General features: G+C 48.4%; 3 protein-coding genes and 1 pseudogene across 8 annotated transcripts; 2 read left to right on the top strand and 2 right to left on the bottom strand.

Moving 5' to 3' along the window:
• Positions 1 to 6,163: 6,163 nt before the first annotated feature.
• On the top strand, positions 6,164 to 11,105 carry LOC120644807. The gene has a single exon (XM_039921523.1). The coding sequence runs from the start codon at positions 9,501 to 9,503 to the stop codon at positions 10,887 to 10,889; it is 1,389 nt and encodes a 462-aa protein (XP_039777457.1). The 5' UTR covers positions 6,164 to 9,500; the 3' UTR covers positions 10,890 to 11,105.
• A 13,872-nt stretch (positions 11,106 to 24,977) lies between these two features.
• LOC120644806 lies at positions 24,978 to 26,868 on the top strand. Of its 2 annotated transcripts, none has more exons than XM_039921522.1 (3): positions 24,978 to 25,219; positions 25,306 to 25,368; positions 25,452 to 26,868. In XM_039921522.1, the coding sequence occupies exons 2-3, from the start codon at positions 25,341 to 25,343 to the stop codon at positions 26,603 to 26,605; spliced, it is 1,182 nt and encodes a 393-aa protein (XP_039777456.1). In that variant the 5' UTR covers positions 24,978 to 25,219; positions 25,306 to 25,340; the 3' UTR covers positions 26,606 to 26,868. The 2 variants fall into 2 exon arrangements, with proteins under 2 accessions (XP_039777456.1, XP_039777455.1); XM_039921521.1 differs by having other exon boundaries at positions 25,288 to 25,368.
• A 1,346-nt stretch (positions 26,869 to 28,214) lies between these two features.
• LOC120644805 lies at positions 28,215 to 35,492 on the bottom strand. Of its 5 annotated transcripts, XM_039921518.1 has the most exons (6): positions 35,336 to 35,490; positions 31,461 to 31,508; positions 30,198 to 30,340; positions 29,402 to 30,076; positions 29,235 to 29,322; positions 28,215 to 28,475 (listed from the first exon to the last, which is right to left on the bottom strand). In XM_039921518.1, the coding sequence occupies exons 3-6, from the start codon at positions 30,224 to 30,226 to the stop codon at positions 28,452 to 28,454; spliced, it is 816 nt and encodes a 271-aa protein (XP_039777452.1). In that variant the 5' UTR covers positions 30,227 to 30,340; positions 31,461 to 31,508; positions 35,336 to 35,490; the 3' UTR covers positions 28,215 to 28,451. The 5 variants fall into 5 exon arrangements, with proteins under 5 accessions (XP_039777452.1, XP_039777448.1, XP_039777451.1 ...); XM_039921514.1 differs by having other exon boundaries at positions 28,215 to 29,322; positions 35,336 to 35,492; XM_039921517.1 differs by having other exon boundaries at positions 28,215 to 29,322; positions 30,198 to 30,317.
• An 11,487-nt stretch (positions 35,493 to 46,979) lies between these two features.
• Positions 46,980 to 49,033, bottom strand: LOC120645792 (annotated as a pseudogene).
• Positions 49,034 to 66,613: the final 17,580 nt, after the last annotated feature.

Genomic DNA, 66,613 nt, shown 5'->3' with positions numbered 1-66,613 from the left:
CACAGCTTAATCACCATACCTCCGTCCTGGCCATTCGCCTGCTGGAGTCTTGACATGATAGGACCACTCCCAACAGCACCAGGAGGTTTCACACACGTATTGGTGGCAGTCGACAAGTTTACTAAATGGATAGAAGTCAAGCCAATCAAAAAATTATCATCAAATCGGGCAGTCGAGTTCATAAGTGAAATACTCCACAGATTTGGTTTTCTAAATACGATCATAACCGATCTTGGATCAAACTTCACTTCGCAAGAATTCTGGGATTACTGCGAGAACTCCATCATTGAGATCAAGTACGTGTCAGTTCCACACCCAAGAGCCAACGACCAAGTGGAACGCATCAACGGACTGATAATTGAAGGCTTAAAGAAAAGAATCTTCGATTCTACAAGCAAGAAGAGCGGAAAATGGCTCGTAGAACTACCAATGGTAATCTGGGGGCTACGCACTCAACCTAGCAAGGCCACAGGACAAACACCCTTCTTCCTGGTATACGGCTCCGAAGCAATATTACCGGCAGACGTCATGTGGAAGTCACCTCGACTAGAGATGTATGACTCAGCAGAAGCCGATGGAAGCCGACAGCTAGAACTGGACTAACTCGATGAGATGAGATGAAACACACTGCTACGATCAACCCGATATCTCCAAAACATGCGAAGATATCACGATCGCAACATCCAGACAAGATCTTTCAACATCGGAGACATGGTCCTCCGCAGAATCCAAGATGAGACAGGCCTCCACAAACTCAACTCAAGGTGGGAAGGACCTTTCATCGTCACCAAAGTCACAGGACCGGGATCCTATCGACTGATCTACGCGGACGGACTGGAAGTCCCAAATTCCTGTAACATCGAGCATCTTCGGAAGTTCTACCCATAAGCTGTCAGACGACACCTCCCGGATTTCAAATTTCAATAAAGAAACATGGTCTTTCAAAATTCAATTCAAGCACCCAAGACAGCTTCAGGAGTCGTAACTCCATCGGCTACCTCGAATACCAACCTTTCTTTGTTCACTCAAAGTCAAAGGCACGACGAATCGAATAGTCGGGGCTAAGGGCCATGAGCCTTGCGGCCCTAGAGACAAGTTATCTACCCTCTTCAGGAGTCATAACTCCATCGGCTACCTCGAATACCAACCTTTCTTTGTTCACTCAAAGTCAAAGGCACGGCGAATCGAGTAGTCTGGGATAAGGGCCATGAGCCTTGCGGCCCTAGAGACAAGTTCTCTACCCTCTTCAAGAGTCGTAACTACATCGGCTACCTCGAATACCAACCTTTCTTTGTTCACTCAAAGTCAAAGGCACAGTGAATCAAGTAGTCGGGGCTAAGGGCCATGAGCCTTATGGCCCTAGAGACAAGCTCTCTACCTTCTTCAAGAGTCGCATCTCCATCAACCTATCGACTACTCCGGTACTCGACTTTTGGACGGGACAAGTTCCCTATTTCCCAAGAGGATTCCATCGTCCATTAAATGACAATTGGTCGAATACTCCGGTACTCGACATTCGGATGGGACAAGCTCCCTATTTCCCAAAAGGATTCTCACGTCCATAAGACGACAATTATCGACTACTCCGGTACTCGATCTTCGGATGGGACAAGCTCCCTATATCTTAGAAGGAAATTTTCGTTCATCTCGTCGACTACTACAGTACTTGACCTCTGGAGGATAAACCCCCCATCTACAAGATCTACACGTCCATGAGACGTCAATTAATCGACTACTACAGTACTCGACCTGAAAAGAGACAACACCTCAAGAAGAAATACTCATCGACAAGATGGAAGTTGAGGAAGAGACACGATCTCTACATCCACACGAGACGGTCAACCAAGAAAAGTCCTTACAAAAGGAACTTACCAATTCATTGACCAAAAAGACATATTTACATGGCAAAGAGAAGATACAGTACATCCTACTGATCTATCAACTTAACAATTTGGTCGGCCATAGGTTCCGCCTCCTCTACAAACTTGACAAATCGGTCATGGTCACAAGTCGAACACATGCCATCGCCAAGGACACCTATCTTTGCCCAAGGCCAGTATGATTTGACAAGACCAAGAGCCTGCGCTACACAATTCCTAGAAGCTTCAGCCAAGTACTCTGCAAACTTCTGAGGAACCTTCCGCAGCCGATCAGCCAAACTGCCATCAGACTCCTCGGCAGAACCCACGGACTCGACCACAGTCTGAGCCGCCACCCGAAGTTCCTGCAAATCCTTCTGATAGTTCTCAGTACCATCTGCAAATACAATAAGAGGAGCATCAGCACCTATACAACCCAAAAGAGAACTCCTCAACAAAGGAAATATAGGAAGCTACCTCGATTCTTCTGAATCACTTCCTTCAACATTTTGATCTTCTGCTCAAGGGCGGCGTTATCTTTCTTCAAGGCAGCATTTTCCGCCTCTAGCAGAATGATTCTCTAACGATCCGCTTCATCCGCCTTCAACTTCTGTGACTTCAAATATGACCGATTGGACATTTGCTGCAACAACTCAGTTAGTCTACAGATAAATCCCACAAAAGAAAAAAGTACTCGACAATAGTACTTACTACAGAAAACTTGGTGAAGTCCCGCACAACGGCCTGGAACTTCTTCATCTTCTCAGCCGTCAACTGCGGATCATCCTCAAGCTGCTCGCCATGATAACATTCAAAGGGAGGAGGCGACGCCCTAATCTCCTCCAGCAGGCTATCACTTGACTCCTCCACCCCCTCAACATCTGGCGAGACACCTGTTTTCTTATACACGTGAAGCAGTCGAGCAACTGGATGAACCTTTGAACCATTGTAAGGAGGAACAATGGGCTCACCAACTGGAATCTCCTCCAGAGATTGCAGCCGCGTCCCACCAACCCTCCCTGACGACTCCGCCATATTAGAATGAGCAACGGCTGTATGAACCCCATCCTCAACCACTGGCCTCTGCTTAGGCGCAACACCAGGTCTACAAACAAAAGCGAAGATATCAGACAACAAACACAGAACGTGACAAAAATCACCCGATTGGTTACCTGACATCGTCGCCAGCCCTCCTTTTCCGCACAGTTGTCCTCGGCTTCTTGGGACAACTAGTGCCGGCTTTGGGCCCCGGACTCCCCTCACGAGCCAAAGGTTTGACTCCTCTCATCTTACCCTTCATCAGGTCTGCAAGGGTAGCACGATCATCGGAGTCAGAACTCAACAGAGTCTCCGAAACAGTTGGATCCAAATTCGGCCGATAATCATGAGGCTGCAAATGAGCACTAGGCGTCATATGGCTCGGCCGATGAACCTCTGGCAACGGAGGATCACTCCGATAGATCAAAAAATCATCCTACAAAAGACCCAGAGTCAGCCAAAACGCAAAAGGACAGTTCAAAAGCACCCGATGTTACAAAACTTTACCTATTTTGGCGGATTATTCACATGGAATAGATCTGGAAGCACGGGAATGGAACTCGCACCTTCAAAAAGGTTATAAAGAAGCACCATAGCTCCATCTCGACTGGTCTTCTCCAATGAAAATCGAGAGGTATCATACAATCCCGTATACTCGAATCCAAGATGACTGCGGCATTGCAAGGGCTGAACTTGCCTCCTAAGCCAGGACGAGACAACTGTAGCCCCAGTCACCCCCTTCCTTCGCCGCTTAGCAATCCGCTCGAGAAGCTCTCCCACCTGATCAGCATTACCAGCAGGCACACACCACTCGTGACGCTGCTTCAGGGGTCCAGGAGTCCTCTCCGGAAGAGCAGGAGCTTGGTTATCGATATAAATCCACTCTGCTTTCCAATCCCCAATTTGACGGCATAGAGAATACGGGATATACTTCTCTGCCATGGTAGGGAGAAACTGGAGATCAGCACCCCCACCCTCGCAGCATTCCTAAGATTGGGATATGGATTCAGGAAAAAGAGACTTTTGAAAAGATCAAAATGGGGATGAATCCCAAGAAATGCCTCACATAGCTGGACAAAAATAGCTATATGCAGGATTGAGTCAGGGGTCAAGTGATGAAGCTGAACACCCCAGAAGAAAAGAAGACCCCGCAAAAAGTCGCAAGCGGGAATGGCAAGGCCACACTCAACAAAGGCTTTGAAAAGAACAATTTCAGAAGTTTTTTCAAATGGTCTCCCATGACCCTCGGCCGACTGCCACTGAATCAAAGTTCTGGATTGCAAAAGATGGCGGCTAACAAGAGATGAGATCGCAGCTTCCGACAACTTACTTTTCCTCCACCCATCAGCCATCGTCACCTCCTTCTCGGACATTTGGCGCTTGGACTTCTTCAGTGCCATCCGGAAGGTCACGAGCCTCTTCTCACGCATATGCTCGGGGGCTGAGAAATCAAAGGAAGATAGATGACGAAACCCAACACAGAAGGCTAAGGAAATGGCCGGAGGCAAGAGAAGATGAAAACACAAATCGGATCTTCGCCGTTAAATAAACAGGACAATGGCATTTCTGGGAATACCAAGAAAACCAAAGGTCACAAAGAATGCCTCGGTTTGAGAACCTTAACCCTAAATCAAGGGATTTCAAGTCAAGGCTCGGGGGCTGCAAAATAGGCATCATAAATGGCGAACTTTTTTCAAAAACAAACCTGAAGACAAAAATGACCCTCAGCCTGATCCTTTGGTTCAACCTAAGGCTCGGGGGCTACTCCATATGGAGCGTGAGTACATCGCGCACCATTTTAGAAGAAGAGATTTGGGGCCAAAAGCACCTCATAGCCTCGATGCAGCCAGGAAAGTACTTGAAAGACTACTCGAAACGCTCGAAAGACTCTAGGCCTGAGCAACAGAATCCAGAAGTAACCAAAAGCACTCGATGACCGTCTTCAGAAGCACTCGACGACTGCAGAACTGGGCTACGAAGAGCTCGGGGGCTTGTCAGACCCGGGGCAGCAGGACTGCGCATGGGCGGGGAATATTCTAGAGTAGGAAGTACCGCATGGGTATGCCCTGCCTCTATTGTAACTACTCGTATAGCAGTAGAACTAGTCGGAGTACAAGGAAACTACCCGACCCACTCGGAGTAAGACTCTGAACCTACCCGGCCAGGACTTTCCATGTAACCCTGCTCTCCCGGATCATAAAAGGGCGAGCAGAGACCCCTCCAAAACATCGAACAATACCTGAGGGAATACAAACCACCACACAGGACGTAGGGTATTTCGCTCCGGCGGCCTGAACCTGTCTAAATCCTTGTGTTCCTTGCACCATCGCGTTCTAATCTCTGCGAGTCCCTACTCATAACCACTCTCCTCGGGATACCCCTCGGAGAACCCGACGGTAAAACACCGACAGAGGGATTGAGCAAAGATGCCAGTCCTGGGCATCCTGAATGAACAAAAAAAAAATAGCTCAAGGAGCACGTAGACCCTCACGACCCAAAAGCCAAAAAAACTGAAATGGGAAAAACTCAATTGATGTACCGACTCATCGGGAGTGTACCGACGCGGCGCAACGCTGTTCCAATCGACTGTGCTGTGGGCAACTCCGAGAGATTGTCCACCAAAGGGGTGACCTCAGGGACCACGTTGGCTCCATGACCCTCTTGGTCAAATGGGTCCAGATCCACCACCACGGCTGCCTTAACTAGTGGAGAAGCGAGGATGGGGTTATTCTTCTTGGTGAGGGTTGCCGGCTGGTCCCCAAGAATATGGTAATAGATTGCCTGGGCAGAAACGTTGATGGCGACCGGCTCGACGGTCACCTCCCGCGACCTCTCACTGGCCTCCGCCTGCTCCTACAGCATGGTATCGACCTTCTCGCGCAACGCTGAAACAAGACAAACATAATCTCAATTCAGCCAATCGCAAAGCAACCAGCACTCAAACAAGACTCGCAAGAAAGCCACGTTGCCTTTGACAGCTACGAGGGCGTCGGCTCGTTCCTGGCCGTAGGATGTCGCCACCGCCTGCAGCTCGGCCACCTAAGTGCCAGAGCCGTGATCCACTCTCGATCAAGGATGGCGCACACTGCAGCTCACTTTTTAGCGGCTTCTGCATCCCACTTCCCTCGGCGGGCAGTCTCGAGCTCGCCGATCAGCCACTGCACCGTTGCCTCCAGCTCCTATGCACACCGGTGTTCCGCTGCGTCGTCACTCGTGTGCAGTTGGAATGCAGTGCGGATGTACCATGACTTATCCAGGGACAATCCCCACAGCTCCTGCAATGGGAAATTCCACACGCCATGAGCTCGAGCTCACGGAGCACAATCAAATCCGCAAATAGAACAGTCCAGAAGTCATTTACCTGGTTGAGTGGAAGCACCTACTCCACGGCTGTGTTGGTAGCGACCCCAGAGAGGGAGGCGACCAGGTCTAGCACCTTCACCCACATCGTGCAATCGTCTCCAACACAGCTACCCCCACAACTTCTTATTGCGACGCCCCTTTTCTTCTTCTTCATTTCTCCATTCGTTCCCCCTCTTCTCCATCCCCTATTCTCTTCTTTCCATGGAGTTCCTAGGGTAGGGGGACTTGTGCCCCCCTGCCCCCACGCTGGATCCAACCTTGATTTGGATGCTATACGCCGCACCTGAAGATTAGCCTCTGGGCGTGTAGTTTGGCACCGAACAGGTGGAGTAGCGAGGTTGGCCGGCTGTTCCCCAAGAATATGGTCGCAGATCGCCGGGGCAGAAGCGTTGATGGCAGCCAGCTTGATGGTCAGCTCCCACGATCTCGTTGGCCTCCGCCCTCTCTTGCAGCATGGTATCGACCTTCTCGCGCAACGTTGAAACAAGACAAGCATAATCTCAAGTCAGCCAATCACAAAGCAACCGACACTCAAACAAGACTCGCAAGAAAGCCATGTTGGCGCGCTCATGCTCGTCATCAACTGCGAACAGTGGCTTCCCTGGCTCTATGAGATGTGGCCAGACAAAGTCATGATCTCTCTTGCTGCCACGGGAGATGCCCACTGGCGAAGTTAGAGTAAATTAGTAGGAGGTGCATTTGCCTTGTGGGTGCATAAGTTTAGGATGTGAGGGTGCATATATGATAAAAAATTGATCCATACTGATTTTGCATTTTGTTCTGGGTGCATGGACACCTCCTATGTGTTTTGCGTTATATACCTTGGTAGTTGTTGCCCGACGTGTCAGAGTCAACGAGACCAACCTGCTGGGCTTGGAAGCCCTCAAAGTCAAAGCTCACAGGCTCAGCCGTCGGCCGTGAGCAAGTAAACGAGACCAACTTGCTGGGCTTGGAAGCCCTCAAAGTCAAAGCTCACAGGCGCATCCGTCGGCCGTGAGCAAGAGGTTCTCGGCCACGACGCTGTGCTGCGGCCATGAATTCCGGGGAAGGAACTCCAGCTGACCAGACTTGTCACGCACCTCTACCTCTGGTGGCGTCGGAGCCGCGGCACCGGCTGTGGGCAGACCTGCCGGCGGACATCCTCGGCATCGTGGTCGGCCGCCTCGCCCTTGCAAAGCAGGTCTCTGTCTCTCCCAATCGCCAACGGCTCCGGTGTGACGATGGATTACTGCGCGATCAACCCTGCGCAGCGTGCCATGTCGTTTGGCACGGTGGCCCTGTCATCTTCGCCGGAGCCGGGCACCAGTGGCGTTGTGGCTGCCATCTCCATGGCCATGGATACTACTGAGGCGAGCTTGAGCGCAGACCCTGTCAGATTCACTGAGATCAAGAGCTTGGATGGCGACTGCGTCTTCATCAGCCCATGCAGCTGCAAGTCATTCCGTCCGTGTCAGTATGATGGAGTCGGATCAGGCGATCTCATCTATTTCATTGATGGTTACCTCTCCCCGGATAAGAATGCCCGGCCTTTCGATAGATTTGTGTACAACTTGAAAGATGGTTCAATGGCACCGTTTGCTGCAGAGATACCAGAGGACAAACTTCAGGCGCCAGATGGCATGTTGATGCATCCAACATGGTTATTTCCTCCTGAATGAACTGCTGCAGGTCAGCTTTATTTGCTACTCTGATCTTAAATTTCCTAGTAACGAGACTTGATCGGGGCCAGGCACCATGGTGTTGTATTTCTGAGAGCTGAAACAATGGTGATACTGTTTTATGTCTGATTCCAGTGATTGCTTTTTTGTAGTAAACTTGTGTGTGCTTAAATTGTTTTCAATTTCCTATGAGAAGTCAGACCTTGGTAATCAACTAGAAAGCACGCGTATACACACCTGTCAATTGGTAGATCTTGGGGATTGATAAAGCAATACTGTACTTCAGGTCAACTGAATATGACATTTTGGGCAGGCTAATTGGCGTGTTTCCTGACTTGTCTTTGTCCTAAAAGTCATATAATTATACTTTCATGTCTGACTTTTGATTCTCATCATAAGCAAAAAGCTCAAATAAACAACCAAGTCTTGAAACTGCTGGCTTTTGATAAGCAAAAGTTGTATTTTATTAGAAGCCAGAAATTAGTCTAGAAGAGTCTGTTGTTAACTACAGAAAAGAATTATCTATATTATACATTACGTTATTTGTAAAGCCAGTTAAGCATATATATACTTTTCATTACCTTCTTAAAAAACATCTTTTGAAAAGCATAGCTCAAACAAACACGGAGTTAGTAGTTGCATGATTGGCGATTGGTCAGAAGCATTTTTCTTTAAAGAGAAGAACATGGTAAGGATTGAACAAAAAAAAAAAAATCCCAACAATCAGATTTTTGGGGTCAAAACTCAAAACACCCCTCGTCATCTCTTAATGTTGCCGAAATCGGTTCAAAAAATAATAAAATTGCACCAAGACAGCTATTTGTCTATTCAGAATATATTGTGGGCATATATTTTGAGAACTCTTGTAGACACAAGAGATCGAATTTGATACGGAAACTACGGGATTTGGGGATTGGGCGTGCACAGACCTTCCATATATCTGGCTACGTCATCCGCTGGTTTTAGGTTGGCCAAAATATAGAACATATTTTGGGAACTTTTGGTTTTGGAGCGAGTTTTTTTTTTCTCTTCACACTCAAAATTCAATTTCAGAGAGGGTATATTGGGAATCGTTGGAGATGCCCAAAATGTGCGAACCCACATCAAAATGGCAATGACCATTTCTCATAAAGAAAGATTTGACAAGATGGGCACTAGTTCATTCTCTAAATTGCTACATCATGCCCATGTATTTTTGGTCTTCTACCTATACCCGATTCGATGATAAAGCAAAATGTTTTTTTAGAAAGGAGATAACTCTGTTTTTCTTGAAAGCAAGATAATGTAAGATGTCATGGCTGGAGGAGGAATGAGGAAGAAAGAGAGCCATTGGATGACATGTTAACAAAATCCCAATTGTTTGTTTTGTTTGTGAGAGGTGAGGGTTTCTAGAATGAAACATTCTCAACATGTTGAACAAGTCTTGGAAGCCCTCAATGTCAAGTCAACCTGACCAACCACTGGCTCTTGGAAACCATCAAAGTCAATCCTGGCAGGCCCAGCCTGCATCCATCCATACAAGAGACCGATTAACACGTTGCCATGGAGCAAGCTAGAGGCACCAGGACCCTGTCCGGCGGCCATGGATTGCCGGAGAGCGCCTCTACCTCTGGCGGCGGTGGCGCAGGCAAGGTGCTCGACCAAGTGCGTCCCGGGCCTCCCGGCTTCGGAGACGCCAAGGCTCGACGACGCGTCGGAGCTGGAGGCCCAGCGCCGGCCGTGGGCGGACCTCCCGGCGGACATCCTCGGCGTCGTGGTCGGCCGCCTCGCCCTCGCGGAGGACCGCGCCAGGCTGCGCTCGGTCTGCCACGCGTGGCGCGCCGCGGCGCGCCACCACCGGCGGGCGCCGCCGCCGCTGCCCCTGCTCGTGCTGTCCGACTTCTCGTTCTCCGGCTTCCGCGCGGAGGGGACCTTGACTGGCGCGCGCCGCCGCGTCCCGCTGCCTCCGCAGACGGAGGCGGCGGAGGCTGGCAGCGACGACGTACGCTGCGTCGGCTCGTTCGACGGATGGCTCGTGGGCGCGGAGCGCGACACGAGTCGCGGCGTTGGTGACCTCCGGTGCTTCTTGATGAACGCTTTCTCCCGGGATGTCGTCGTCCGCCTCCCGCCTCCTCCCGCCGCCGCCGCCCACCCCGACGACGCACGCAGCAGGTCCCTCCCCATCGCCAACGGCGGCGGCTCCGATGTGGTGATGAATTGCGCGATCAATGCTGCAGAGTGTGCGATGTCGTTTCGCAAGGTGGTCTTGTCGTCTTCACCGCAGCCGGGAATCAGCGGCTGCGTCGTGGCTGCCATCTCCATGATCGAGGATGCCACCAAGCTTGCTCTCTGGCGACCTGGGATGAAGTCATGGTGCGTGTGCCACGGCAGTTGTGTCCCTAAGTTCACTGATGTCATCTTCTGCCAGGGGAAGCTCTACATGCTCAGTTGCGGCGAGCTCACCACAGACCTCTTTTCACTTGGGCTCTCTGAAGACGACGACGACAGCGGCCTCATCGTTTCTCGGATCGACTGCCGTGAGATCGAATGGCCTGAGGTCACGGATGGCTATCACCAGAATTGGAGCATGGTGGAGTGGCGTGGAAAACTCTTGATAGTTGCGACGTACACGAGCGACGTCGATGCTGAAATTTGGCAGGGAATTGTTGAGGTCAGGGTGTTTGAGGCGAGCTTGAGCACAGACCCTGTCAGATTCACCGAGATCAAGAGCTTGGACGGCGACTGCGTCTTCATCAGCCCATGCAACAGCAAGGCATTTCGCTCATGTCAGTGTGATGGAGTTGAAGATGATCGTATCTACTTCATTGATGGTTACCTCCCCCCGGATAAAAATGCACGCCCTTTCGACAAATTTGTGTACAACATGAAAGAGGGTACAATGGCACCGTTTGCTGCAGACATACCAGAGGACAAACTTCAGGCGCCTGATGGTATGCTGATGCATCCAACATGGTTATTTCCTCCTGAATGAACTGCTGCAGGTCACCTCTGTCACTCTGATCCTAATGAGTCTTATTGTGTACACTAATGCTTGATTGGGGCCAGCCGCCATGGTGTTGTATTTTGGAGAGCTGAAAGCCTGAAACAAGTGTGATACTGTTTTATGTCTGATTCCGATGACTGGTTTTGTATTTCTGAGAGCTGAAAGCCTGAAACAAATGCGATACTGTTTTATGTTTGATTGCAATGACTGTTTTTAGTAGCAAACTTTTATGTGCTTAATTTTTTTTCAAGTTCCTCTGAGAAGTTCCTATCTAAGGTTGTGTTTGTGGAATTCTGTCCTCTAAGGTTGATTTTATATAGTCAAATAGAAGTTTTTGAATAAATTGATTAACTACAACTTGTAAATCTTGCAATTTGTACTTGGCAAATGTAGACTTCAATTTCTAATGTCTGTCTTGGCTCTGATATGGAAATATGGAATACATGGAATTTGTATCCATTCCTGATGTGAAATGTAGTCTTCAGGATAGAACTTCATTGTTTTATTTCCAAATATATAGAAACATTGATTAACTACAACTCATATAATATGGATTAGCTTCCCCTTCTGCCAGGGTAAGCTATACGTGCTCAGCAGCAACAAATTCACCACAGACCTCTTTGCCTTTGTGATATCTGAAGATAACTATGGCCTGATGGTTTCTCGTGTTGAGGGTTCTGTAGTCAAGTTGCCTGGAATCACAGATAATTATATATGACAAGATGTGGAGGTTAGAGTATTTGAGGCAGACTTAGGTAGTGTTTGGTAGGGAGGATGTCTGAGGGATCGAAACCGGTGACCAGATGGGGGGGGGGGTGAATGGGAGCCGATCAAAATTTCTCTCGAAATCGATCCGTCGGCCTATATCCCAAAATCACTACAAGCCCTCAAGAGTTCTAGGTGAAGTTTGGAATAGCTATGGAAGAGCTAAACCAACACGAACAAGCCCTAGAACGAGCGAGCGAAAACTCGGAAGCAAACGAGAAAATCAGCAGACCTGGAAGACACAGACCGGTCAGACCGCCTACTCAGACCGGTCAGGCTAGAATTGAAATCCCAGACCGGTCAGACCGATTTCTTCGACCGGTCAGACCGGTCGCTCCCAGAAAGCTCGCAATCAAAGCTTCAAATGGTGAATCTCGATCAAATGAAGTCTAAATTCGATGAAACTCGAGGGATACCTTCACATCTACCCCGTAAACATATCCCCAAGAGATCTCTCCCAAAAGATTAGAGGAACTAGAGAATTCGAGGAAAGATCAAAGAGGATTGGGGTTTTCTCAAGAACGTGAAAAATCTTAATCCGAGGGACTCGTGAATCTTGAGAGTTTAGCCCTAGGCTAGATGGTCAAGAAACAAATCACGGAGTCCCCAACCCGTCCAAGAGAAAGCTTCGATCTCAAAAACCACCAAAAGAAAGGAAATCAAGCCATGAACAAGAGATGAATGGGAACACACAAGAACTGCTCAAAGGGGACCTCGATTTCATTCAAATTCATCGTGATTTACAGAGGACCTCACCTATACAAGAGCTAGACCTCCACCCATTCATCCACCCTCTCAAATTTGTGGACCTAGCTATAATCTAGACCACTTTTGCCATGGAGACCTCGGCCTAACCCTAGAACAGAGGGAGGAGCAAGGAGAAAATAGAAATGACTCGTGGCTTCGAGGCTCACCTATCCAAGGGGGCAGGTGAGACATATTTATCGACTCTTGGGGGAGACCGGTCAGACCGGTCACATCCCAGAAATGACCTCCACTCTGAAATTCAAACTAAAACGCCCGTAGGGGCAAAACCGGAAAAGGGTACAAGATTTCATCCGACGGCGGAGTTTCTTTCTTCAACTCGAAGTCTTCTCCGCGATGCCGCCACGTTGATGAAGATCCGGTTCGCGGTTTTTGAGGGGTCCGCGAAACCCGGGTAGGTGGCCGGTTTTGAGAAAACTGCCAAAACTTCTCGCGCGGGAAGATTCCCGCCTCCACGCCGTGGCCCTAGACGCCGTTCCCGCCTCGGCCTTCTGACGGCCCTAGACGCTGCCCGACGCCCGTCACCTCCTCACCCACAGCGAGGCCCTAGACGCCGTCGACGCCCGTCGCCTCCGCCAGTCCCGAGACCGACGCCCGTGCCTCCACGACTTGGCGTCTTCAACCGCCGTCCGCCTCCTTGATTTTGTGGCGCAAACCAAGAAACCGCCTTCCGTCGCCGCTTGCGCCCTCGATCCAGGAGTGGACGCCACAGCTGCCGCCCGGCCTGAGCTCCTCCATGGCAGCTCACCGTCGACACTCGACGCCCGTGTACCTGCAATCCAAAGACCAAACGCACGATCACACCGCACGGTTGACAATTCACTCATCACAGGCAGGATAGAGTACTCAACATTCCTCAATCTCCCCCTTGATGAGTGCATTATCAACACACCACCTGAAACCAGAGAAGTGATAAAATAGAAGCAAGAAAGTGAAGAACTCAAGCAAGTGACAAAATGCTCAGAAAGTCAAGAATAGTCACTTACTCAAGCACAGATCGATCCCCTAAGACAAGGGCCACAGCTCGACGCAATCGATCAAAAGCCAAAACATGACTCCTCAAAGACAGAGGTAACGCTCGACGCAGTCATGTTGGAAGTGGAGGGAAAACGAGGAGAACTCAAGAGCCAGAAACAAAGCAGACACTCCCCAAGCAAAGCTTTTTCCTCTCACAAGTGCAACTCTCCCAACATGATGCACTCTCAAAACCCTGTGCACAACAAGTTTTTCAACAATCAAACAAGTCTCCCCCTTGTTTGATCACTTCTCCCAAAAACTCTCCCCCTTGTTGGCACATGCACACATCAAACCTAAAATATGCCTAAACCTCCCCCTGAAACCGTGACTCCCCCTGAACAGATTCTATGCAATGAATGTAATGCAGGATGTGTAAGTGAAAGCATTCAGGGATACAAGGATATGAGCAACATCTAGTCACAAGCACGTGTGCATCCATAAACAAGACCTGCATCTAGCTCAACAGGGTATATCAGATCAGTCTAGAGCTAGGCAAGTTCAGTTTAGAAGAAATAAAAGCATCACCCATGATCTAGCACTAACAAGTAGGGAAAGGAAAGCAGTGCTAATCATACTCATACAGGTGAGCCAAACCAGCCAAAGCATGTTGCAAACATTCATTTTTCAATCAAATTATATCAAGCAATTCTTAGTGCCAGGGGTTGAAAGTTTGTCATGCTTTACTTAGCAACGAGGCCAAGCCTATGCCAAAGACAATCAGAAGCTTAAGACACCCGTTTCAGTCATGCACAGTCTTACCCGGGTTCTCACAAGTGCAAATTGAGCCGTCCCGAAAACTCGATCAGTGCGACAAGCAATCCCACCTGGATCTTTTCAATCCATTTCAAGAACAATTCAAGCAATTTTATCAAATTTAGATCATTTCAAGTATGAATTGCTGAACGAAAGGCAACACTAGCATGAATAAGATAGCAAAGCATATCAACACGCCCTAACATGCTAGTAGCCAAGACATGGTGATCATGTTTTCAGATTTTCAAATCAAAATAGCTTAACTCAGATGATGTCATATACACAGTGGAGCAAGCTATACATGATCAAATTTATCTACTCACACTAGCAGGCACTAGAAGATCATAGCAATGTATACAAGAATTCTAGTGCAAGTGAGGCAATGCAAAATGCAAACATGTACAATGCATATGCACAATGCAACTACCAAACCTAGAAAACGAAGAGAAGCAAATACAACCTACAAAGCTAACCAAAGAAAAGTCAGCGATCAAAAGGGGTAACAAAACCCAAGCTCCCCTCGCAAGCGAGCAAAGGTGTCCTGCTCAAGCGGTTTGGTTAGGATATCTGCGGTTTGCCTCTCTGAAGGGACATGGATCAAGTCTATGTAGCCTCTCTCATGATTGTCTCGCAGGAAATGGAACCGGATATCTATGTGTTTGGTTCTAGAGTGTAGGACAGGGTTCTTTGCAATGCTAATAGCGGACATGTTGTCTATAAAGATGAGAACCCTACCAAAACTCAATCCATAATCCTGCAAGGTTTGTTTCATCCAAAGTATCTGGGAGCAGCAGCTAGCAGCGGCAACATACTCAGCTTCTGTGGAAGAAAGCGCTACACTAGCCTGCTTGCGAGAGGACCAAGACACCAAAGATGTACCGAGAAATTGATAAGTGCCGGATGTCGACTTGTGATCCAACCGACACCCACCGAAATGGGCATCAGAAAAGCCCACCAAAACCAGAGAAGAATCCGCAGAGTACCAAAGACCAAATTCAGGGGTGAATTTCAGATACCTGAAGATGCGTTTCACCACCTGCCTGTGGGTGGTGCGCGGCGAAGCCTGGTACTGCGCACAGAGGCCGACGCCGAACTGAATGTCCGGCCGCGTCGCTGTCAGGTACAGGATGGAGCCGATCATGCTCCTGTACTCCTTCTGGTCCACCGCCTCGCCGTCCAAGTCCTCATCAAGCGCCGTTGAAGTGCTAATCGGAGTCGGCTGAGGAGACAAGTCGCTCATATCGAACTTCCGTGGCAAGTCCCTGGTGTACTTGGCTTGATGAACGAACGTGCCCTGGGAAGTTTGCTTGATCTGCAGCCCGAGGAAGAACTGCAGCTCACCCATCATGCTCATCTCGAATTCCCTGGACATCTGCTCAGAAAACTTGGAGACAAGAGCGTGAGCAGAGCCACCAAAGATAATATTATCCACGTATATCTGAACTAATAAAAAATTAGTACCAGATCGCATGAGGAACAAAGTTTTATCCACACATCCCATTTTAAAGCCCTGATCCAGCAAAAAGGTTTTCAATCTATCATACCAAGCTCTAGGTGCCTATTTCAAACCATAAAGAGCTTTTTGAAGTTCATAAACACGCTTTGGAAACTTGGGATTTTCGAAACCGGGGGGTTGCTTCACATAAACCTCTTCTTCGATAAAACCATTCAAGAAGGCAGATTTAACGTCCATTTGGAAAACTTTAAAACCCTTGGAAGCAGCAAATGCAAGAAAGATTTGAATAACTTCCAAACGAGCAACAGGGCCAAAAGTCTCCTCAAAATCAATACCCTCTTTTTGGAAAAACCCCTGGGCAACAAGACGAGCCTTGTTCCGAACAACCAACCCATCCTCACCCTGCTTGTTTTTGAAAAACCACTTCATTCCGATGGGATTACAAGCAGGTAGAGGCTCGACTAAAACCCAAACTTGGTTTCTTTCAAAATTTTCAAGTTCCTCATACATGGCATTGACCCAATTAGAATCAGAAAGAGCGTGTCCAATATCTTTCGGCTCAAAAGAGGCAACAAACGCTGAATGAGCAAAGCCAGCGATACTCGTTACCTTGGACCTGGTGACTCGCTCATTGAGATCACCTAGCATCTGTTGAGGTGGGTGACAACGCTGAATGTGTCGTGGAGCTTCCCGCGTCGAAGTCGCCTCCTCCTCAACCAAATCTGGTGTCTCCTCAGGTGCAACTGGTGAAGCCTGAGTCACCTGCTCGATCGGCCCCCGGGAAGAAGACATAGTCGGGTCGGGGCAGTCGTCATCGTTCGAGCTCGTGGCAGAGACGGCTGGGTCCACAGCACGCGTGGTAGCCTCAGCGACGCCCTCCGCAGCTTCTTCCTCCTCATCTTCAAAGATGGAGGTACCGAGCTCATCATCTCCTGCAACTTCAAAGACAGAAGAATTGCACGGTGCAGTCTCGTCGAAAGTGACCTTACAAGTCTCTCTGACGATGTTAGTATCAATAATCAGCACACGGTAAGCTCTGGAGTGAGAAGCATAACCGAGAAAAATGCCGTCAGACGAGCGAGACTCAAACTTATCAAGATTTCCCTCTTTCAGCACAAAGCATCGGCAACCAAAAACTCTGAGATGATCAACACGGGGCTGGCGTCCAAATCGCAACTCATAAGAAGTCTTGTGCATGAAAACACGCAAGAAAATGCGGTTAGACACAAAACAAGCGGTGTTAACTGCCTCAGCCCAGTATTTGCGAGGAGTCCTATGCTCATCAAGCATCGTCCTCACCATCTCAACCAGCGTCCGATTCTTCCGCTCTACAACTCCATTCTGCAGTGGAGTGTAGGGAGAAGAATACTGGTGTTCAAGCCCTTGATCACTGCAAAAGACGTCAAAACGAGCGTTTTTGAATTCTGTGCCATTATCACTACGAATCACTCGCATGACCTGGGGTAGCTCATTTTTCAACCTCAAGATCAAGTCTCGAACAAACTCGAAAGCCTCATCCTTGGTTCTCATGAAAAAGACCCAAGAATAGCGAGAAAAGTCGTCCACAATCACAAGAACGTACCACTTCCCACCAACAGACATCACCCTAGAAGGACCAACTGTGTCAATGTGTAGCAACTCTCCAGGGTGAGCGGTCATCACCTGATTAATAGGCGGATGTGAAGTAGCAATTATCTTCCCGTGGTGACACGGATGGCAAACAAGGTCCTTTTCAAACTTCAATTTGGGCAATCCTCGGATCAGGCCAAGTGAGCTTAGTCTCGACAACAGATCAAAGCTCAAATGTCCAAGTCTCCTATACCACTTCCACAGATCAGAAGAAGGACCAGCCAACAAGCAACGAGAAGGGCCAAGAGGAGTTCCAGAGAAGTCAACCAAGAAAACCCGATCGCGAGGTGTAATCCGGCAAACCAAATCTCCTTTGGAATCGAGAACACGCGAACAACCTCCTTGAAGCGAACCTCAAACACCTCATCAAGAAGTTGCGAAACAGAAAGCAAATTGAACCCAAGGTTCGAAACCAAAGCAACCTCTCTCAGGGTAAAGCGATCAGAAACTCGAACAGCGCCAAGTCCACGTACCTTTCCTCTTCCATTATCCCCGAACACAATGTACTCCTTTGAGCGCATCGGGGTGAGGCTGGAGAACCATTTGTCATTCCCGGTCATGTGGCGCGAACAACCGGAGTCCATGATCCACCTGTTCTCCAAGCCTCCAACCTGCACATCAGTAGTGAGACAGAGGGTGAGAAAATGTCTCAACACTAGGGTTAGCAAAGTGAGAAGCAAACTAGTGTCGAGCTATTTACTCTACAGAAGGGTTAGCAAAACCAGACAAAGCGTATCCCCTGTCCCGTCTGCCGCGTGACTGACGAACACCACCGCGAGGAAAGCGTGGAGCATCAAAACCTCCTCCAAAGCCTCAGTCCCGTGGTCCAAAGCCATACTAAAAACGACCAGGAACACGACCGGCAAAGCGACCACCCGCTGGAGCACGGTAAGCACCACCGTCTCCCTGACCTCCACCTATACAGCGTGCCCTAGCATCATGCCTACCACCATGACGAGGAGGACCATGCACTCGAGCAGAGTACATGTTCGCGTTCCGTCTTTCCTGCTCACGCCTCACAGCCCGCTTCCTCCTGAAGCAAAACTCCTCCAGGTGACCCTCTCTGTCACAGTACTCGCAGTGGTACCTCACCTCTCTCTTGGGAGGTGGAGGCCTAGCCTACGGATGGGGAGGAGCAGCCCTCTTCTTCTGGGCAACTTGAGCAGCAGCAGCAGGGAGCGTGTCGAGGGGATTCCTCAGTTCATTGGGCTTTGGAACCCAAACCTGCTTCTGTGGAGTTGCTTTTTGTGGTTCTTTCAGTACACCATCCACGGGGTCAACAAGCGAAGGCTGCGTACTCGAACTAGCAGTGTTTAGAGCACTCTGAACTCCAGCAGCCTTACCGATCTTACCATACAACCTGTCAAAGTCTGACTTCGTGTAGGTGTAACCGACCCCAAAACCATCACCATACTTGAACTGCCTAATCATCATACCCAACTGCGGCTCACTAGCAGAAACCTAACTAAGAATCGCCCTAAGATAGGTATTCTCATTCTCTAATTTGGCTTTCTCTACCGCAAGATTATCCAAATCAGAGATCAAACCAGGGCAAACAGAGCAGTCAATAGGTGGGCTAGACTCCACGACCTTAATCTTCCCTAAAGACTTAACCAAGGCATTCTTCTCATCTAGCTCTGACCTAAGCGTGGGACAAAGCTTACAAGCACCAAGCAGAACAGGCCTAGACCTAAGCTCCTCTAGTTCACACAAAACAGTAGCAAATTTTGACTGTAAAGAAGTTAGATCAGCCTTAAAGATAGGACACTCATCACATTCAAGCACATCACTAACAATGGGAGCGTCCTTAACCAGTTCAAGTTCATGCTTGGCCTTAGCGAGCTCATGAGACACGTCAGCAAGCGAAGTCTTAGCAACATCTAAGTTCGCAATGTTCTCATCATGCTTGGCATGGAGAGCAACAAGATCGTTCATGTGAGATATGCAGCCAGCGCACTCATCCTCACCAGATTTCTCCCTAGCACAAGCCAGCTCAGCCCTAAGCTTTCTACGCTCTCTAGCTGCTTCCTTAAGCAGCCTCTTCTGGTTGTCGAGAGCGGCGTACAACTCCCTAACCTCCGTGTCCAGAAGGTTGATTGTGGAGTTTACCTCTGAATCGCTCTCGGATCCAGGAGAAGAGTCGACGTGCGTCGGTGTGGCATGTCCACCCGAAGACGCACGAGCACCATCGGCTTTGCCCGCCATGGTGCAGAAACCCTTGCGCTGACTGGCCGCTAAGCACAGGCCGATGAAGCTGGTGGCTTCCTTGTCCCGCTTCTTCTTCCTCTTGTCGTCATCGGAGGTCGGTGAAGAAGAGCGGTCGGTGTCGGAGCTCTTGTTGAGGTCGCTGAGCTGTGCCAAGAAGGCCTTCTCCCGCTTCTTGGCCTTGTACTGGAAGCGCTTCTTGAGCGACTCCTTGTCGAAGCGTCCTCCCCGGTCATGACTGCGGTGCTTGTGGCGCCGACGCTCCTTGTTGGAGCCTCCCTCGTCGCGGTCGCGGTGGCGGTAGTAGTCGAAGTGGTTGTTCTGGCCACCGCCGGACTTCTTGGGGAAATCGGCGATGAAGTGGTTCAAATCGCCACGGTTGTGGCACCCGGGATTCTTCTTCCTCTGTCTGTTGTGGTAGACGCGCTGGAACTTGCTGATGAGGAGGCACAAGTCGTCGTTGCCCAGCGTCTCCAGCTGCTCATTTGTGACAGAAAGCAAAGAGGCAAGAGAAAAGCCAAGAGCAGAGTTAGCGTTAGAGCTCGATCCACCTGGGCCAGTCACAAGAGCGATGCTCTTGGAAGGAGGGGCACCATTGAGCTTAGCTCGTGTCTGGTTATCCACCTCCGTGGCCTTGAGCTTGCTGAAAAGCTCGTTCATGGTCAGAGTCTCATAGCCAGCAGACTCAATGATCTTGTTCACCTTGAGATCCCACACAGAGCGGTCAAGTGCGTAGAGCAGCTTGAGGGCCTTCTCATGCTCTGTGTACTCAAGGGCATCAGCAGATCTATTCGCATTGACTTTGTTCACAATCGATTGAAACCGACTAAACATGTCGCTAATGCTCTCACCCGGTCCCTGTGTGAAATTCTCGTATTCACGCCGGTGAGTCTCGAACAGTCTGGCCTTCACCTGAGGTGTGCCCTCGTGGTAGTTCTCAAGGCACGTCCAAACTTTGTGGGCTTCCTTAAAACCCTGGACGCGTGAGAACTCCACACGAGAAACGCCAGCGAACAAGACATTGACAGCCTTGGCGTTAGCCTCGTGCTCGGACACCTAAAGAGGTGTGGTCCGAACGGCAAGCACCTCGTAAGCCTGGTTCTTGGTGATCTCCCAAACCTCGGCTCCCATGCTTTGCAAGAAGGCTCGCATACGCACCTTCCAATAAGCATAGTCCTCGCCGGAAAACACTAGGATCTTCCCAAGACTCGCCATGGTCGCCAAGTGGTTTTCGAACTGGTTAAGGTACTGAAAACCTCAACCAAGCTCTGATACCAATTGAGGGATCGAAACCGGCAACCAGAGGGGGGGGTGAATGGGAGCTAATCAAAATTTCTCCCGAAATCAATCCGTCGGCCTATATCCCAAAATCACCACAAGCCCTCAAGAGTTCTAGGTGAAGTTTGGAATAGCTATGGAAGAGCTAAACCAACACGAACAAGCCCTAGAACGAGCGAGCGAAAACTCGGAAGCATACGAGAAAATCAGCAGACCTGAAAGACACAAACCGGTCAGACTGCCTACTCAGACCTGTCAGACCGGTCGGGCTGGAATTGAAATCCCAGACCGGTCAGACCGGTTTCTTCGACCGGTCAGACCGGTCGCTTCCAGAAAGCCCGCAATCAAAGCTTCAAATGGTGAATCTCGATCAAATGAAGTCTAAATTCAATGAAACTCGAGGGATACCTTCACATCTACCCCGTAAACATATCCCCAAGAGATCTCTCCCAAAAGATTAGAGGAACTAGAGAATTCGAGGAAAGATCAAAGAGGATTGGGTTTTCTCAAGAATGTGAAAAACCTTAATCCGAGGGACTCGTGAATCTTGAGAGTTTAGCCCTAGGCTAGATGGTCAAGAAACAAATCAAGGAGTCCCCAAACCGTCCAAGAGAAAGCTTCGATCTAAAAAACCACCAAAAGAGAGGAAATCAAGCCATGAATAAGAGATGAACGGGAACACACAAGAGCTGCTCAAAGGGGACCTCGATTTCATTCAAATTCATCGTGATTTACAGAGGACCTCACCTATACAAGAGCTAGACCTCCACCCATTCATCCACCCTCTCAAATTTGTTGACCTAGCTATAATCTAGACCACTTTTGTCATGGAGACCTCGGCCTAACCCTAGAACAGAGGGAGGAGCAAGGAGAAAACAGAAATGACTCGTGGCACGGTTCAGGCAGGATAGAGTACTCAACATTCCTCAATGTCATGGATGGCTAAAGGCTCCACTAAGCACAGTAAGCACAAACCCTGTCAAATTCACTGAGATTGAGAACTTGGATGGCAACTGCATCTTCATCAGCCCATGCAGTAGCAAGTCATTTCGTGCATGTGGATTATTATGATGAAACTGGAGAAGATCTTATCTATTTCACTGATGATAACCTCTGCCATGAAAAATTTGTGTACAACATGAAAGATGATGGTACGGTTGCACCACTTGCTGCAGACGGACTAGAGGGCAAATTTCGGGCGCCAGATTGCGGACTGATAGATGCGACATGGTTATTTCCTCCTGAATGAACTGCTCTCATCCTAATGTTTTCAATGTACGAAGCACTGGTGCTGATTGGGGCCAGGTGTTTTTTCTCATTATGCACTGAAACAAGTTTGTTGTTTCTTTTTAATGTCAGATTCAGATGGTTGTTTTTAGTAGTAAACTTGTTGATGTAATAAGGTTCAATCTCCTTCAGATGGTTCTTGTTAATGTCAGATTCAGAATGTTGAAGAATTGAGTTGGAGGTGTACTCTAAAAGATGTAATGGCCACTGAGGTGATGTCATGTTTTTGCCAATTGCCAGTTGAAAAACAGTTGCTGATTACTGCTGTATTTTGGTGGCTGTGGTTGGACATGAGGAACAAGGCAGTGACAGTGAACGTGTATTGCACATCGTGCTACCTGTTATTACCATGGCATGCTTGCAACTTTTGAAGCCTGAGAAGGAAATTAAAATTCGATGTGCGGCTAAAACGGTCACCACCGAGCTTATATGGCAATTTGTTGCTGTTAAATTGGGGGTATTGGAACTGAACATGCATATCTCTGATGCTTGCATGGTAGAGTTTGCATACTTGCATGTTGTAGTGGAGGCGATCACATTGGCCTTGGGACTGCTCAGCAGCTGGTGCCATCTCTTTAAAAGTTACCTATTCATTCCTCTGCAAGCGCAGTGTTCTTATAGATAGGAAAATAAGACCCGTACGATCCGGAGTCCGTGCAAATCGGATGGCTCATGAATTAGTCAAAATGTGGTAATTCTTCTTTATTGTGCAAAATAGTGATGGGCTGGCATATGGTCCGCAATTTTTTTTTCCAAAAAAAGGAGTGCTCGTCCTTGAAAGTTGAAAAACGCCGATGTGTTCATATGATCCACGATTAACTTAGTTTGGTGCATAAATGTAAGACCAACAACTTCATAAATACCCCGTGCCCGCATGGGCAGCTGCCCACCCAGACACAGCCGTTAGCCTCCGTTTGCATAAAAAAGGTGCTGCCATAGGAGAGCTTCCCTTCTAAATTATTTTCAATCCACTTTTCTTTATTAACTTTTAGCATTCTGTCACATAAATAGATTTTGTCCAAAATCATTTCTAGCATCTTGTTTAGAAAGTAGCTTGTGACTGATCTCTAACATTCTTTTATTTTCCAAATTGAATAAGACATGACATGACAACACAGTGTGCATTGGAACAAGAATCATTCCGCAAGAATTAACACTGAACCAGAAACAAGAAACGATGCAAGCATTTTGACAAGAAACATAATTTGGGACAGGATGATCAAGATCTAGTATTTGACTAAGAATTTGGAGCTCGGATCTGACAAGAAACAATCTGACCAAAAAAGAAGCTTTTGTGGAGTAAACTCAACTGCATTTTGTCAGCATTACAGGCCACAAGGATATGCAACAAGAAAACATTCAGATCAAGAAATAAGGAGAGAGAAATCATAGAAGAAAACCACGCAAGCTATGGGCTCAACATGTCAGCACCTGCGGCAGGGATGTCGATGCTGACACCCATGTATATGGTGGTCTCCATGCATCTGCTCTGGGCTGGCGCTAATGGTGCCAACTTAGTGGTGGACGAGGCCGTGGCCGTTGCCGTGGCTGCGGCTGCCACTGCCCACGACAACTGCGCGCTTGCCGCGTCGTGCAACCACTGCGAGGCCGAGCCTGGAGCTTGATGAGCCGATGCTTCTCCATGCACCATTCGCAGGGATAGCTCCTCCATGGCTTCATGCGCAGCGCACAACGCAAGAATGGGGATGAGAGCAGATAGAGGTAGACGGTCAGAGAGGACTGAGGATAGAGTCACGGGTCCTCGTGAATACAACAGAAGACATGAGTGGAAAGAGAAGGAAGTGGGTCCAACCACCATGACTGGACATCTTGCTTCTTGCCAGGCGCTAGCGGACGCACAGGAATCCTGGTGTTTTTTGCGCCGTTAGTGTCCGTTAACTCCACGGATAAATCTCCAATGTCAGTATCCCATCCGATGGTCCAGGGTTTGGATGGGCATATGCCCTGGTGCGCACGGAAAACACACTCTTTTTTCAGAAAAAAAACCTCATTTGCGGTTTCTTATTTCCTCTGCCACTATACGTGAGAAAAATTTGATCTCCGCCGAAAAAACTCAATAAATTTTGTGCCCATGGTTAGGCGGGACTCTGAGTTTTCCACTTTCTTATGTCAAAAATAATTAAAATAAATTGTTGGGGTTGGGTTCAAGCTCGCACAAAACTTTTTAAGTTCATATTCTTCTATTGATATCCAACTCTACCAGAGTTATGAGCTCGCACAAAACTTTTCAAGTTCATATTCTTCTATCAATATCCAACTCTACAAGAGTTATGAGCTGGCTGATCGAGCCAAAATTATCTAGATCTATCCAGATACATCTATACCACACTCAACCGAATAACTCATACTTATCCTTTCTTATTTCTTCTCCCACCCGCCATCGCTCGCTTCCAACCTAATTAATCTCCACCTACCTCTTACACGTTTCTTGTCACACTCCACCTGGCTTCGCCGCCGCCGCCACCACTTGCCCCTAGCCTACTTAATCCCTCCCACCCTTTCTCGTTTCTTCTCCATCCAAGATCCGCCGCACCTCCATTTCTCGCACCTAGAGGCATTGCATCCTGAGCGCTCCTCCTTTGCGATCCAAGAACACCTTCTTCATTCATCACCACCAAGTGCCCCTCTGACTCAAGCATCCATCAAGACCTCCGCACCATGATTTTCGATCTTGGTGACACTCCTACCACTGAGTGATGTCGCGCCTATTGATCCATATTGCCCATAAGTCATCCTTCACCACCGCAGCAAGAGGCGCCCTCGTCTTCTGCTCGCCGTCTAATCAGTTCCGCCCGTTATTGGTTCGGATCTGGATCAGGTAAATCTCCACCATCGAACCCTAGATCTATTTTCCTTGAGCCTTAAATCCCTAACCCTAGTCGTTTTTTTTTTGCGATTCTTTTGGAAGGAAACTAATCATTTTTGTGCCAAAGTACTATATCCGAGCCACGCCTTGTTGAGCTCCGGCCTTTCACTGTACTCGAGCAAGGGTGGCTTCAGCAATTATAGCTTTGAGCGATCGAAAACCATTTCGCCCTTTCGAATCAGAAGAACAAGACGATCTCGATCTCTGGAGGCGATCGTCTCCCCGCTCCTGCTGCAAATCGAGATCCCCGATTCAATCAATCGCAGTCCCGAATTCGTAAGCGCCCATCGATTAAAAAGCGAAAAATAACCTGCTCGATTCTTTACACCTGCTGCTTGGCTCAGCTTGCTCGGATTCTTCAGACAACGAGGCCCACGGCGCTGGTTCTCCGGCGGCGATGAATTCCGCGACCGAAACCGCTGTCGGTGAGTCCCCTCCTCTCCCGTACTGCGTTGATTTTGGTTGCCGCGCGGCGTCACGGTCTCCGGTGGTTGGCTGGCTCGTGCAGGCGAGGTGTTCGAGGAAATGCCGCAAGAGAAGAGGGCGAGAACCGACGCGGGGGACGAGGACCCGCCGTGGTCGTCGTGGGCGGGCCTCCAGCCGGACGCCCTGGGCGTCGTGCTCAGCTTCCTCCCCTGCCTCGCCGACCGCGCCCGGGTGCGGTCCGTGTGCCGCCAGTGGCGCGCCGCCGCGCGAGGCCGCGGCGTGGCCCCGCCGCTGCCCCTGCTGGTGCTCCCCAGGTTCAGGTTCGCGGGGCTGACCCCCGGGGGCGTGCTGGCGCCCGCGCGGCGCGCCTGGATGCCGCCGGAGCTCGACGCCGACAACGCCTACTGCGTGGGCTCTTCCGACGCGTGGCTCATGGGCGCCGCCGGCCCGGCCGGCGGCGAGTGCTTCCTGGTGCACGCCTTCTCCCACGAGGTGCGCCGCCTGCCGCCCTTCGGCACTTCCGACTGCTCGCTGCGCAAAGCGGTGCTCTCCGCCTCGCCGGAGTCAGGACCCAACTCCATTGTGGCTGCTTTCATAATCCGCCGGTCTAAGCCTGAACTGGCGCTCTGGAGGTCCGGGATGAAGTCATGGCGCGTCTGCCGTCACGCTCTGCTCGCTGGGCACGTCGACATCGCCTTCTATCAAGGGAAGCTGTACATGCTCTGGAGGTTCATGCCATGCCTCTTCTCCTTCGAGCTCGGCGAGGACGAGCGTGGGGTCACCGTCTCTCACATGAAGGACTTTATGATCGAGAAGCTCCTCCCTAGCACTCTTGGGCTGTATCATGAGTTGAGCTGCAACATGGTGGAGTGGAGCGGAAGACTGTTATTAATCATCAGATACTATGGTGGTTACCAACCCAGGAGCAGAGTTAAGGTCAAAGTGTTCGCGGTGGACTTGAGCACGTACCCAGTTGGACTCGCTGAGATCCGCAGCTTCGGCAGCGACTGCATCTTTCTTGGCTCAGGCGGGGGCAAAACCTTTCCTGCTGGTCAGCACGGCGGAGTTGAAGGTAACCTTATCTACTTTGGTCCCGATCATTACAACTCTCATGAGGCATTTGTGTACAGCATGAGAGATGGTATGACAGGGCCCATTGTTCAACCATTACCTTGTGGCACTCGCGCATCGGAGCGCAAAATCGGTTTCCCGGTGTGGTTGTTTCCTTCCGAATGATGTGCTTCAGGAGAAGAAATCTACTGGGTGGTCAGGTGCTGCGGTTTGCTCTCAGAAATTCTTGGTGCTGTGATGCATGGGTGTTTTGTAACTCTATCTGTAGGAGGGTTATGCATGTTCATTCCGTTCTCATATTCCTGCCTTGTATGGTAGTGAGGGATAAGCTTAACTGCGGAAGAACTGAGATCATCAGCAGAAATGGATTTCTGCAATGCTTTTGTACATGCCTCAAATGGTCTACATGCAAGTTTTAAATTGGCACATCTCATGCTGTTTCTTGTGACTGGATCCAAATGGATCATGGCGAAATATTCTGCTATTGTTAGAGGCATGCATGCTCTCTTCAAAGCGGGATCATAGTTCTTAAAATGATAGGCGGTTAAAATATGTTAGAAATTGCCTGTACTGTGAATCTGGAATAGTAGACAAATTAGTCGGTAAATTGCAGATAAATTGGGGGAGAATAGCAGCAGAACAAGAACATGAGAACAGAGAGAGGAATGGGGGGGGGGGGGGGGTCAGAGTTTCGGTTAACGATTCAGTTACACGGGCCGGGTCATGTACTCCATTTGGGCTCGCAGGCCTAATGCACACCTATCATAACCATTTGGTCCACTCACATTCTATTCAAACATTATTCAACACGCGTGTGACTCCGAGTGGACCTATCACACCACTCCAAGTCTCTAACCCTTTAGAATTCTGTGTTTTGGGCCTAAAATCGGCCCACTCGTGTTTTATTGCTAGAACAATTTTTTTTATTTCGGAATAATTTTTTTTGTTGATCGAACAATAACAATTGTTCCAATAACAAAAAAATTGTTTCGGAATAAAAAATAATTATTAGATCTTGTGTGATGATTTAACTGCCAGTCACACGTGTGACTCCTAACGTTTCCTCTGCAGTCCACTTCTTTCTTATCCTCTTCTTCAGATATTCTAGTGCTCTATGGCGGCCAGAGATGCAAACGTGGTGTGTGTACGATACCATGGCAATTATTAATTGCGCCGTTATGTTCTGGGGTATGCATGGCATTCTTCCGTTCCAGGGGAAGCGCTACATGTTCAGCAATTTCACCTTAAAGCTCACCCCCCCCCCCCCCCCCCCCCCCCCCCCCCCGCTTGAGATCTCTAAAGATGACGGCGGCCAGGTGGTTTGTTGTGTTCGATCAGAATTGCGCCACAGAGGACTGGAACTGCGACATGCCTAATATCAAGGTACCGATATATGCCCGTAGTACAAGATTGTAGAGAATGACATGGGAAACTGAGGCTAGTTGCTACATCCTTTTTGTTGGTGCTGAACGCCGGCACAACATTGTTAAAATTTGAGTATTTGAGATCAAAAGCTTAGATGGCAACTGCATCTTTTTATATATCAGCCCATGCAACGGCAAGTCATTCCGTGCGTGTTAGTATGGCAGAGTCGGAGGAGATTTTTCTCTCTGTTTTTCTTTTCAAAGTGGAGGATATCTTTCTACTTCACTGATGGCTGCCTCTTCCCCGTTAAATTAATGCATTCTTTTCTATTCTTTTTTTTATAACTAGTCGAGATGCACGTGCCACAAGCACATGTGGCACGTGTTTAAATAACAATTACATTTAAAAATACCACATGTTTAAAGAATATAATTATTTAAAAATAACATGAGATTAAATATATATTGATATAACAATGCAAATTTTGATTACATTGAACGACTACTAATAAAAAAATGATAATTATCATCTGAAGATGTTGCAGATGCTTCCTTAGCAGTTCACCATATCACGTTTACAGCTTCAGCTTCCGGATTGAGGTCTCTTGACTTTTTTCCTTACTGAACGATGTGAAATCATTTAGCTTTCAGAAAGATAGAAGCCTAGAACTCTACAAGCAGCGAAGATGCGAGTTAGAAACCTAAAACCAGAAGTTTCTCTTGCCTTTTATTTGATGATTGCTGGATAGGTGAATCCAAATGATAATTATGAAACAAGAAGAACAATTACCCACCTGCTCAACCATTTGCTAGTAGAATGAACATGGATTTTGGTTACAACAAGTTGCATAAATGAAGAGCAAATAGCAAAGCGGTGGTGTGGGCTAATTTTGTTTTCTGGAGAACAAGCTGCCCAGTACAAATATGGTAATGTACTAATTTCATTTCAAGGGAATCGGCACCATTTAGTACACTAAAGAAAATTACAGATTAAATCACAGTTGATCAAATCACCATAACTTGCACATGGAGAATGGAAAATCTATTGTTGAAAACTTGAAAACCATTAACATTACCCGTGTTTATCTAGGTCCCTGAAACTTGATGTATCTTCTGGGTTGAAACAGGGATAAATTTTTGTGGAGTCCATGGTTTTTAAGGCGGAAAGGCGAGCGAGGCTCTCACGGGCTAAGCGGCTAGGAGAGCGTGCTCTCAGGCAGCTAGCCCGGGTTTGAGTCTCGCTGCCTCCTTCTTAGTGCAATGCGGGGTGGCTGTCTGCCTCTCCCGTCTCGTTTTTTTTTAAGGCGGAAAGGCGAGGTGTGGCGACCCACCCCCTTCCGAACGCCTAGGTGAATAAGGCGCGTGGCGAGGCGATGCCATACACATACCCTCACCAAGAATAGAGGCAGCACAAACATGCACATACGTACCTTTTCGCTTCCTATTCTGGAGCACATGTACCACTGATCCTCCTCTTTCCCGCAGCCCTTGTTGGCTTGTTCATGTAGCATGCATCCCCTTGCAGGTTTCAACCAGAACAGAGCAGTGAGCATGTGAGGAGGTGAAGGAAGAGCAAAGAAGGGGAGAGAAAATATACCTCTGACTCTGAGCTGACGTGAGGTGAAGCAAAGAAAGAAGCCACGAGCCCACGACCCACGAATCCTTGAGGGGAAGAGCCGCAGAGGTGAGTCTGAGTCGTGCAAGCGCAGATCTGCTCTCTGCAGGCGGATGAAGCAGAGGAAGAAGAGGGGCAGAGCTGCGTGCGGAGGTAGAGCAGAGGAACCAGCGGCTGGATGGACTATGGAGGGGCCGCGACGCCAGATTCCAGCTCCTGCCGCCGGAGATTCCACCTCCCGCTGCCAGATTACAGGTCCGGCCGCCGCGCTCCTCTCTTCCCCGCTTTCCTCTCTTCCCTCCTTTCTCGATTTCCCGCCTGCGCAGGGGCGTGCGGCGTGCCCGCGTGGGGTATATGCCCGCGATTTCCCACCGCGCGCAGCTCCCTGTCCTCTTCCCGCGCGCGTGCACGGGCGCATGGCTTTTCCCTAGTGCGCGCAAGGTGGCTGCGCCTGTTTTTCTCCTGTGTGCATCGCCTTCCCCCTCTTGTGGCGTCCATCCGACACCTTGGCAACGCCTAACTGCGTGAAGCGACGCCATAGGCCTAAAGGGCATGGTGGGCCGGACGCCCAGGTTTGAAAATCGTCTAGACGCCAAGGCGTCGCCTAGGCGACTCCTTAAAAACCATGGTGGAGTCCTCTGGATCTCTAATAATATTCTGCGGAACATAATCGAAATTTGAAAATGATCTCCATATCGTAACGTGCAACATAAACTGTGCCGACAACAAAACAAGTGCAACTGCACATCTCGTAACATTGAGACATTAAGCTTCATACCTGAATTTAATAAGGCACCATCCACACATGGTAGAATTTTCAGCAGCTACTCCTTTGACAATCCAAGCTTTTTAGCCTAGAACATGCCATCATAGAGTGGTAGTGCAGGCTCCACGATCTCTGCTCATGTGTGGGAATGGTAGCTGAAATTTAGAGCATAATATCATAGTTGGGTGAAGCACATGATACAATTCTAGACAGAGAACAATTGGTCCTACTCAGCCATCATGAGCAATGATGAAACTTAGGCGAGGTTAATAATTATCAAAGTATGATTTAAATGCTGGTACTCAAATTTAGTCACAGAGCATTAATATTGTTCCATATCATATTATTGCTAAATAACTAAGCTTACCCATGGGATTGAAATGGAAACCCAAAAAATTGATAACAATACGATATCTATGTCTAATTTTTGGCAAGTACATCAACATCAACAACATCAACAAAGCCTTTTAATCCCAAGCAAGTTGGGGTAGGCTAGAGTTGAAACCCAACAAAGACCATTATTCATGGTTCTGGCACGTGAATCGTGGCTTTCCAAGCACTCCTATCCAAGGACAAATCTCTAGGTATAATAATTTTTGGCAAGTACACTCCACAAAAAAGGTGGTTCCCAAAACTAAACATATATCTATTATCCAATGCATTAAAAAGGAAAAATTGGTTCTCAGTTTCAAGTGGCAGACATTTAGAGTTGTGTTTCTCAGACCACAACCAAGTTTTACTGACAGCTAGTAAGTCAAATTAAAAAGAATTAATGAAGATGCTTTGGCCTCTTAAAATTGTTTTTTTTTCTCTTTTGTAGTCTAGGAGCATGCAAGAACTTATCTTAGTTTAGATAAGACTTATTATATAGAAATCCAAGCTATCTCAGGAAACATCATGATTGGAATATATTGAGCTAAATATAATCTAATACTATACTGAATATCTAAATATAATATAATGGTAAAGATTATATTTCTGAAGAGTGTAAAGCATATCTAGCATCTATATTCCCCCAATAGGCACCATTCAGAAACCACCAACCACATTTTGAGCACTCTTGCCATCTAACCACTAACCAGAAAGAGACCTCATGGAACCCTGCAGGCACACAACAATTATTATACGCACCCAAGAGTCTATACATTCAGAGACCATGTGATAGAGCCTTTTAAAATTGAACCTACTTTACAAAATGACCAGTTTTCATATTTCAAGGATAATTACTCTCATTGGATGTTTTGGCTTATTCGAAAATACTGAGCAGCATCATACCTCTAGAAGCACCTCATTATTTCTCTTGATGTACTGCTAGAATGTAGCCTACATATGGTGTATATGCAAAGGACAAAAAAAGATCAGAAAGCAAGATCCTCGACATGTAACAATACACTCATAAAAAATATCATGGAAAAAAGATTAAATACAAGACAGAGCAACAATGTCATGAACATAGTCATGATTCTTAAGCAAGTTTTGGTTCAGGTACCATCAATATAACTATTTTGACCATGTAATCATTTTCTTTCTTTCTATGAAAAGCTATGTACTAATGTTCACAACCATAAGCTAAAAAGTTGCCTGTGTACTACTTTTGATCTTTAGAACTTCTATTCTATACATGGGAGGAAACCGACATTTTGCTAAACAAGTACTACTTCCAACAAGGTAAAAATATGTAATATCTCTGCACATGAATCTATAATTATCAACCACTAGAGGAACCTGCTTGGCATTTAAAAAGTATCGAGAAGAATAGCAGCAACTAAAGCTTGATAATCACTGCTCACATTTTTTTTTGAACAATATCGGGGGGGGGGGGGATCCCCACCTACACAAATTTCATTGCTCGAGAGGATTGGAGGACATGTACAACAGCGTAGGTCTGGCATACCAGGCCAGAGATTACAACGTCCTCAACCAAGGTGAGGAGGAGGGCAATTAACAACAAGAGAGAAGAAAGGAGCGCCATCTATCAAAGTCTAGACAGAGTTTCTTATAACGACTACTCCAAAAGTCCATATCCTTGATTGTGCGCCGAAGAACGTCAGTTGGGAGGGAGGTTGCTCTGTCAAAGATTAGAGCATTGCGGGCCTTCCAAATTTGCCAAAGCACAAGAAGCATCACATCAGCCTGAACTGAATGCGGAAGCTGGAGCTCACACCCAAGAAGCCATGGTTGCTGGTGCATGCCGTCTCCAACAGCAATCCCAAGGAGGCCCCAGACCGCGCGAGCACACGGGCAGCTGACGAAGATATGCTCGGAAGTTTCTAGGGTACCCGGACAGCACTCACAACTCGACTCCTCCTGTTTACAAATATTCCGGTGCAGCATGTTCGCACGGGTATTCAGACGGTCGCAATGGAGAAGCCATCCGAAGAAGCGAATCTTGGAGGGGAGTTTTGTATCCGAAAACCAAATGGCGTCAGGGTCAGGAGCATCATCAAAGTGGGTAGCTCGGTAAGCAGAGCTGGAGTTAAAACATTCGCTGGGCCAGTGCGTCAGGAAGCGAGAATCAGGTTCATCCTTTAGAGTTAAGTGTTGGAGACATCTTTGAAGGAGAAGTTTGTCCTGGGCCGCAGCCCTGGTTAAACGTGGGCGGAGAACATCATCAAGAGAATGATTTAAAGCGTCTCGAACTGAGAGTGTTTCCTGGGTGCAGTGAGAGTAGAGAGCAGGGAAGGTTTCAGCAAGCGGGACGCCGATGAGCCATTTGTCATGCCAGAAGGAAGTGTGCCGGCCATCCCCAACACTAAAAAAAAACTCGGCCGGGTGGGGAAAGACCGCCCCACCGGTATTAGCTTAAGAAGAAGCCTCGGCTTCCCCGACCGAGAAAATCCCCGAACCCTGGCCCCGCCCTGACACTGGGAGACGTAACCCCTGGGAACTACCTGCCTGGGCCATGTAAGGGTCCTCAAGCCGACCTGGGTCGTCTCCATAATTCAGCTAGGCGCTAGGCAGATTCTAGGCGCTGACCCACTGCCTAGCGCCTAGGCGGGATTAATCGCGCCTAGGCGGGATTAATCGCGCCTAGGCGTTCCTAGGCGTTTTTTTAGGCGGTGATTAATACATGTACAAATACTTTTTTTAGCAGAATACATGCACAAATACTTAAAAGAAAAGAAAAAAAATAGAAGATCAGTGCTCATGAAATGAGAAGAATGGGGAAAAGGCCCATTTAAAGGCCCAACTTGCATCTCTCTTCCGCATCCTCTCCCGCACGCCGCCACTTCCGCTCCCTGCGCCAGCGCCACATCCCGCGCCGCCACATCCCAACACTCGCGCCGCCGCATCCCTGCGCACGCGTCCCCGTCGCCGCACCTATGCGCCCGCGTCCCCGCCGCCAGTTCCTCTCCCGCATCTCTCTCCCTCAGTCCGAGCCCGCCGCCGCCCGCGCCCGCCGTCCAACGTTGCCCGCGCCCGCCGTCCGACCTCACCAGCGACCTCCGCCCGCCTAGGGGTCCGCCTACCCCCATAGGCGAGGCGGAACCCCCTCTACTGCCGGTTAGTCGCGCCTAGTCGCCGTCTAGGCGCCGCCTAGCTGAACTTGGGTCGTCTCACAACCAGTGCTTCGGCACACGGGGCCAGCGAGGGGATTTTTTTACCCTCAGCCTGAAATCCGCTCCCACGGGGAGTCGAACTCAGGACCTGAGGGGTGCTGCCGGAGTGACTAACCAACTGGGCTAGCATCCTTTGGCGCCATCCCCAACACTCACAGATGTGAGTTCCCGGTAAAGAGGCAATTCATGTGCCAGGAGTTTTGCCAAGTAAGATGAATCCAGGTTCGCCTCGTCAAAGATGGAAGAATGAGAATTGAACCAGTTTTTCCAAGGGAGGGGGGCAGGATCATGAAGCTTGTGAACAAATTTGATAAGAAAACAGTGATTCTGATCTGCCAAATTCTTGATACCAAGCCCACCACATTCTTTGCTGCAGCAGACTTTGTCCCAAGCAAGGAGGCAGTTGGACCCATGGCATTTATCCTCACCAGTCCAAAGAAAAGCACGTCGCCGTGCGTCCAGAGCATCAATGTCAGTTTTAGGAAGAAGAATAGAGGACATGAAGTAAACTGGCAAGCTTCCAAGGACAGCATTCACAAGCACAATTTTCCCCCCTCCCCCCCCCCCCCCCCCCCCATAACTGAGAAGGCGAGCTTTCCAACCAGCCAAATATTTATCAAAGAAGGTGACAAGCGGCTGGAAATCAGCAACCCACAGTTTGAAAGGAGAAAGAGGGAGTCCGAGGTAGGTTTGGGGAAAGGAAGCTCTGGGACAGCTCAGGGCAGTCGCCATGGCTGTGGCCACATTGTCATCTACATTCATCGGAACAAAGGTGGATTTATGGAAGTTTATGTAGAGACCCGTGGCAGTGGAAAAGGAATCAAGAATGTGTTTTAGGGCATGCATAGAAGGAACATCTCCTCGTGTAAGAATGAGGGTATCATCAGCATACTGAAGGACGGGACAGGGTAGGGATGGATCAATGGGGTGAACAAGCTGGCCAAGAGAGGAAGCCCTACGGATCAACCGTTGCAACACATCCGCAACGATAATGAAAAGGTACGGAGAGAGGGGGTCCCCCTGCCGTAAGCCGCGTTTGCAGTTGATCCAGCGCCCAGGCACACCATTGAGCATGACCGCAGTTTTGCCAGAAGAGAGGATGCAGGCGACCTAGCCACGCCATTTGTGATCGAACCCCCTAGCCGCAAGGATGCGATCAAGGCTATTCCAGCAGACCGAGTCAAAAGCTTTACGGAAGTCAAGCTTGAGATAATCACTGCTCACATGAATCAATCACCAAAGCACATGACACTAAATACGCTTGATAATCATAGTGGACAGGAAGCTGTTGCTTTCAAAGTATGCAAACAAGAGCAAACATCGACAGGATACTAAATAAGCTTGATAAGGTTATGTTGAGCACTTCTGAAAAAAGAATCCGAAGAAAAAGATGATCCTATCTGAATGAAAGTTTCTTTTTTAACCATTGTTAGCATAGAAAAATATGATGATTTGTTCTTTTTCACTTCACTTGTGCCACTATAGTGTACATGTAAATTGGTATGTGATTTGTTTTTTTTTTCACTTCACGCCTGCTGGAAATTTCTGTGTGCACAATATAATGGGAGAGAGACTGGGAGAGGCTAATACCTTTTCGAGCCGAAGGTGGCCTGCAGCAGCGAGATGTAGGAAAGGAGCAGGTTGAGCGCGTCGGGGTGGACACTCGCGGTCGCGGCTGCAGCGCTGCCCGGTGGGATCGCCCAGGTGGAGGACGCAAAGAGGGAGGGTTTGGCCGGGGGCGGCGTCCCCCGGATGGGCACGGAGGGGCGGAGGATCTCCGGGAGCACATTGGGGGAGGGTGGCGCTGACGCCACGCCGGATACTGAAGCGGGTGCGGAGAGCTTCTCAGCGAGGCGGCCCACGGAGGTCTTTGACTCATGGAGGAGGTACGCGCCTTACTTGGCAGCGGCGAACTCGGAGCATCATGCGTACCTGGTGGCCAGCATCGCCTCCACCCGACGAAATCGAGCGGATCCGGAACCTCCGCCATCCCTGCACCATCTCGAAGCTCCACCGGCCCGCCCCTCCAGAAGTTCCTCGCGGGGCCGCGCGGCATGTTCCCTGCGCCGCGCCGCCGCCTCGCCCTCCGCCCCTCTACCGGTGCACGGCTCCCTGCGCTGGCTCGACCATCCGCCCCTCCACCGGCGTGCTGCACCTAACTTCGTCGGCCGCGCGGCCCTCCGCCCCTCACCGGCGTCCCTGCTCCGCCCCATCATCCCACCCGGCCTCCCCTCGTCCTCGCAGTGCCGATGTGGAGGTGTAGGGGCGTCGCAGATCCGGAGGAGAATGGAAGCGGTGGATTGCTCACCTTCCAAATTGAATTGACTGATTGGCTGATTTCACGGGGGATGGGAGGCTGCGTCGGGCGGGTACGCAAGCGAGTATGCCCGAGGAGGTGAGAAAAAACAGCAATGTTTGGCGGAATCGTTCTCGTTCTGCTGGTTTTTTTTTTGGCAAATGTTAGGAGTACCCCGGCTTATTGGCAGTCAAATCATTACACAAGGCTCATTAATTATTTTTTTGTTTCGGAATAATTTTTTTTCCCGAACAAATTTTTTTGTATTGCTAGAATAATTAAAAAATTATTCCGGAACAAAAATAATTTGTTTTGAAACAAATTTGACTATGGGCCAATTTGTTTGGACCACTTTAGGCCCAAAAACATAGAATCTGGAGTGGGTGATGGATTGCATCCCAGTCACCCGCATGACTGCGAGCAGGCCCCGGTTTTTTTCGGTCTGCCATGGGTCGCTGTCGAACTTTCAATCTGACTTGTGGGCCTCCTTGTGAGAGGTATGGGTGAGTTAATTTTGGTGAGAATTGTATTCAATTGTTTCAATTTTTTATAAATAGAATTTGTGTACAACATAATTTGTGTACAACATGAGGGGATGGTCCGGTGGCACCGTTTGCTGCTGATCAATGAAGGCACTTATTCTTTTTTTTTTGAGGGGTATCAATGAAGCCTGGACCATCGCTCGGACCTCCCTGATTTCTAGTTTTCAGCCATAGGCCTAATTTTCTAGCGTTTTTTTTATTTTTATATTTTATATTTCTGTTTTTACAAAAATATATTTTGGAGTTGGAAATTTACAGAAATATACCCCGGCCGCCCGGCTGCCGGGCGGCAGGGGCTAATCTGCAAAAAAAGAGAAAAAAATTACGGACAGGTCCCTGAGAACCGGTCGCCCGACAGCCGGGCGGCCGGCCTACAAGGCCGCCCGGCTGGGGGCGGCCGGCATTTTTTTTTTGCAATTTAGCCCTTTTCGCGAAATAATTGAACATATGTGCCTTTTTTGTAACTTTTTGCAGAAATAGACCCTGGGGGTGGGCGCTGTAATATGTGGCGCCGAGATAACACGTCTTGACGCCACAGATCACGGCGCCGAGGTGCCACGCACGCACAAGCAATCTAGTGAATCTTCGAACTTGCCCTTAATATTTTCGGACATTTTCAGGGAACTAGAATACTGTGAACCACACATCAAATATAACGGTAAGAATTAAGAACTAAAAACTGCATTACACAATATAAACCATAAAATTACATCATAATACAACGTTAATGAAACACACATCAAACATGCAGTGGCATGGCAGAACCCGTTGCAACTACGGTAAACAGATTCTGAACTAAGCTAACATGCCTCAGGTAATTTAGAAAAAACACAACAAACACAACGATGCAGCATGTGACTAGCAATAGATTGTCCTAGTAGCCGTACCCCCACGTAGCAAACTGCGTTGAGCCTTCTCCGCAGTATCCACCCATTGCAGGTGGTGCAGGTGGTGCAGGTGGTGCCGGAGGGGCAGGGCCCTTCTTCTTGTGACAAGGGCAGTTGCTACGTGGTTCATCCTGTGAAGCGGCAGCATTGCTAGTATCATCATCTTCGTCGTCTTTGTTACCCTTGCTCAATTCCTCGTAATGGTTTATCTTGCATTCCAGATCAAAGATCTTTATCTGGAGGTACTCGATGAACTCCTGAACTGAATCAATTGGTGCAGGATCGACCCATCTGGTAAAACCATAGTTTTCTGGAGCATCTGAAGACTGCAAAATAAATTTCATGTAAGGTATCTCAACGAAGATAAAGAAATAAAACAACCGAGTATTACCCATGCATGTGGGCATTTGAAGAAACGCCGACCGCCATCCATCCCGTCGGTGCACATCTGCACTAAGCAGTCCTCACCATGTCTGCATTTTGGCCACGGTTCTCTACGGTTATCGTATTGTCGTAGAGGAGTTTCATTGGTAAAATCACTCTTGTGCTGTGGCGGAAACTCAAACACTGGTTCCGGAAAGGAATCAGGTCCAAAAGGCTCCTCCCATATTATGGGGTCTCCCTTTCTTCTCCCTTTTCCATTTCCAAAACCGTAGTAATTCTTCCCGCTAGACCCACCTCCAGACATTGGGTATACAATGAGTTTTGTTGTTTGAGTGCTGCTGGGAGTTCACAAACTTTGGAGTATTTATAGGCGCACAAAGGTCTGATACCCGGAGTGTGGAGTGTAAATGGACCTGAAAAGCCTACATGACAACACAGTGAAGAGGCTAGCTGACCGAACACTGAAAATGCTAGATTCAATTATCGAACTGACTACTCGATGCATCTCTGTACATGCAAAGCATCTAAGTGCATGCAGACTCACAGCACTGCATCGCTGCCGCTCGGTCGATCGTGCCTAGATGCCGCCTTCCCCACTATACGCCACAGACCTTCGCTGTAGAATGACAGTTCCGTCGTCCTCGCCCGAGGGACTACTTTGAATGTGAGCTGGTGTGGATGGTGAAAGGGCACTACTATTGGGCTGTCGACTTTTGTCACGTTTGTCTGGGCAAACAATGCGACATATGCGAAACTCGTGATCGCCGTGCTGAGCAGTGGCAACCTGTGATCTCGTACTCGCAGATAGATACACTATGGTCCATATTTTGAGCTATACGAGCGTGTCATGAAGTTTACTCTGTATGCGGTAGTCGTCATCATCGTCGGCGGGATCTCGGCCGCTAACTCCTCCCGCAACTAACTTGTCCTTCATTAAATCACAGAAAAAAATTCGCAAGAGATTCCCTTATTTCATAAGCATTATGGAACCCACAAACATAACAAGTTCACATAAATAATATCTATAGAAACAAATGACAAGTAAACTACCACAATCATAAACAATCATAATCCGAACAGTCGAAACAGTCCTTAATGCCGCCGGAGAAACAAGTGCAAACAACTAACGACCCCTACCATTCCGACATCTCTTACGTTGTGCGTGTACGTGATCTGTAGGGTAGCTATTGTAACACCCCGGGTGTTTACACAGTATTTTAATTAGGTGCCTGCACAGTAATGGTGTAGGTTTGCTATGCATCATGTGCTTGAATTACTTAAAAAGGATCTTTTTGTAATTATGAAATGTTATATGTGTAATTATGATTTTATGCAAGGTCCTTTATATAGTTAATTGTGTTTATAGCTTTTATGGAGGGTGTTTTTGCAAAATTTCAGTGCATTTATTGCATGGCAACCAATTTTGCTTGTAAGTCTATGTTTGTAGTGAATTTACGTTGAAAAAGACAAATTTCCTAGATTTCAAAATCCCTTCAATGATTTTAATTTTAGCTCTTGAATCTTTGGTCAAATAAATTTTTGCACAACATCAAAGTTGTAGATCTTGAAAAGTTGAACAACTTTCATGTTGGGCACTTTTTCATTTGAGTTTTAGTTCAAAAGTTATTGCTTGTTTACAGAAAGGTCCCTGGAACTTTTGGAAATTGCAAAATCGCCCTTATGACCATCTCCCCCTCCCTGCTCTGCTTCTCGCCGCCGGCCACCGACAGCGCCGCCCGCCGACGCCCTCCCGGCTTTCCCGGCCATTACTTCGCCGTGCGCTGGCTCCCACGCGTCGCCGGCGAGCTCCTCCCCCTCCTGTTGCCTCGCGCTGGAGCCTCCACCCCTCGCCACGCACTCCCGCCGCGCCCAGAACCTCCCCGACGGCCGCCACCGCGACGCCGCCATGGAGCGTCCCCTGCAGAGCCCGCCGCTCTATTCTAGCGAGCGCCCGAGCACTACAAGAGCCCCAGAACTCGATTTCGTGCTTCCTTTCGCTCTCTCATCGCTCCCCCGCCGCAGAACGCCGCCGCCGCCCTGCTTGAACCCCGGCGAGCTCCACCCCGCCGCGGAGCCGCCACCCCAGACCCGCTCCACCCCTACAGCCCCCACCCTTAGCACCGCCTCGACCTCGCGCAGCTCCCAGGCCACTTCCCCTCGCCCAAACCTCACCGGAGCACCCTCGCCGTTGCTCGCCTCCGCCGCCGACCCGCCCTGCTCCGCCGAGCCGCCGCTTCCGAGCCTCTCCCCGCGACCCTAGGCCACCCAGAGGTGCGCCTTGCACCCGTGAAGCTCACGCACCCCTCCACTCTCGCCGCCGGTGAGCCCCTTGCCGGGAAATCGCCGGTCAACCGCCGCCCCCTCTCTCTGACCCGGCCCAGGGACCTCGGGGTGGAAGAAACAAAACTTCAGGGTGTTATTTGAATAGACCTAGACTCATGTGAATAGTGCACTAAGGACTGCTTTGTAATATTTTTCAGTGAACTTTGAAATTCTAGATCAATTCGTAGAAAATTCGTAAAATAGCAAATCTTGATGTTTTGGAATCCTCTTGAAGAGCTCTATGCAGTAGAACCAGAATATGTTAGGCCTTAGTTGCAAGTTTTTGCTGTAGATGTTGTTTTGTGTTACTAGGTGTATAACTACTTGTTCTTTAATCTTTTTCTTATCTGATGCTTGAAAGCTTATATTGCTCTGAAATTTTGGTGGTAGTTTACTCTTGTTACACTAGCTTTACTATAAAAATTTCATGATCAGTTCTTTGTTGTAGCTATTTATTTGATTTAATCTTTGTTTAATAGACTTTATTCATGGTAAATAGTTTCTGTTCTTAATAAATCATGAAAATATTCCTGAGTGTTCTTCTGGAGTATGTTAGCTTGTCCAGGAAGTTTGAGCCTTAGTTCATGGCTAGATCAGGGGCTAAAATATAAATCTTGCTAATCTGTTGTCTGTTTTATTTATTTTCTCAGAATTATTTAGGTGTAGATAAAATCATGAAAAATTCACAGTAGATAGATCTTACCTGTGTAGATCTCCTGTTAATTTTTGAGCTTCTACTTTGCTATATTTTAGTCTGTATAATTCAAGCTTGTGCTAGGTGTTGCCTGCATAAATGATTTATTGTGATTAAATGGTTACATGTCTTCATATGATTTTTGCAGGATAGCTTAGTTTGTTCATGTTCTGTTTAGTGTAATTTTGGTATAATTTATTTCTATTTATACTCTGAGTTGTTGATTTATTTGTAAACTGTGACTTAATTGTATAGGAAATCACCCCCACTTGTTTATGAAGTTAGTCAACTTCATTTGTGCTGTTGATCATGATGCCTTGTGTAGTTAAATTTGTTATTTAACTACTCTATAAACGATTGCCCATGTTTGTTTATAATGTTGTTCTTGCATTACATATAGATACGACTACTTTGTCAGACGGGACGTACGAGTTGATTCCGGAGTCTGACGGAGGTGATCTCGAAGCTCAAGTGAACACTGCGGAACTAACTGAAGCCCCGAACCAAAGTTCGGAAGAGCCTAGCGCTGAAATAGTTAGCAATTACCGAGAAGGCAAGCCCCGGACATAACCTATACTTCAAATTAATTTCATTTACTGTATTATTTTACTTGTGCATTTACAGTTCATAGGAGTTGAATTGAAACTCTAGATGCATGATCCTAGGAACCTATGTACTGAACACTAGACTTGAGTTCGAATAATTGCTAAGCTTATAGGACCGGTAAAAGTCGAGTGATCGCCTGTCACTCGCGAGCTTTATAGGAATTTCCTGTTTACTTTCTGTTATCAATATAAGGACTACGGACGGGGTTGTGTTCGATATCATGACCTTATGTGATACTCCGTCTGTGTTGATGAACTTGCTAAGGTCGCGGTGTGTGGTAGTGCTGGTTAAGTTTTTGAAAGTACTAGTCACATGCCGTAAATATGGTACGTGGCAAGCCTAGTAGCCGATTGGACCGGGGAGTGGATATACCTGACACTCTCTCTTAGAGATAGGTTTCTATTTTATGTTGCGCAACAACACGACTTCTAGGGACAAGGGTGGACCGAGCATGGGTGGACCTTGGAGCCCTGTAGTCGGGGAGAGTGTTCCTATCCACAAGCCGGAAAGAAAGGTCAACGGTTGTTTGGGAATGACCCGACGGTATTCCAGACGTGTGTGCTAGGTTACCCTTGCAAGGTTGAATTTCGATTCAGAATCGTCCGCCTCTCACGATGACATGAGATTGCTTGATCTCTTTGCCACACAGAGTAATAAGAGCAACAATATTCTTATTAATCTTGATGTTTGCTTAGAAGTTCCACTATGTTTGGTTAGTAGATGCATACATAGAATGGTTAATCAACTAGAATCTTGAAGCTAAAACTTGAAAGTAAGGACCTACTCTTTATTGCTTTTCAGCAAAGGAAAAACCAGAGCCTTACAAAGCCTTGCATAGTCTAGATAAGGTGGGCTTTTTATACCCGTTGTCGGTTAAGTCTTGCTGAGTATTAGAATACTCAGCCTTGCTGTTGAAACCCTTTTTCAGGTATGAGTTTTGAGGATCAGATCGCTAGCTTAACCTATCCTTGCTCGTTGCCTCCTGGCTGGTCCGTAGAGTGGGATACGTCTTCGGCCGGCAATGACTATGACGAGTGATACCATGCCTGGGCTAGTCTGGTATCCTTTTTGCGACGTGTTGTAGCCGTCATGTTTTATCTTCCGCTGTTTTAAACTCTGATGCTACACTTATGTTTTGTATAACTGTTTTACTTAAGTTGGTTTTGTAATAATCTTTTGAACTGGTTTGTAATCTTTAATATGTCTGTGTTGTAAAATTGTGGTTGTAATATCTCTGGACTCGCCTTCGTGCGGGGTATGCTTGTTCGATCCGAGAATCGGTGGTTGTATCGGGACGTTACCCGACAGACCAAAAATTGTTCCGTTTGAAGTGCGTTTAAGCTAATGTTGCCTTTATGGTGATGGTTTACGCACTTGAGCCGGGATAATTTAGACGGTTCTGCCACAGCTATGACGTTCCGGTGGCCCCACGTTTCTGGCAGGACGGCGTAACTGAGCCAGAGGTGTATGTAAGCTGGAATCATCGTCCTCGGCAGGCGTAGCAAACAACCGTGTAAACTCGTCCAAAGAGGCCGCGGCGTTGTCTTCAGACCACCCTACAGATCACAAAAAAAATTTAAGTAACATTCAAAAGGTGAATGCAATTCCGTACAAATTATTGTACGTACCCTGTGTTGGAGGAGGTGGTGGTGGTGGATAGGAAGAAGCTCCTTCATATCCTCCTGGTGACGGCATAGGGTGATACGAAGACGGCCCCGCTCCAGTGAACTGTTGTGATCCTGAGTATAAATAATAACGTATGAGCCTTCGACCATAAAACATAAGCAAATAAAATTATGCACCACATATTTACCTAAAGTCCCTCCAGCATGTGGCATAGAGGTAAACTGGGTTCCATGAAATGGAGCCCCTTGCGAGGCACCTGGCCCTCCATAGGGCTGAGAACCGGGGTACCCGTACCCTGTGTGGAGTCGTATTTAAATAATGCATATAAACATATGGATCGGTAAATATCACACCATACCTTCTGCCTGTCGGTGGTATAAGGCAAGCTGCTGCCATGCGGAACCACAAGGAACCGACGTCGACGCTTGCGACGATCCGTAGGAATCCTCGTATTCCGTCCGCGTACCAAAGGCCTGAAGCATACCTCGGGCTCTATCACGTTGAGTGGTCCAGGCCTCGAGTTGTGCCGGCACGCTCATCGTAGACCCGCCATGAATCCTCGTTACATTCAGTGAGCAATCTAATTCAAGCAGCCTGCATGCCTCGAACTGCAACAAAAAAAAACTTAGTATACAAATATTAAAAGATCAAAAATGCCGTCAACATTTACTCACCGCCCCAGCTAATGCTTCATCCCTGTGTCGTGCATAGCGATCATGCGAAGTTGCAACATGCGGCTGTGGATGCATGTCAACATAAGTCAAACAACAACGAGTCTTCGGTTCGTACCAGGTCAGGTACGCCCGAAACGAAGGCTCAGTGTGTGGACCGGTATCCTCAGCCAACTGCTCGTCTGCATCATCCCACGCAGCCACCCATGGTTGTAATCTAGTGACCTACATTGTCGAGAAAGGATGTCCAGCCCTTGATAAACTGCATGTTAAATAGAAATTAGTTTCACGTTATTAGTACTTGGGTGCTCATACATTTTTGTTACCTATGATCGTGGCGCTGAACACGATCCAACGCTGAAGACACAGGGAAAGACTGGCGTCGACCGAACTGCCTCATGACTCTATCCGGGCAGTGGGCCTCAACTGCAACGTCGTACACCAAAGCTGCAGTAGTCATCCATAGGACCTGGTCCTGTGTGCACACTGAAGATATCCCAAGCGGTGCACGTGCGGCTATAGCCGAAGGACTGTATGGCTCCCACACAATGTCTTCTGGGGTCAATCGATCAAATTCGGCAACAAATTCAGGATAAGACCGCCGGGTCTGTACATGTGCCCATGTTTTCTGCAAAAATAAAAATTATGTATCCATAAGAAAGGGATTGATGGAATAATGTATGACCATAGTACACATAGAATATAAATTTTTATCGGGTCCCATACCTGTCGAGAGTACCAGAGAGTCCCCATGGTGGGTCTGTCGTCCTCCATGTCACCGTACAAATCCGGCGTGTACGGTGACTGGTCAATCATGGGACGACCGATCGCAATCCTCTCGTAAGACCAAAGCTGTAGTAGAATTGGGCACCCCGTTAGGACAACATTCCTATCATTCTGCCGTGATGCCTTGCAGAATCCACGATATGTGCATGCAAGAGCCGCTGAACCCCAACTATATAAGGGTATGGCATCCTCATCTGCATCGGCGATCTCCTGTGCGTATGGCAAAAGCACCCTATCCACACAGTGCCCGTGTGAGTTGTTGAACAGGATGTATCCAAATAACCACAGCAGGTATGCCTCGAGTGATCTAGTCACGCTGTAGTCATCAGCATCGGCTGCCAACAGATCCTGGCTGCAATGAAGTACGAACATTGAGAATAAGAAACACATGAGTTATTTCAAAGCCATCAAATACATCAACACATCGTTTTGTACGAAATTGTACCTGAAACTGTAGGAGCCATGACTTGGAAGGGCCTTTCGACTATGGGTGCTCATTGAAATCTTCAGGATCAATCGTGGTGGCAACACCTGTAAAACGTTCCTCAAGATCCTCCAGCCACGTAGAAGGTACCACGCGGGGCCCGACAGCGTCTCCGGTGATAGGAAGACCAAGCAGCATCGCTACGTCCTGCAGGGTCGGTGCCATCTCCCCACAAGGGAGGTGGAACGTGTGTGTCTCAGGTCTCCATCTGTCAACGAGAGCTGAAAGTAGAGACCTGTCTAGCTTCACCAAAGCACTCTCAGCAAGACGAGCCACTGTGAGAAGACCTGCCTCGCTCAGCCTGCATCATACAGTGCTCAAATGTTAATACATTATATAACGAAATGTATAACGGATAAAAGCAGAAAATATACGACATATCACCTAGGCACCCATCGTGGGTCTACAGCAACCAACTTTGCAGGTGGACGTGGACGCATCACGTTTAGTTCTTGGTGCTGAACCTTCGCAAGGAAGGACCGGTGACTCGAGTCTATTGTTGGGTCCAGCAACGTAGGAGTAACCCCGGCCATACCTACCACGTAAGATCAAAACAATACAATACAATCACACACATCTAAATATTTCTAATATTTCCTAAATAATTTATAAGATTTTCTAACCATTAATAATAATTTCTAATATTTTGTAACATTTTAGAAATTTTGTAATATTATCTTGCAATTTTTAAGATTAATTAATAAGATTGCTAATGTACTATATCAACGCTAATCACTACAATTAACTACACGTAAATGTATCAATAATCAGTCCTAATAATAATTAAAATCATTGCTAATCTACTGTTTCAACAAAATAGTTTCTATAATTTTTTATAATTTTCTAACATTCTCTACAATTTTCTAACATTCTCTACAATTTTCTATAATTTTCTACAATTTTCTAACATTTTCTACAATTTTCTAACATTTTCTACAATTTTCTAATATTATCTTTCATTTTCTAATACTTCTCTATCAATTTTCTAGTATTTTCTAATACTAAATCTAACACTTAATGTACTATATCAACGCTAATCACTATAAGTAAATCCACCTAAATGTACCACTAATCACTTCTAATAATAATTGAACTGGTTGGTAATCTACTGTTTCAAAAAAATAATTACAACATAATCTATTTATAAAACGTGGAAAAATTTTAGTTACCTAAAGTCGCCGGCTTGAAAGTCTGACAGGGCTTCGCCGCTTTGCCTCTCCCTCACCCTCCTCTTCCTCCCTCCCTCTTTTTTCTTTTTTCTGAATTTTTAACAAGGCAAATGTGGAGGAGGGGCAGCCAACACCCTTATATAAAGGGGGGCTGGCCGCCCCCCAGCCGGGCGGCCGGTTCCCAGGGACCTGTCCGTAATTTTTTTTTCTTTTTTTTTGCAGATTAGCCCTTGCCGCCCATGGTATATTTCTGTAAATTTCTGTAAATTTCCAACTCGAAAATATATTTTTGTAAAAAACAGAAATATAAAATAAAAAAATAAAAAAACCGCAATTTTCTACCGCTAGGGCCCCAAAGGTCGGCTCAAATTAGTGCCCCCACTGCTGCCTCAGCCCGGCCTGTGTGAAGGCCCAGGTGACGCCAGGTCGATGCCAAGTTCGTGAGATTCAAGCAGAGAAAGGCTTGGGCCCGCCAGCAGCAGCCAGGAAGCCACTGAAAACCTTTTTTTTTAGGGCGAAGCCACTGAAAACCCAGACCGTACGTTTTTGTGCTGCGAAGAACAGGCAGGGATTTTCTGACTCTATTGTGCTTCTTATTCTGTCTGTACATGCACGTACATGACCCTACAGAAAACTCGACACACGACGCACACGCGTACCAGACACTCCGCGATCCAAAACAAGAAATAAAAACGACACAGCAATACAGTACAAGCCCAGATTTATATATCCACAACTCGTTGGAGGTAATTATTTAAGAGACGACCTCATTCAATCGGTATATAGTCGATGCCGACGCCGCCGATGGTCACCGTGTCCCCGCCTGCCCTTGGCACGATAGACACGACGACCTTCTTGTCCTGGTCAGCGCCGATGGCATCCAGCAGCTCGGTGATGCCGAACGTCGCCGCCGTCACGAAGGAGCCCCCCATCGCGTGCGGCGTCAGCGCAAAGCTCCCCGCGCACTGCACCGCCGCCGCATCGGCGGCCCCGCCCCGCGGCGCGTTCACAAACACGTCGAACTTGACGCACCTCTTGGGGTCGGCGATCCTGATCCCCTCGATGACCAGCACCTCCTCTTCCTTCCTCTTCTCCTCGGCTCCCCTCGAGGTCCTCGCCCTCGTCACCTCCACCCTCACGGTCGTGTCGCCCAGCGGGGTCCTGGGGAGCGCGGCCGCGGGGCGGTTGGCAGGCTCCAGCTGGTAGCCGCCGGCCGCTGGGGTCGGCCTGGCATTGAGCCACGGGATCTCGACATCCTGGTAGGTGTAGCCCAGCGCCCTGGTGTCGAGGCAGTCTCCGACGCGGACGCGGACCAGCCGGGCCTCCTCGTCATAGAAGAGGAATCTGGCGTCTAGCCAGTCGGAGTCGGTGAAGTTGGTGTTGCCAGGGCGGAGACAGTTCCTCCTGATGTACCACATGCGGTCGATGTTGCCGTGGTGCGCGAAGAAGACGGGGTCGCGCGCCGCGGTACCCAGGACCCCCATGTCCTCTCCGTGATTCCGACTCGGGTCGCCCGTCCAGTCGTGCACTAGGTTGTGCGGCTGCAGCTCGATGGTGCCAGCGCCCGGGCGTGGCCTGTCGCCCTGGCAGTAGCGGTGCCCAAAGAACAGTGTCTGCGTCTTTGCACCAGAGACCATCTGAGTACATGCATGTTTTCGTGTTAATCAGAGAGCAATTCTGACGCGACAGCTGCATGCAACCTGCTTGTACACGCTCAAACAAACAGGACGTATATATGCAAGCAAGCAGTCGTACTGACCTGACGGTACATGATGTTGAGGTTCCTAATGATGAGCTCTTCACTTGGAAGTGGCTCGTCATCATTACAACTGTAGTCGAGGTCCACCGTGGCCGGCGGCTGGTCGTTAGGGTTGCGATTATTATTGTACAGCGGGGAGGTCTCGTTGGTGTAGATCGCCGGGAACGTCATGCCGTCAGGCGCGTCCCAGTTCCAGAATGGCAGCGCAAAGTTTTTGTCGCCGATGAGCTTGCCGAGGATCCTTTCGTGGAAATATAGGTACAACCTGCGCCCAATTTCTCAACTACCATCAATCATCATATATATAATTTAGCAGTGGATCGAAACGCTCACAAATTAAAACAGTGACGACACATGGATGGACACTAGTTTCTACAAGTAGCTAGCAACCCATGGATGCGATATGCATGATCGCGCAGCGATGATCAAACGAACTCACCTGTGCCACGTCAAGAAGAGCCAGCAGCCGTGTATCTGGATCTCTGGGTCGTCCGGGTCAGGCTTGGTAATGGTTGGTCCGGGTAACCGGTCTGAGGGTACGCGCCCTCGCAGTAGGCGCAGTGGACTCGCCATTGCTGCGAGAAGCTGCGCGGGTCGTCGTCCGGCAACGCCTTCATCCGCGCCACGGCCTTCTCGTACTTGTCCAGGTAGGCCCTGTCGTTCACGAGCAGATGCGCGGGGCGGCGCACGCGGAGCGGCAACGAGGCCGGCGGCGCCTTGAAGTCGACGATTTCTGTGGTTGGGCAGTACGGCGGCCAGCAATTCATGTCGACGTCCTGCCGTACGGGGCGGCACCTGGCGAGGTCCGGCGGTAGGATTGGAGCTGCGAGCGCGCTGTCACGGCGCTGGGTCGCCACCAAGCCGGCTGCCGCCCCGCTGAGGAGAACGTCGCCGCGGTCGATTCTGTCGATTGCAGCCTTGCACGAGAGGCGGCGCCATGGTCGCCAGGCGTTGTTCTTGTTATGACGGGGGAGGTGATGGCACCGGAGTGTCTGGAGGCCGCATGGCTTGTGATGTGTGACGACACCTCGGTCCATGGCAGCGCCCTCAATTGCGATCTAAGGTGATCGAACTTGTGATGAGTACCATGCCACGGTTAATGGGGGGTATATATAGACAGAGAGAGTGAGAGAGAGCGTGTAGGCATATTGTGGCAGAACCACCTAAATTAATACAGCTTAAAAATGTTAACCATCACCAACAAGCCAATCTGGCCTAACACACACTTAAAATGAGTAATCTGACAGACTGTCGGATAATATCTCGATGCAACCACTGAATCATGATGGAAACAAATTAAAGTATACAAAATATCCGCTCGAAAGTGAGCCACAAGATTACAACAATCCACAATTTTACATGTCCAACATTAATTATTATTATAAGCCAAGTTTGAATTTGTAAAACCAGTATTTCAAAGTTCAAATAGTGCAGCAGAAATAAAGCGATAGTTCACTATTACAAAAACAGCCTTTTGTCCCGGTTTCATAGGGCCATTTGTCCCGGTTTTGGAACCGGGATTCGCCTTCCGGGACAAAAGGCTGGAGGCTTTTGTCCCGGGTGGCAGAACCAGGACAAAATGTCCCACATGCTAAATTTTTTTTTTGCACCCCGCGGGATTCGATCCCAAGACCTCTTGTCTAGTGTATGATTTCCTTGCCAACTCACCTAAGTAGTACATGTGACTCAGTATAGAATAACTTCCTTTTGAACTGTCACGTGGAGGGGCGTTTTATCCGGGTTGGTAACACCAACCGGGACAAAAGGGTCCTTTTTGTCCGGGTTGGTGCCACCAACCGAGATAAAAGGGTCACCCTTTTGTCCGGGTTGGTGTTACCAACCGGGATAAAAGGGTTGGGCCTTTTGTCCCGGGTGGAGCCACCAACTGGGACAAACAGGGAACCTTTTGTCCGGGTTGGTGCCTCCAACCGAGACAAAAGGCCCCTGTCCCCCCCGCTAGCCCGGCTAGCCGTTGGACCCGGGACAAAAGCCACCTATTGTCCCGGGCCCAAAGGCAACCGGGACAAATGGCCTGGAACAAAGGTATGTTCTGTAGTAGTGGTTCTAACAATGATACAAGATGCCACAATAAAACACGTACATGCCATTACTCAGCACGGTCATATTGTTGGCCGGGGATGCATCCCATTCCACCGACCAACCAGGAGGAAGTGTACACGACCAAGTCAAACTAGCAACCATGTCTTCAAAGGTCTCGCTTGAAAACAAAACAATAAGTAAGGCTGAGTATACTAATAATCAACAAAGCTTACCCGACTAGTGGAATATATTTAGCCGACTTCTAAATATGCAAGGCTTTCACTTGAGGTGTTGTTTTTGCCAAAAAGCATCTAAATATGGGTCCTTGCTTTCAAGTTTTAGCATCAAGTTCTAATTTGATTAATCATTCTACGTAAGCAACAATCCAAGTCACACATGGTTGAATTAAATTAAACATACATCAATATTAATCATCATCATCAGCATCATCATTCCTCTTCTTACTCTATGTGGTAAAACAGTCAAGCAGTCTCAATGGCCGTGAGAAGCGGATGATTCAAATCAAATTTCTTAACCTTGCAAGGCAGACCCAATCACACATCACGTGGTTACTTCCATAGTCACACGAGCAACTTTTCCCATCAATTCCTGTTTCATGGAACAAGGCCACCACCCTCGAGTACAGAGCCTTGCTCTGCACTCACCATGTGCCCATCGGAACGAAGTCAAGAAGGTGAGCATGAAGTCCACTCACTGGTTCAATTAGGTACTCAGCTTATCGATTACCGTATTCTAGGCATGTGGTTAGTACGTTAAAAAAAACTTAAACACCACCACCACACACCGCGGCCTTAGCCATTTTCACTATATAGACGGGGAATCAATCATCAATAGAAATATGGTACCAAGCCCCGCCTGTGGATCTTATGATTCCAATATAAGTAAACAAGCAACTCCTATATCTCGTGAGTGACAGATAATCACTCGGCTTTTACCGCATTCCTATTAGCATAGCAATCTAGCGACCTACACATACTAGTGTTCATATCATAGGTACCTAAGATCATGCAACTAGGGTTTCAGTCAACTCCTACAAACTTAATGCACAATACCCTATATAAATAACACATGCATAAGTTGAAAATAGGGGTTATGCTTCGAGTCTTGCCTTCCTGAGCAAAAGCTAGCATTGGGCTCTTCTGAACTTTGGTTCAGGTCTTCAACAAATTCAGTTAGATTAAGATAAGCTTCGCACTGCTCACTCTCAGGCTCGGGGATCAGCTCGTATGTTGTGTCAGCGAGAGCAGTTGTATCTATGTGAAATGTACATGCATGAGTTGTGATGAAAGAAACAATAAAAATAACATTTCATTATAAAATTATAATCCAACAAACTCATGTTTGATTGGTTAAACATTTTAATCATATTTTATTGGGCAATCATTTATGGAGTAGTAATTAATTTTACTAATTGTGTGGTGTTTTTATGACTTTATCAACATGCGGAAAATTTCATATTTTCAAAATGATTATAAGACAATCATGTGATGCTCTTAACTGAAGTTGGATAAAGCTTCTGGTGCTGAAATTTTTATTCAGGGAACAATTCTACTTGACAAGCTTACTATAAAGATTTCAGATCTTTTTATGTAGCAGATTAATCAAGAAAAATAAAGTAACACCCTACTGCTAGAATATAGATCTATTTATTTAGAGCAGACCAAGCAGGTACTGGTACTCAAAACTTTACACATCACTAATAAACACAATGTGATCCTACTATGAATTTTTTAGAGTTTATTATACAAGTAACAGAGCACATGATAATAAACAATACAGATCCACCCCTGCAAAGATTCATTTTTAGTTGCTGTTATACTTTGAGTATTGACTTCAAAATTTTTACACAATGAACAACTACCCAAATATAGTCTCTGGTATAAATCTCGTATTTTTCTAAGCACAGGAACTATTTATAATGATTTAATGCATTTATTCATGGACAAATCAAATGAGCATGCTAGACGAACCAAAAAAAAAAGGTTCCAAACTCGTCCTATATATTCATTGTGTCATGGTAACACTACTGTAAAAGATTTAAGCTCAGCATATGTGTATAACATCATGAATAAATACACCAAACAAAATGCATAGAACAAGATCTAGTCGCAAGGAAATATCATAAAAAGGCTTGTGACCAGAGTTTTAGATCTTGTCGCAAGGAAATATACAAATTCTAGTTTGTATTTTTATGATTTTTGTAAGGTTTTATATCAATTTTACAAATTGGCAGCTTTGAAATAGGGGTTGAACTTTAGCTTTTATAGATAGGCCCTCGGATTTTTGTGTAACAGACCCTACAACCGAAACTTTGATGACAATGTGGCCCTCGGCCAGATCTGCAGTGGGAAAACACGGATTCTGGTGACGGCGAGGCTTGCCAGCGGTGAGGTAGGGGTGGGGAGGCAGGAGGGACATGGGCTACCTTTGGACATGCTTGGTTGGGGCTGGTGTAACATCCCGTAATTTTCACAGAATGTTATATAGCAAAAATATGAATTTTCAAAAACTTTTTGTGTGCAAGTGATAATAGGTAGAATAATATAAGGTTGATTCATCTCCCGTCTCAAATTCTTAGAGATTAAAACTAAAACAAATATAAGGATAATTTGTTAGTGTGAGTATTTGGAGTTTTGGGTATTTTATGAATCTACCTTGATTTAAATTTGGTTTGAATGTTTTGGTGTGAATTGTGTGGAACTTAATTTGATTTGCGCCAATCAAATTAAGTTCAAATGCCAACTCTAACAGACCTAAACCAGCCCAGCACTTTAACATACCCGAGCCCAAACCCAAGGACAAAAACCTCACCCCGACGGCCTGTTCCGGCCAGATCGGCCTCAACCGGCCCAATCCGTGCGCGCCCCCGCTCGCCCGTTCCGGCCCAGCACCGCAACAGCCTCATCCCGCCCCGATCCAGCCCATTTCGGCCTTCACCAGCCCATCACCGCGCAGCCCAACTCATCGCCGACCCAATACCTGCCTCACCCTTCTTTCCGCCGCAGTCGCTGACGAGTGGGTCCCACTCGTCAGGGGCACCTGTTCCCCTTTCTCCCTTCTCTCGCCTGTCTGTCTGCTTTACACCGACGACCGTCTCCGAGCCCCACCTTTCATGCCGGCGCCACTCTGCCTTGCTCGCGTCAGCGCTGCCCCGGCGCGCGCTTGTCCCCTCTCCGCAACACGGGCTCGCAACCACCCGCGCCTCCCCTGTCGGCCACGACGCCACGCCGCGCACCCACCCGCTCATGAGCCATGTGGACGTGCGCCACGCGTCCCATCCCGAACACCAAAATCCGGCGTGCCATGGCCTCGCAAACCCTAGAGCGTCGCCTATAAAGCCCCAATCGGCCGCGAACCCTAGCCTCGGTGCTTTTCCTTTCCGCCGCCGCCACCGAGGAACAGAGGAGGGGGAAGGAGTAGGGGAAGAAAGGGAGGGAGAAGAGGAGAAGCAAAGGAGGAGGTTCGCTCAGAGCCGAGGAAGAAGGAGAGAAGCAGCTGGAGCGCGAGAAAGACGCCGCCACCGCCAGAGGTTGCCGCCGCCGAAGCTTCCCTACGCCGCAATCGATCCACGACAGCGACGTACCCACGCGGCATTGCACGGCCACGACCTCACCCGCGTGACCTCACCACGGCACCAAGCACCGCGCCTCCGATCCCGACCGGTGAGCTGCCGTCCTCCGTCCACTGCTCCCGTCCCCTATCTTGCTGTCCGGCCGCCGTGCCGAGGAACCTCCCGTAGAAGAGAAGTAGGAATCCCTATCCTACTCTTGTGCAGGAGCCACCGCCTAGCCGTCTCCATTCCACCGCCGCGTCGTCGCCGCAGGCCCGGGATGAAGGTCCCCACGCGCGCGCATGCCTCGCATGCGCCATGGGTCTGGAATGCCCAGACCTTGCGCGTGAGGGTCCTTGCCTCGCTGCGGTCGCCGTTCCGACGCACCATGGCTTCGTCGTGCTGCCGCCGCCGGCGTCTTGATGGGCCAAGGCCATGCCTTTTGGCCTGTTCGTCCGTACGCGACCATGCCTGTGCATCGTGTCGCCCCGTCGTCGCCTCGTCGACGCGCTGCACCGCCGTGGCGCCACCATCAGCCGCACCGCAACGCCGCCCAGCCTCGCCACGGTCGTCCCGTGGGCGGTGGCCGAGCGAACGCGTTGTGCCACTGTGGACCGAACCCAAACCCATCGCGAGGCCCAGGCTTCGGCCTCGCCATGACGCAGACCTGACCTGCCTTGCTCCGCCGCGCTTGTGCCGCGAGCCACACACAGACCTCCGCCGCCAGCGTGCCGTGGCCTCACCACCGCCGTGTCGGGCACAAACCCGACCAGCCCTGGCTCGCCCTCGCCTCGCCGGCCTCGTTGTGGCCCTGCTGCGTGCAAATGCGGCCACGCCGCCACTGTGGCGACGCGCGCGCAGCGCACCTAGGTCCCTTGGACCTTCCATCGAACATGCACGGGGCACTTCCCCACCTTCACACAGCTGCTGCCCACACTTTGGCCACACGTGCACCTACCGCATGGGATCCGCCCTGAACCACACAGGATCTGCCTTTCCGCTGACACGTGGGGCCCAATTGTCAGTGGAAGGAGGAGGCACTGATCCGCAGGTCCCAGCCATAAGTAAGAGAGAGAGTGTGTGAGAGAGAGGAAAGCAGAACTGGGCTGTGGCCCATTCGTTTCTGGCCTGTCAAGCCGTAACTCGAGCCGGCCTGTGGAGCCGTGGGCCGAGCCGTTCTGCCAAGCCGAGCCGGCCCATTCACCTTTGAGCCTAGCCTGACATGTGGGTCCCACACGTAAGTCTCTGAGTGACGCTGACTGGTGGGGCCACTAACCCGTGGACCCCGCTGACTAGATGTTGACCATTGACTTGGTCAACATTGACCAATCAACGCTGACATCAGCATCAGCCATCGTTGACCAATCAATGCTGACGTCAGCAAGTGCTGACATCAGCATGACACGTGGTGCCCCCTGGCGCTGCCACGTGTTAGCCTGTGTGTTTTTATTTTTTCAAAAATGATTTATTAATTTTAGAAATAGATTTAAGCTTCAAAAATTCATAATAAATTAACCGGACCTCCAAAAATTATAAAATTATGATCTACCCGTAGGTTTTGTTGTGATTTAGATCTTATTTGGTTACTTTTGTGCACTCTTGCACTTTGGCCTCTATAGTAATACGTAACTATGAATTGGCTTCTAGTGAGGAGGAGCTGATCGACGCCTCAGACACTTAGGAGACCCAGGAGGACGTCCCGGACTACGAGAAGTCTCTGAAGGCCTAGAACGACTACAAGAAGTCCCAAGTTCACGCCCATCTATGAATTGATTACCTATTAGGCATTGCTTGCTAGATCTGCTATTGCTTTATTACTGTTATGAGATGAACCTGCATAGCCATTTGTGTGCCTTAATTCCTTGAACTCCTATTATAAACCATGTTGAATGGTTGATATGCTTGCATGTGTATGTGTGGGATTCTCGTGATATGATAGTCTTGGCGTGAGTGAAGATCCACCATATATGAGGAGTTGGCGATTAGGGCTTTTAGCTGGGGGTGAGCGACTGCTGGGGATGAGCGTTTGGGCACATCCTAAGGAGCACCTGTGGCGGGTGCAGGGTTTAGAAGAGGCATACCCGTTGTTGGTGCTTATGGAGAGGCGATGCTTGTTATGGGTGCCTTTGGCGAACCTCTGCGAAGGACTGTACGAGGAGATGCTTGCCCCGGCATATAAGGAACCGGTTGGGGTAACTATGATTAGTGGGACTTTGTGAGCATGCACACCACTTATCCACTATGCGGGTGGCTCTGGTTCGAGGCTAGTAAGTGTGGTACCAATCCTGTAGGTGGATGTAGTTCAGTGTAGGGGAAGCAGGTGTTGACCTGGCGTTCCCCGACTAGCGGGATTCGTTTGGATCCTATTCTAGATGGCTTCACAGTCCCGGGGTGACCTCTTGCGAGAGGCCGTGCCCAAACCCGGGAAAGCAGGATGGTACCATAGCTGCTAGTTCTTGTTCTTAGTAGACCGGTGTCTCAACGTCAGTTGGTTGGCCACTGACTGGCGATGATTCGAGTGGGTCCAGGTGTACAACCCCTGCAGGGTGAAATCTATATGTATAGCTGCGTATTCGGTCATGTACATCCCTACTCTTCTGTTACTTCCATTAATTAGTGTGCCTTGATATTTTTTTACCTCCCTCTAGTCTACTTTTCCTGCTCGGATAGCAGTTGAGGTGCGAGGAGCGGGTGTTCTCGTACCAAATTTGGGATGGGTTGTTTCATAGCGGAAGATAGTATGACCGGGAGTCCGGGATGCCGGAATGGCCCGCGTTGAGGTGTTATGGATGACTTATATATATTGCTTGCTGCTTGCATAGGAAACTCCAGCCTATCCATTGGCTATTCTTTATACTATAATGCATCCACTTAAAACTTGCATGCGGATGGTGACGTGAACATATCCCGTCCTCGGGGATAGTTTGGTAGATGCAGGATCCGACTCGAAGATCAATGAGGACGTTGATGGAGAAAATAAGGACGACTCGTGCTTCGCTCAAGTTTGCCTGTGGAGGAAGGACATCAAGATGGAGGATGCCTAGAAGTCTAGCTACCGCTTTCGTGTTCTATTTGTTTCCTTTAGCCCAATGGGCTTGTATCAGAAGTTTTCGTACTACAATCCACTGGATTATGTAATAATTAAACCCTTGTTGTGTTTTATCGTGAAGTATGACTGAGATGTGTAATTGAAATGAGTTCTGTATGTGATAGCTACTGATCCAGGGACTATCACGACGATACAAGGAGTCGGGTTCTCCTTTTCGGGAACCGGGTCGTTTCTGCTGGGGTGGCTAGAGTTGGGCTGGCAACGGGGATAGTGGATGGCAGTGGTGGGGGTGGTGCTCTGGCGGTGTTCTGACAAGGGAGGGCGGAGAAGGGGTCGGGCCCTGATGCTTCAGGGGTTCGAGGGGAAGGTGGCCGTGGGGTCTGCTCGGGCATTGGATGGCCGGAGGATGGGATGCGGTGGAGCTCTAGGCGGCAGCGGTCATGGCGGGTCAGCAAGCTCGTGCACAAGCTGGAAGGCGCGCATAGCCTTTTATAGGCATTGAGGGAGACGGAGGATGAGTTAGGCCATAGGGCAGTTGGGACGGTGGACAGGGACGCGGCAAGCTCGGCGCCATCATCGAGCGGCTGTCGGGCATCGCTAGGCGCATGGCGCACTACCACTGGTGAGGGAGGATTTGCCATGGCCGAGGGGGCAAGTGCACGACCGCGGGTTGGCCAGGCAGCTGCCACAGCGGGTCTGTGTAGCGAAAATGGCCTCTCATGCCATATTTTAATATAATGTTTTGGTGATTGATATAGACAACACAACACTTGAACTAATATGATTGTTAAGATGACCATTCTCAGGCTTTTAGGTTCAAGTGATGACAAAGAGAAGTTAGCAGCGCCCTGAAACCTCTTCGGTCCAAGGGACAAGAATTGAAGAGACCGTGAAGAAATTCAAGTCAAAATGAACAAGACAGAGACATTTTGCTATCACCGGTTAAACCGACGTTAGGCACCGGTTAAACCGACGTTAGGCAAATTGTACTCATCGGTGCAATGGACCCAGAAAGCTGACTAGGGTTTTGTGCCGGTTGAACCGACGATGCCTGAAGACAACTCGTCGGTGCAATAACTTGAAGTGAAGACTGACCCAGAGGCACCGGTTAAACCGACGATAAAGAAAAAGTGAGCGTCGGTGCAGTTGTCCAGAGACTCCATTTTTCGGGGGGGGGGGGGGGGGGTTCTGAGCTTGCACTCACCGGTTAAACCGACGTTAATTTTGAGAGCGTCGGTCGATTGATCAAATAGCCGTTGGAAGATTGTAACGGCTAGTTGCTGGGAAAATACACTCACCGGTTTAACCGGCGTTAAGGGATTTCGTCAGCCTTTTTCCCAACGGCTAGTTTGGAGGGTTGGGCTATATATATGCCACCCCAAGGCTCATTTGAGGTTGCTGGAGACTAAGGAAGTATACAAGAGCCAAAGATCATCTACAACCACCATAGAGCTTCATTGTACATCATATAGGCTTAAGCACACTTGTGAGAGTGCTTAGTGCTTGTAATAGGGATTAGTTCTTGCGAGAGCTCCCTTGAGAGAAGTTTGCTGCGGCAAGCAATCCTTGTGATCCGTTGTGTGACCCTCCGACTTGGTGTGGAGTGGCAACGACACTTTGTGCGGGGGAAGAGGAGACCCCCTCCTTGGTGGAGAAGCTCCGTAGTGGATTTCGGCTGGGTGACCGAGAGAGACGGTGGCGGTGCACGAGACTCGGTGTCTTGTGGGCACTCGCCTTTGCTTGCCGGCATCGCCTTGGTGGCGTAGTGCAAGACGGTGATCGGAAGAGCCTCGGTGTCCCGTGGACGTAGGCGTTTGTGCCGAACCATGTTACATGACCGTGTCTACTCGGGAGTTTGCATCCCTCTTGCACTTACCTCTTTACTTACCATATTACGTTTCCGCATTTACTCTACCTTGCGTGCCTCTACTTTCCTAGTTAGTTTGATTAGGATTGGTTATAGGTTGCAAGTTTTTTGGGGTAAGTAGAGAATAGCAAAGATAAACCTTAGTCATAACTAGCTTGTATAGGACGTGTTAGGTTTATCTTATGCAAGTAGTTTGAGCCCTAAGTTAAAAAGCGATTAGCGACCCTATTCACCCCCTCCCCCTCTAGGGTCGGACACCCCGGTGATCCTTACAGTCTGCCGGGCATGGGAGCGCTGAGAGGCTTTGGCGTGGCGTGGCGGCAGGAAGCGCCGGCCGCATGGCATGCGCGAGCTGGCGGGCTCTCACAAGCATGGGGGAGGGGAGGGAGCATAGGGCAGCTGGTCGACACCCGGTCGGGGAGCGCAGGCTGCCACTGTCTTGGCGCCTAGCGCCGGCAGGCATCGCTGGCCAGGTGTCGCCAGCGTGCTGCCATGGTCGGGTGAGAAATAGGAGAGGATTGGGAGAGAGAAAGAGAGAGAAGGCCAGTTGACACCATTTGACTTTATTTTTTTTTCAAAATTTTCAATTGAACATGAAAAATTTTCAACATAAAAGTTGTATAGAATTTTGAAAGCCACAACTTTTATTTTAGGCAAATGTTCGTTGGAGCAATAGTTTAAAAGTTATTTGAAATTTAAGACTACTATGATTTTGATTACTTGTCATCCCATGTGAATTTTTTAAATTTTGAATCAGACTTATAGCAATTCGTAGAGCACTTCAAGAGGGATATTTTAGTACATTTTACAGGTCATGCCAAATCAAGTATGAAAAATTTACCAAGACACCCTATACTAAGCACATCTGCACACATACACATGCACATACAAACATACATACACATACATGCATACATAATAAGATGCATTTGTTTTCAATTTTTTTGGTCATTGATGCTTGATGCTATATTTATGAGTTCTTGTTTAGCACTTAAACGCGCCTAGGGTGTTATATATGTTCCATGTCTAGTGGTGGGAAATGACTGATCGGTTTCATGGTGCTTCCGTTCCAAGATCCCCCCCATTCTGAATAGGTTATTTCGTCATTTCTATATGCATAGTATTTGCTATGTATCTAGATAACAAACACTATTATTGTCTAGAATGTATCTAGATAACAAACACTATTATTGTCTAGATACATAGCAAACACTATGCACCTAAATGTCAAAACGACCTATAATTTGGAACGGAGAGAGTATAACTACATCTAAATTTTCTCAGACAGATTGATAATAATAGTAAAAGGTCTAGTATATCCTTCATAACCTGCCCGTTTATGCACACATGATCTTTTTTTTTTGAGAAAATGTACACATGATCTGCGTATGGTAGTTTATTCATGCCTTGCATGTCTCCATGCTGCTAAATAAAAAGCAATTATACATGCTACCATTTATTGACCGTTGCACAAGCCAAGTGGTTCTCATACTCTTATCCGTTCAACCATTCAATCAGGTTTGACAACTCAAACATAGGGTCTGTACTTTGGAAGAGCTAAAGTTGAGTGTTAAACTTTAGCGTCAAAAATCTTATACAGCGCGAGTTCTCCTCCTGCTTACAGACTGCTCCTCCCTCCCCTCCGTTTCTCTCCTATTCCCATCTCTTCTCAACGCTGCTAGTCTTCACACCCCCTCCCAACACTACGGGAGATCAAGACTTCGTCGTGTGCCACAGGCACACGCCGAAGCCTTCTAGGCACATGGCAAATGCTTCGCCGTCGTTGGCCGACGGCAAACCGCTGACGGCAGCCACTGGCACGGCAAAGACTGAGTTTGCCGTATGCCATTTCTCGGGCACACGGCAAACAACTTCGCCGTGTGTTTTTTCCAGGCACACGGCGAAAAAAAGTGAGCAGACGGCGTGACGTTATGTTGACAGCGTTGGAAGGAATTCTCCATGTGCCAAGACCTACGGCACAAGACGAAGATGTTGGCTTTGCCGTGTGTCAGCCAAGGAGGCACACGGCAAACCCGGTGGGATGGGCCCGGCGGCAGCGCAGCTTCGCCGTGTGCCATGAGTCTGGCACATGGCAAACACCCATGCTTCGCCGTGTGCCGCGCCCGTGGCACACGGCGAAGCCTAAGCCTGGTCACTTTGCCGTGTGCCGTGCCCATGGTAGACGGCAAAATTCTTTCCTAGGCCGGCCCATATGGTCACTTTGCCGTGTGTCATGGCCCTGGCACACGGCAAAGTGACCCAAAAAACCCTGTTTTTTTTCTTTTTTTACGTATACTAGGTTCGTGCCCGTGCATTGCTATGGGCGGCATACAAATTATAGCAATACATAGAGTATGGACAATACATAATATTTTCAAATTTAATGATATCCATAAAAAGACTTTTACATAGTTCTTTAAAAATTAATCAAACCAAGATACGATATCAGATCCAAACAACTCGCTTTCAACTTGGTCTGAGATGTGGTTAAGATATTGTTTTTACACATCATATGCAATAAGATGTGCCCTGAGACCATTACAGAAACATCAAGCAAGTGTATCAAATTGTAACACACTAAGGATCATCCTATGCATATTAACAGATGCTAGTACAAGCATAAAAGTTCAAAGTACAAGTAGTCAACCATGAGTTGCTTTCTGATCTATTTATATTAATCTCTACTACTGTCTCGCTCGCACCACCATGAACCAAATTAGAAGGATGTATCTGTAAAAATTTGATGACCACAAGCAGGCCAGATTATGCAGCAAACTAACAACATATATTGAGCAAGCTACTTCGTTCTGTTCATGCTCTATCTCTCAGCAAGGCATTGTAAGCAGAAATTCAAGTACACATGTATTTGGTTGAGGTATAACAATCATATATATTGGATTATACAAATGCATCTCAACTATTGTAAGCAGAAATTCAAGTACACATGTATTTTATAAACACCTTCTGAAAATGAAAAAGGATGCCTATTTATCTCAGCACCTGCGACAGCCATCGGATCTCCATCAGATGGCTCTTGTCTCATCTTCAACCTCTGGCATTGCAAGCTCACCCATTTGAAGCTAGAAAACATGATTTAATCTACAAGGGGATCAAATCAAAAGGATGAGGCTGTGGGTATTTGCCATCCTCCTACCCTCTTGCACATTTGATACTTCAATTTGAGCTAGGCATACATCTTGCAAGAAAAAAAATATTGCTCTATCTTGCCTCTCTATTGGAGGACAAAGAGGACAAGAAAGAGGATAGCTCCCATGTACAGGACTGTCTATCGAGGTCACCTGTGCTATTGGCGGCCATGGTGTTCCATGTTCAGGAGGGAGGGGCGCGCTGCCATCAACTCGGCCCCACATGGACTCCATCATCGATGCGCTGAACCATGAGAGGAGCCACGAGGACTGCGGTCTGCAAGAGGCGGCAGAGGGATCGACGAGCGCGGGTGGAGCTTCTCGACGGCGCCGGCAGCCCGATCGGGGACTACAGATCCATCCTCTACTCAACAACGCCGGCTGCTGCGAATGCGGTGTGATGAGCCACCTTAGTGGATCCGTCCTCTCCTCGATGGCGCTAGTGGTTGGGTTGGAGCGAAGACGACGAAGATGGGTCGTGCGGTGGAGGCAGCTACCAACGTGGATGCCTCAGAGATGCTCGCGCTTTGAAGGGGAGCTTGCAGGGTGGAGGAAACCGGATCGCAGGTGATGCGACGTGCTGGCGCCGCCTTCCGCGCTGGGGCGCGGAAGTTGAAGACGTGGTCACTGGGGCGCGGAACGGTGACGGCCGTGGGCGAATCAGCGGCGGACGGTGGCCCTCCAATCCCCAAGACTGGAGATCAACGATTCCAGGTTCACGGGGCGGCGTCGTTGGGCGGCTGGCCGGAGCGGAGAGAGATTGGATATTCATGCGCCGTGAGCGGTGGTGCGCCGTCCCGTCGATACCGGTGCGCGGCGCGGCATGCAACATCGACCCGAGGAGGGCCGCGCCTCCCTCCGGACGCGGGTAGGATGGGGCCCTCAACCTGAGGCAGGCCGCCGTCGATCCGAACATTGCTAGGACGGCGGCGGGCGTGGAGGCTGTGTGACCTGCACGCCGATCTGGACGCGGCGAGACGGCGGCGTCGACCCGAGGCGGTGCGGCGGCGATCTGGACGTGGCGGGGATAGCGGCATCGACTGGAGGAGGCGAAATGGCGATTCGGGCGCCCGGAGGACGGCGACGTGGAGGAGATAGCCGAGCGGTGGGGCTTTGTGCGTGGAGGAGAATGCGGTGGGGCTCTGTGCGTGGAGGAGAATCCTATGCATTGAGGAGGAAACGAAGAAAGTATTCGGCGGTAGTTTCAGCAGGGCGATGCGGACGGCAGGGCCGCGGGAGCCCAAGCGGGGCGGCGACGTACGACGGGGTGACGTAATAGTGCCGAGCGACAGACGATACGAGGCGGGGAGCGACGACTGAAAATTTTGTCACCCTCTTTTTAGTAGTAGAGAAAAGACTCACTCCAACATATATCAATACATATATCACAATAAACATCACATGCATCATATGTAAAGCATTATATAAAACATCATAGGCATTATATATATATATCACAACAAGCATAATAGCATCACAACACATAAAGCCGCTAATTCGCAAGTCCAATGCAAAGTCCAAGTCCAATGCAAATCCACAAGTGCAATGCAAAGTCTACAAATCCAATGCAAATCCACAAGTCCAATGCAAACTCTACAAGTCCATAAATGCACAAATCAGCAAGTCTATGGCTGAGGTGGGTCGTCGAACGGTGGTGGGCCGCTGAGCTGAGTTGGGTACAACTGGTGTGGGGGGAGCGTCGGTCAGATGCCCGGCGACATTTCTGGCATATTCGATCCCGCTGATTGATTATGCAAAAAAAGTAAGAGAGTAGATTGCATGTGAGACAAAAACTAAGTTCTCAAGTTATAATCTAAGTGAGTCTAAGTCTCTAACTGAGTCTAAGTCCATATGTTCTCTAAGTATCTAAGTCATAATCTCTAAGTCTAAAGTTCTCTAAGTATCTAATACTTGAAATGAAACTACAAGGTTGTCAAGTTACTCACCGGAGGAGTAGTAGGAGCAGAAGCCACAGGAAATTGCAACAGTGGGATGGGATTACCCAGTTGGACGGAAAGACTTCGAATGAAGTTGTACATCTCGGCCATCTCGGCCGCCTGCTTCGCCTTGTTCTCTTGTCGTATCCTCCTCTCTTCGGCCAGCTCCGCCTCGTACGCCTCTTGTTGTGCTTGCATTCAGGTCTACAATATTTCATCACAATGCAAAGCAAACATATGTACAAACTGAACAAACGATGAATAAGTCAGAAATAACCTGAAGTTCCTGCACTTGGAGCTGTGACGCGGACAGCCGTGGGTGTATCGCCGGGCTACTGCTCATGCTCCTCGCTCGAATCTGGGAGAGAGTGGGAGTGCTGGCCGTGTCTATAAGGCCGTCGCCGATATAGAACCGCCCATGCTTCTTGCCTCCTCCCACTTTCATAATGACTTCTCCATCAAGGGGCTGGGTCCTCGGATCCCAGTCTAGCCCATGAACCTACCTTTCCATCTCTGTGTACGACTGGATACGACCGTGGACGGACGGGTTGCTGTACGCCGAGGGCGGGTCGTTAGGGTTATAGGTGCCGTTGGATGTCGCCTTGCCCTTGCGGGCCATAACCCATCCCATGAACGGGGTGCACTCCTGGCCTTTATGTGACGATGACTGCGAAAAAGGAACAAGTTGATTACAAATTATGCTGAATTGAACGTTAGAATAAAGAAATAAATCTGTGTACCCATCTAGCCCTGTACTCGTCATTGTTGAGGCTGCCTTGATGGTGTGCTGGACCTGGCATCAGCAATCGCCACTGCCGGCCAGCGTCGTGCTTCTCCTGCCACTCGGGGTCGAACTACTTATCCACTATGCGTTCCCAGCACACGGTATCATTATGGCACCACCACGCAGTCACCTACACGTGATCAAATGCATGACATGTAAGAAGAGAGAGATTTAGCGATGTATTTAATCTCATAATAAATTTAAACTTACCTGCAAGTATTGCTCTCGGGTCAGCTTCAACTTTCTTGCCTCAGGCTTTTCGATCTTCTGCTTAAGAAAAAGTGCGTAGAAGTTGATGATGCACTGGACTTGTGCCTCATAATGCATGTCCTTCACGAGTTTAACGCATTGATTGTGAGCCACAATCGCCGCCCGCTCCTCGTAACCCTCCTCGCACCTATAAAAATCCTGCATATAAAGACGATGGATCAAGTCATTATTACAAAAATGTTCAATGATTGTGATGTATTCACCAGTTTTTTGCGGGGAAAACTTACCCAGAGCTCCCCCTTTACCCGCTCCGCCTTGTTCTCAAAGGCCCTGGTGTTCCGATCCAACTGATCATTGGTGGCAGCGATGTAGTGGTCCCACGTCCAGGCCGGCTCGTATCTTCCTTGATAGCGGACCAGGCCTGGGAAGTTTTCCCTGCACAAAAGACCCAGGATGTCGTTGACCTTGCGTCTGTGAGCACCTCCACTGAGGACGGTCCAACTCCTGCCAAAGTGATTAAGACAAAATATTAGTTTCTATTGTGATTTTCAAGTTATGAAATGAAAAGGTAGTAATAACATGTAAAATTACTTACATATCCCTGCACGGTTGAATCAACAGGCGTAAGGCAACAGGTATTGGCCTGTCCGAGAGTCATGAGGGACCTCGCAACCAGACAGCTGGCGTAGAGGTATCCCCTGCCGTGTCCTCCTCCTCCTTAGCACTAGACGACTCCCACTCCTCCTGCGCCTCCGCCTACCACTCCTCCTCCTCCTCCTGCTCCTGGGCACGCGCATGCTCCACCACCACCTCCTCCTCCTCCTCAGACGGTGCTACAGGCGAAGGCGCTCGACGCGTCTTGCCTCCACCCTTCCCTCGACTCTTGGGTCCACCCTTCGCTCGACCCCTGCCTCGCCTAAACCCGGTACTCCTCTCGGACCCCTCACCAGCATCCGAGTGAGGCATGACTCTTCCGTAAAGTTCGGCGACCGATTGTTGAAGTCCTCCGCCCACCGTCTTTCTACAATCATCTGCAATTAAAAATAGTAAACCAATCAGCACATATAAACAAAATGTTCTTATAAAGAGAAAGAAAATAAATGAGACATAATTAGAAAGTAACATGATATTACAAATAATAAATCAATTAGTATAAATCATACATGTATTAGAAATAATCATCTTCATCGGCATCAGCTGGATCATATGTCTCATCATCACTGTCACGCAAGTTAAGAAGTTCAATCCCGTGCTCCAAAGGAGGAATTTCATCCTCATTGTCATCGCCTAATTGTAATCGTTCAAGTAATTCTAGGTCCTTCGCATTACGAACCTCCTCACCAGCGTCCTCGTCATCAACCATTTCATCATCGTGTACTTTCATTTCGATCACTCCGGTTAAGTCTATCTCAAAATGCTCTTTTAGCCCATCTTTTTGAAAAAACTCTCCATCATATGTGTTTGGGTCTATGTTGTAATCCTCATTGTTTGGGATAGGTACTTTACCATGTGTCGATACCTTGTACACAACGTCCCAACCCGTAAGGCGTTTGTCGGTTTTGCACGGGTATGACAGATAATAAACTTGCATGGCTTGTTGAGCCACAATATAGACATCGTGTCCTGGATACACTGATGACTGTCGAATTTTGACTAGGCCAAGATGAGAGGTCCGTCGCACTTCATTAGGTTTAAACCAATGACATTTGAATATGACAGGGTCCCACTTGTCACCACCAGTTGCTGTTTGTGCTTAGGTTTTCTGGATCCTGTTTCGCGAGTGAGATCGTTTCATCTTTCCCCTTCCAGATTTGATTCTGGCGAGGCTGTAGCATTCAACAATTTTCCCCTCGTATTTATATTGAATATTGTTATATATAATTTTTGTTGGTGTTACAGTAAAAATATTTGTGAGTTCCAATTTGTGTCCTGGCTTAAGTTTTTGTGAAATGTTATGTAAGTACAGTGGTAATAAATGTATTGTTTTAAGTTCTATGTATGTTTCTGTACCAGCCTACATATTATCCATTTGTTGATT

The sequence above is a fragment of the Panicum virgatum genome, chromosome 8K (genome assembly GCF_016808335.1).
Source record: "Panicum virgatum strain AP13 chromosome 8K, P.virgatum_v5, whole genome shotgun sequence".
In the NCBI taxonomy this organism is placed as follows: Eukaryota; Viridiplantae; Streptophyta; class Magnoliopsida; order Poales; family Poaceae; genus Panicum; species Panicum virgatum.
The sequence above is the reverse complement of the archived record's forward strand: the minus strand, read 5'-3'. Positions and strand labels throughout refer to the sequence as shown.

Bases quoted from the DNA above. Each gene is read 5' to 3' on its own strand.
- LOC120644806 (XM_039921522.1), top strand. From the start codon at position 25,341: ATGAATTCCGCGACCGAAACCGCTGTCG. The intron at 25,369-25,451 runs GTGAGTCCCCTC...TGGCTCGTGCAG, and splicing joins CGCGACCGAAACCGCTGTCG to GCGAGGTGTTCGAGGAAATG.
- LOC120644807 (XM_039921523.1), top strand. From the start codon at position 9,501: ATGGATTGCCGGAGAGCGCCTCTACCTCTGGCGGCGGTGGCGCAGGCA.
- LOC120644805 (XM_039921514.1), bottom strand. From the start codon at position 30,226: ATGTGTGGATGGTGCCTTATTAAATTCAG. The intron at 30,077-30,197 runs GTATGAAGCTTA...TATGTTCCGCAG, and splicing joins TGGTGCCTTATTAAATTCAG to AATATTATTAGAGATCCAGA. The intron at 29,323-29,401 runs GTATATTTTCTC...GAAACCTGCAAG, and splicing joins ACGTCAGCTCAGAGTCAGAG to GGGATGCATGCTACATGAAC.